The sequence below is a fragment of the Artemia sp. Qi Xiang Cuo genome, chromosome 4 (assembly GCF_049724085.1).
Source record: "Artemia sp. Qi Xiang Cuo chromosome 4, ASM4972408v1, whole genome shotgun sequence".
In the NCBI taxonomy this organism is placed as follows: Eukaryota; Metazoa; Arthropoda; class Branchiopoda; order Anostraca; family Artemiidae; genus Artemia; species Artemia sp. Qi Xiang Cuo.
Genome location: NC_142797.1, coordinates 40,738,493 through 40,803,199, shown reverse-complemented (window position 1 = coordinate 40,803,199; position 64,707 = coordinate 40,738,493). Strand labels below are relative to the sequence as shown.

The 64,707-nt window shown below is 35.9% G+C and overlaps 1 protein-coding gene and 1 long non-coding RNA gene across 3 annotated transcripts in view; both read right to left on the bottom strand.

Annotated features, from left to right (window-relative positions):
- Positions 1–4,448: 4,448 nt before the first annotated feature.
- LOC148953109 (uncharacterized) lies at positions 4,449–37,318 on the bottom strand. Its single transcript, XR_016141625.1, has 3 exons — positions 37,245–37,318; positions 20,493–20,593; positions 4,449–4,555 (listed from the first exon to the last, which is right to left on the bottom strand). It is a non-coding gene; the product is annotated as an uncharacterized LOC148953109 (long non-coding RNA).
- A 20,072-nt stretch (positions 37,319–57,390) lies between these two features.
- Positions 57,391–64,707, bottom strand: part of LOC148953108 (uncharacterized) — a 270,457-nt gene continuing 263,140 nt past the window's right edge. The window contains exon 8 of one of the 2 annotated variants that reach the window (XM_089087532.1): positions 57,391–58,139. In XM_089087532.1, the coding sequence (XP_088943658.1) occupies positions 57,918–58,139 (222 nt within the window). In that variant the 3' untranslated portion in view covers positions 57,391–57,917. The remainder of the gene's footprint in view (positions 58,140–64,707) is intronic. The other variant, XM_089087531.1, reaches the window with a different exon arrangement.

Below are 64,707 nucleotides of genomic sequence, written 5' to 3'. Positions count from 1 at the left end.
AAGTGTTCAACTTGAGGGAAATGAAAAATACGATCAAATTCCGTTCCCATGGTTCTAATTTATATCCTTTAATTAGGGGGGTCAGGAATTTGTACGAAAGAAGCTCTTTAATATAACTCGAATAGTGTTCAGCCTGTTGTAAATGCAATACGTGACGGGATTACTTTCACATCGTTAAAATTCATATCATTCAATTAGGGGGGTCAAGGCGTGGTAAGAAAAAGGAATTGTCAATGAAAGACTCATAAATATATCTCTTAATACGATTTTTAAGTGTTTTTTATATCTTTAAACAGAATAATACGACAAAAAAATATTCCCATCGTTTGAATTTATATGCTTCAATTATGGGGGTTAGGACTTGGTATGAAAAAGGAATTTTCAGTTAAAGACTCATAAATATAGCTCTTAATATGGTTTTTTCAGTGTTTTTTTCCATCGAATATAATCAAAATAAGACTAAAATACAGTACTTTGGTTACATTTCATAAATAATACCTATTAAAAAACTAAAAACAGTGTTTTTAATGTAGGCTTTCAGCTATTATAGGCACAAAACTGAAGAGATAAATGTCAAAGCCATGAAAATTAAAAATTAACTATGTATAGTCTAATTAAATAATAAACTTTATAATAATCTAAAATCCATAAACCGTGGGAGGTAGTTTTTAGTACTATTGTTTGTGACTGACTAAAAGATGATGAGTGACAGAAAACATTTTGAAACTAAATAAAAATTTAATTATGGTTAATTGTCATATGTTGTCAAAATGTTATTTTTTCCTGAAATGGAAACCTCTTAGTTTAACTTATTTATTGAACCTTTGATAGATATAATGGTTCGAAAATAGACCTGTCCTATAATAGAGAACATTGAAGTTTGAATAATTATTCGTTATTATTTTATCATATCTTTGTTTGAGTCTGTTAGCTCTTTACTTTTATTCGAAGGGTAATCTTGTGAGAAAAAGTTTTTTATAAATATAATAAGTTTATAGATAAAAATAAGTTTAAGTTTGAAAAATTAAACTTTATTATATCATAATATAAGTTATTTAGTAGCTCTTTAATTTTAGTTTAAAATTTTCATATTGTGGGAAAAAGTTTTTGTCACTTTAACTAGTATGTCATTGGACATAAGTTTACGTTTGAACAATTATTTAACTTTATTTCTGCTCATCTTTGATTTAATGTAGTAGTGTGCATGTGTAAGTTTTTGTGTGTGTGTGTGTGTGTGTGTGTGTGTATGTTTTTTTGTGTTTTTTTTTTTGCTTTTTTTTGTATTTTTTTGTGTGTTTTGGTGTTAGTTTTGTGTGTGTGTGTGTAATTTTTTTTGCGTTTTTGATTGAGTTTTTTTTGTGTTCTTTTTTTAGTTTTTGTGTGTGTGTGTGTGTAATTTTTTGTTTGTGTGTAAGTTTTGGCGTGTGTGTGTGAGTTTTAATGTGTTTGTGTGTAAGTTTTTTTTGTGTGTGTTTGTCAGTTTTTGTGCGTGTGTGTGTGAGTTTTTTTGTGTTCTTGTGTAAGTTTTTTTTTTGTGTGTGTGTGTGTGTAAGTTTTTGTGGTTGTGTAAGTTTTGGTGTGTGTGTGTAATTTTTTGTGTGTGTGTGTATGTGTGAGTTTTGTGTGTGTGTGTGTGTGTGTAAGTTTTTGTGTGCATGTAATTTTTTGTGTGCATGTGTAAGTTTTTGTGTGTGTGTGTTTGTGTGTGTTTTTGTTTGTGTGTTGTTGTTTTAGTTTTTGTGTTTTTGTGTTTATTTTATTGCGTGTGTGTGTGTAAGTTTTCACGTGTGTGTGTAAGTTTTCATGTGTGTGTGTGTGTAAGTTTTTGTGTGTGTGTAATCTTTTGTGCGCGGGTTTAAGTTTTTGTGTGTGTGTGTAATTTTTTTTGTGAATGTAAGTTTTTGTGTGCATGTAAGTTTTTGCGTGTGTAAGTTTTTTGTGTGTGTGTGTGTATAAGTTTGTGTGTGCATGTAAGTTTTCATGTGCATGTGTAAGTTTTTGTGTGTGTGTGTGTGTGTGTGTAAGTTTTTGTGTGTGTGTGTAAGTTTTGGCGTGTGTGTGTGTAATTTTTCGTGTGTGTGTGTGTGTTAGTTTGTTTTTGTGTGTGTGTCAGTTTTTTTGTGTGTGTTTTAGTTTTTGTTTGTGTGTAAGTTTTTTTTTTTGTGTGTGTGGTTTCGTGTGTGTGTGTGTTGTAGTGTGTGTGTGTGTAAGTTTTTTGTGTGTGTGTGTGTAAGTTTTGTTTTTGTGTGTGTTTTAGTTTTTTTGTGTATGTAAGTTTTTATGTTCTTTTTAGTTTTAGTGTGCTTGTGTAAGTTTTTTTGTGTGTGTGTGTGTGTGTTTTAGTTTTTGTGTGTGTGTGTGTGTAATTTTTTGTGTGTGGGTGTGTAAGTTTTCGTGTGTGTGTGTGTGTATTTTTTCGTTTTGGTTTGTGCAATTTTTTTTGAGTGTGTGTAAGTTTTTTTGTGTGTTTTCGTTTTTTTGTGCATGTATGGGGACCGGGAGAGGGCCTTTGGGGCACAGGGAGGGCCTTTGGGGGTCCGGGGGGCAGTTGGGGGCCTGGGGAACATTTGTGGCCCGGTGGCGGGCCTTTGGGACCCCGTTGGTCCTTTGGGAGCTCGCTGGGCCTTTGGGGGGCCCGGGGATGGCCTTTGGGGGTCAGGGTGGGCCTTTGGGGGCGCCGGTGGCCCTTTGGGAGCTTGGGGGGCCTTTGAGGACCGGGAGCTTCCTTCGGGGTTGGGGTAGGAGGATTGGAACCCTTTGGGGTTGGGTTAGAGGACCTCACAACAATGTTCATATGAAACTTGTGTATTATAACGACCACAGAGTTTCACCATTAAATTCTCTTCTAAAATCTCTTCAAAAATCATCTTTTAAAATGTCTCTAACTGTTTCGCCGAAATAGTTCCATAACCTGTCTAAAACAGTTTCGCCCAAATAATCCATAAACGTAATTCAGCGTGTTCCCTTTGTTTTTGGCATCTCTGCGCTAATGCATTTAAAATTAATAAGAACCCTGATTCCCGCGCTAAAACAATTCATCGCTAAGATGTTTCTGGGGGAATTGTTTCCATGGCCGTTGGCTATTAATATCCTTTGGAGTTCGACCAAAAGAGTTGTTTCCGAGGCCATGACATTAATGACTTGGATCTATTCCTGGAGAATCGTTTTTAGGCGAAAATTTTTAAAGTCTGACGGATGATGTCATTGGTTGATTGATCTGACAAAAAAGGGGAATTAATTTGTTGTTTATAAGGGGAATTATTGATTCACGATATGTAAATTGAGGTCAACAGTAAAGATGTTCCAAGGTCGATGGTGGTTTTTTTGTAATTGCAAGCTCTTCGTGCCATTAAATGTCGGGGGCGGTTTTGTTTTAATGGAAATTTCTGTAAATTACAGTGTAAATACAAAAGTTATCTGGACTTAACTTACCCCATGAGTCAAAGATCAATAACATTATTCCCGTTAGAATTCAATTTGCATGTGCAACCTTCGTCCCGGAGCTATTACACATAAAAACATCAAATAAATCGACCTTGGAAAAAGAGGTCATTGACCCCATTAACCACGTGTTCTCCCTAATGACTCTATGCCCATATTTGGTGTGGGTACGGGAGTTATAGGGTCACTTCTACTTATGGTTCTTTATTGGTCCCTGATTTAGAAGAGTATTTTTTTCATTTTTTCCTTCTGCATTGGGGTCTTCCTAGTCCAAGGACTTACGGATATTCGGGCCTATCGGGAAAGAGCTTTTGGCCCTTTTTAGGTCCTATTTTTAGAGGGGTGGGGGCTGTACCCCAGACAATTTTGTATATTTGGTTCTTCTTGGTCCAAAGACTTACAGCAGTAAATTTTAAACGGATCAGATATAACAAGTTATAGGCCCATTTTTTTGCCCCCCCCCCTATAAAAAATGTGTTATCCTTTTTACCTAGAGCTCTTAAAGCTCCGAGCCACTGGACACCTTATACGATATTTACAAAGCCAATACGTAGGGAATTAACAATTCGCATAATTTGCGGCCCTTGCTCCAGGGGCACTGGGAGTCATGTCATCTTGGAGGCATATTAATTGGCCCTCCTGACTATTCGGATGACAATAGTTATCTAAAAACTTTCATCGGATGTCTTGGGATTACGGAGGGAGGGATAGCAAAATTAGGGCACTGGAGGGGGCTGCTACCCTCAAATCCCTTAAGAGTCTTGAACGTTTAATTTTCCATCGAATGAGCTGCCTCCCAAGATTCTACGACAACCCCTTCCACACAAAGTGGCCAGGAAAAAAATATATAAGAAATAATTCAAGGAAGAAGGCAAACAGAACTTTCCTTAGGCAGCACTACACTGCCACTTCTAACAGAAAGACTATGAACGACAACAGTAATTGTCCCAGAAAGGAAAAGAATAACTTGGATATTCTAGGATACACAAAAACTGAAAAGATTAAATACCTGCAAGAAATTGAAGATGCCTTAGTTTGACTCTGCTTTCTGTTTTATGGTCAATTATGTCCATTATAAATTCCTTGATTAGCTCAAAGTCGTCAGTGTAGCGATCTGCAATTGAGCAATTTTTATCAACTACTCGTAGATACATATCATACCAAAGTGATGTTAGGATACTGGCAGTAAAAGAAATTCAATTGTTTTAAATTATCTGAAAAGAGAGAATCGAATTCAAGGCTCGCTCAGAAAATAATGACGAACTATGAAATCCTGACTTTCTGGGGCGAAAAAAAGGCGTTCAACACTACCATCATTGGATAACATCTACTTTCTAAAGCAAAAATATAAAAAAAATCAATCTGTTCTCCCTTTAGCGATTTTTCTTCAAACGTAGAAACGTTTGAAAATCACTTACACTGAAATGTTGTGGCTATGTTTGGTTCTTCTAAAGAAATTTCTCTCTAATGTTGTCCCTCATTATAGTCGATGAAAATATTTGGGAAATTGTCATTTTTGAAGTATGAATGGTCCGTTTTTACTCTTATGATGACAAAAGAATTGGGATTATTCATGTTAATATTAAATTTGCATGACATATTGAAAAGGGGTAAAACTTTTCCTGGGAGAGACTAAGGGGATGGAGGTTAACTTTTGTACTGATGGGGGGGGGGGAGAGGAGCAACTTAAAATTTTATGTCTCCCACCCAGTTGCATATTTTTCCCTATAAGCCCATACACAATTAGGATTTATTCATGTTTAGTAGTGCGGTAAATCTAAATACACTATATGGTGCGAGGTTATAAAAATAGCATATCTGCAATATACCTGGAATGGCTTGGAGTATCAAGTTGAAAGATCCATGAAGTATTAGGGGAACCAAATGAACGTCAAGTTTGGCCTGAGGGGAGGCAGTAGAGGGGTGATGATAAAAGATATTTTCTCTGATCCACTTAAGTGATTTGCAATATAGGTGTCAATGGAATCTAGGATCTATTTATGGAATCAATGGAATCTATGATCTATTTATGCATCATGTTCAGCAGTACATCAAAACAAGATATACTGCTGATACAGCCAATTGACAGACTGCATGTATACAGTATACTTCAGTTGAATACAAAATACCCCAAAATATTGTCTGAATAATGTCTCCTTAAAACCTTTAGCCTTAATAGTAGTATTAGTAGTAGGGTAGTAATACTACCCTTACTACTTCTGCTACTAATCTATTTATGGAAGTAGCAAGGTAGATCAAAAGATACTTTATGGTGTCAGGTAATCAATACAGCACGCCATATCTATAATAGCCTAGCAACAGATTTGGAGGTCATGTTGAAACTTTCAGGGAGCGCTGAGAGGGGGAGGGGTAAGTGAACTTGAACTTTGACCCAATAGGAGGGGGAGGAGGGGAAGGGTCTAAAAACTTTGGTCAAAAATATGTTTAAAGTTTAGTTTACTAGGAGTGCCTGTAAGACTAGAATCTATTCCCAATCAACCCCGATTTAGAGCAAAAGAGACCCTAGGTTATCAAAATAGTGTATCTGCATTATTCCAGGAACAGCTTTGGGGATCGACTTGAAGTTTTAGCGAGATCTTTGAAGGGTAAGCAGAACTGAAATTTTCACTAGTGGAGAGGCATCGCAAGAAAATATTCATCCAATTTACCAAAATTCATTTCTATAAAATCTCGAGAAAAACAAGTAGGGATCAAGCTGAAATTATCAGTGTTGGGAGAGGAGGGAAGGGAACTTATATTTTGTATTTAGAAAGAGTGGATATGGGTGCCAAAAATTCACGTTTCTGATCCGCCTAAAAAATTTCACACTATTAGCCAGAGTGAAACTTTAAATGTATTCATGGTGATGTAGTAAAGTAAGTCAAAAGACAGTGTATTCGGTACTTGTCTAGAATCCAGAAACCACGCAAGAAGTGAAGTTTCGTTAATATTAATGACATAAAACAAAATAGGATGAAAATATAATAGTTCAGAAACAAATTTGGGCTATATATTTGCACATTAGGGGGGGGGGGGGGGGTAAAGCATAACATATATTAAATACGTAACCTAGGCTGGGTATCTTTTTTTTGCCCCTTCAACCCCAAGAAACTAAATTTTAAATCTTCGTTACGGAGTGAGCAACACCCAGAGTGATAGGGAGTCACGCGCAGAGGAAACCTGTTTTCAATTAAACATCTCGGTCTTTCTCGATGCAGTCTTTCTCGCGTGGTTTCTGGATTCTGGAGAAGCACCGAATATTCTCCCAGACTATCAACCATGGCCTACCGTACGATAAATCAGGAAAGACTCAGTTTCATGGAGCATTTGGGGAGAGCAAGCGGACCTATAATATATTACGTTTAGGGAAAAGGGTGAAAGACAGAACATTTTTGGCTCCTAAATATTGGTTCGTCTGATAAAAACCGATGATTTAAAGCTTAAAACTTATATCCGTCAGATATTGCTACAATAGAACCCGTAATACTTTTCTTAAGCCCACTAACTTGAGCTTGAAGGTTTTTGGTCCTTTCAGACAAAGAATTAAGATTTGCAAAAGACAAAATCGGGCTTTAGGACTTCATAGTTTGTCTGTCAAATCGGATTAACAACAAAAATTCACAAGTTTTTCGGTTAGGTGAAGCCCTATGTAGGAAACAAAATTGACAAGCTTCACCTACATAGGTTTTTAATGTCCGAAAATGGGGCATTATAGTCTCAGATAGGTTTGTAACTTACAGGACACGTAGACAGGGTCAGTTAGACCTGAACAAAAACATTTCAAAGATTGGTTATAACTAACCATGACAACTGAAATTGGGGTAACGAATTTCGTTTTCTCGGGGTAGCTAGACCAACAGGACATGTATACAGAGACAAAGAAGTTTAGGGGCGGTAGCGCTACTACCGCATGTGGCTATTTCTGTTCTTTCTGTTTTCCTTGATGATTTCTTTAAATTCTGCTCGTTTCTTTAATTTCTTTAATTTTAGATTCATTTATTTAATTATAGTAGCATTTGTGATCGTTCTGTTGGATGTGATTTTTCATTTTTCAACGAACTTAAGTTCGTTTTGGGTTTCATTTATCCATTTATTTTAGTTTCTGCTTATTCTAAGTTTAAATTATTATCTGACTTAATTTCTGCACGCCTTAAGCTTTAATATGGCTCTTTACGTTTCTGTACAAAACTTCTATTTTGGAAAAGTTTTTCTTTTATTGATACATAAGAAGATGAGAGAAAACAAAATGCTGCCAAAAAAGGGAAAAAACAAAAGAAATTTAAAACTGATAAACTGTAATTTTTTTTATTTGGTATAAGGAGTCCTGTACATCTTGAATTTTCTCGGTTTTGACTTGGAATCCTACTCCATTTTATCAAAACCGAATTAACAAAAAAAAGAAGAAAAAATGCCCTTTAAAGGTATTTCAGACGGGAAAACGTAGTCCAGCTGTTGAAACCAAAACAATATGTATCTATTTAAGACAGCATTCAGATCTTTTCTTTGGGGTCCATCAATGTCGGGCAAGACAACACTTAAAAAAAAATAAACATCGTAGTAAAATGTTTTTGGAAAACCCGAGAAAAATCTACTATTGCTACAGTGGTTGGCAAGAGTCATATGATAAAATAAGCACCAGACACTGTAAAATTCATACGGGACTCTATGTATTCAACATTATTGAACCAAACTGTTGGTTGATTATTGATGATTTAGCTAAATCCGTTGAAGAATGGTCTCAAAAAATGCTACAATTGTTTACTGTCCGCTCACATCACGAACAGATTTCCGTAGCCCTAGTTCTACACAAACTCTTTCACCAGAACAAGTGCATGAGAACAATAGCTTTGAACTGTACCTACTATATCATTTACAGAGTTGTTCGTGATTCAAGTTGTCTAATAACTCCCAAAAAACTAATATATCGCCGTGCTCCAAAATTTCTAATTTCAGAATACAGTCAGGCAACTAATGAATTCTATTGATCTTATTCTATTGGATCTTAATCAGAATACACCCGAGGATTTGCTTGTAGTCACAGATATTTTTAACCATGAAATTATCGTATATCTTCCAGTGAACAGTAAAAAAGGTCATTAGTTGCGATCATAACACCGAAGAAACTACATGAAAATAGACATTTATTTTCCGTTCTAAGCAGTTCAAAACCACCACCTAGGAAAGCCATACTCAAACACGGTATTGATAAAGAATTCATTAATCTAATACCTGAACTTTGTTTCAGTTTAACTAAGGGCAATGTTCAATTGCAAGATGTAGTTAAGCAACAGGCAAAGCAACATCGTTCCATTGTACGTGCCCTGGCTTGCAAAAAGAAAGGAAAAAATTTAAAAAGAAAACTACTTCTCCAAGCGGGTGGTAGCTTTTTTTACACCTTTACTGCCAATAATTGCAGGACTTGTAAACAGTTGTCTCTAGATGGCTAAACCCTACAAATTGGCCCCAATTGAACTCACACTTTCACCAACGGTACACTTTGAGGACAATCTAGGTAAATTCATTAATGATGAGAATGTTGCCGATGATAAAAAACTACTTTTACTTAAGATGCACTTCGACGACTGGGCAAACATAAACCGTATTATGTGAGAACTTTCAATGTAAGTGTCATTGGTCACAAAAATGAAACATATGTTCAAGATTCTGGAACAATAACATAATCAAAGGAGGAATTGAATTCAATATTGTCAATTATTGCAGACCTACTGCCAAACTCATATAGTGAACAAAGTCAAAGAGAATTAACATATCTTATGGAAAGTGGTCAAGATCACATTCAAGTTGATAGTAATGGGAAACAATTTATAATTCAAGGGAAAAGTTATAATCTACTTGATTTAATATATGATATGGTTACAAATGGTAAAAGAATTTTATCTTTTGACAGTCATCAATAAAAATTTTCAAACACATTAAACTTCCCGAAAAGTCTTATTACCAATAAGCAAATTATAAAGAAATTAAACGGACATAGTTCCAGTCCACCAAAATTAAAAGAAGAAGAAGATTTTAAATCAATCTTGGAAAATACTAGCACACATAGTAGCAGTAGAAACATTGATTTGATGACATCAGTGGTGGCGGCTAGACAAAAGCAAAAACGTATTGATATCCACTCATCGTCACCATCATCACACACTAGTATGCAAAAGGGTAGCGGACATTACATTACGTTTTTGCGTTCAAAATGCTTGAAGTTTTGAAACGTGTTTATGAAAATATTGGTGAAGTGGGAAGTTCAAGTTCCACCACCACACTTTCTTAAGTCACTGAACTTCAAGAAGCATTAGCGACAGAGTACCTACAAAATGAATCAAGTTACACTCTACATCGAAATCATAGGGTTCGTGGTAATCATTATCGAAAAACTAAAATCTTTTTCCCATTGCATATAATGCAAGCAGATCTTTTAACCCTAAAAATGAGACTCAAAGGCACCACAATACACCCTACAAATATGTCCTACTTGCAATTATTCTTAGTCGATGTGCATATGCTATTCCATTGCGGGCAACGAGAGGTGTTGAAGTTGCTCAAGCTATATAAGCATGATTAATATAGGAAAATACAAACGGATCGAGGTAGTGAATTTGCTAATCCAAATGTAGAAAAGATTTTGTTGAAATGTAATACAATGCTCTATCACAGGCATAGTCCTACAAAGGCTGCAATGGCCGAACGATTGATAAGAAATATTCGACTTTTAATATCAAGATATTGTACATTAACCCTCTCTCAACGTTAACCCTCAGGAAGTTCACCAAACAGATAATATTACACTTGACACTTTTCTTAAACAATATTCCAGTGAAAAGGTTGTGAAGAAAAAATTCAATGCTATTGATACTGTTCAAGTTAATAGAAAAACTAATATTTTTGAAAACAGGAATTATTTATGGTCCACTGAATGTTTTAAAATGTCAAAAATCCGAGACACTAAACCCATAGCATATCGTCAACGAGACACAAAAGATACAGAAATTCTCGGTGGCTTTTATGACTATGAAGTTCAAAAAGTTAAAAATAATCGTGAAATCTATCAAATTGAAAAGATATTAATGAATTCGTACACACAAGGGCAAGAGACAGTTGCTTGTTCGTTGGCTAGGATATAGCTCTGATTTTGATTAATGGGTAGCAAGTGAAGACATAAACAATGCCCAGTGATTTCTATGTGACATTCATGTCTAATGTATCTGATCCATTCTACAATAATTTGAATAAAACGAGTTTTGGTCTCCCACCATCAAATTCGATGGCAAGTATGAAGTCGCTCTTCGATTGTATTCTTAAAAATGCATATGATATCATAGGCAGCGCAATAGCGCTGCCTAAGTAAAGAACGATGTTGGCACAATGTATTTTTTTTCTCCATACCCGGGCACTTCTTATCGAAGGAGTTGTCGTAGAAAATTCGAAAAGGGCTCATTCGATTGGAAATTGTGCCTTTTTAATAGTCGTAAGTGATTGAAGGGCAACTACCCCCCACCCTCCACGCCCATCATTCCCCCAAACACATCCAATCCAAATTTTTAGATATCCATTTTGTTCAGCGTAGTTGATTTCCAGATAAAAATATGTCTTTGAGGAGGACACTCCCCCGCAATCCTCGGGGCAAGAGTTTTAAGTTATGCCCTGAGGACATATAAGAATGATGTTGGCACAATGTATTATATATTATTTTTTCCTTTAGAGCAGGGCAATTCGTATCGAAGAAGTTGTCGTAAAAACTTCGAAAAGGGCTCATTCAATTAGAAATTGGAGTGGCTTGTGCCCTTTTTCATAGTCGAAAGTGATTGGACGGCAACTAACACCCCTTCCACACACACCATTTCAAAAAACATACAATCAAAATTTTGGGTTTTTATAGAAGGTGTTGTCATAGAAACTTCAAAAAAGGTTCATTCGATTGGAAACTGAAAGGGCTAGTGCCCTTTTAATCGTCAAAAGTAATTGGAGGGCAACTAACCCCCCTCTCACGCCCACCTTTTCCCCAAACACATCCAATCAAAATTATGAGATAGCCATTTTATTCAACGTAGTTTTAAGTTCTATAAATTAGGTCTATGAGGATTACAGCCCCCTCACAGCCCTCAGGGTAAGGGTTGTAAGTTATGCCCTGGGGGCATAGAAGGTTTTTATAGAACGCGTTGTCGTAGAAATTTCAAAAAGGGCTCATTCGATTAGAAATTCAAATGGCTAGTGTCCTTTTTAATAGTCGAAGGTGATTGGAAGGCAACTAACACCTCTTCCATGCCCACCATTTCCCCAAACACATCCAATCAAAATTTTGAGTTGTTCCACGCAGTTTTAAGTGCAGGAAGTTATACCTTTAAGCAAGACACTCCCCCAACAGTCTTCAGGGCAAGGGTTATAAGTTATGCCCTGGAGGCATATAAGTTTTTATTGAAATCTTTGTCGTAGAAACTTGGAAAAGGGCTCATTCAATTGGAAATTCAGAGGTCTAGTCCCCTTTTAATAGTCGAAAGTGATTTGAGGGCAACTAACCCCCTCTCTCGCCCACCTTTTCCCCAAACACATCCAATCAAAATTTTTAGATAGCCATTTTGTTCAGCGTTGTTGATTTCCTGATAGAAGTTATGATTTTGAGGAGGACAGTCCCCCACAGCCCTCAGGGCCAGGGTTGTAAGTTATGCCTTGGGAGCATGTAAGGTTTTTTTTAGAAAGCGATGTTGTAAAAACATCCAAAAGGGCTCATTCAATTGAAAATTGAAAGGGCCAGTGCCCTTTTAATAGTCGAAAGTTATTGAAGGGCAACTAACCCCGCTCTCACGCCCACCATTTCACCACACATATCCAATCAAAATTTTAAGATATCCATTTTGTTCAATGTAGTCGAAAGTTCTGGAAATTAGATCTTTTAAGATGATAACCCCCTCAGAGCCCTTAGTGCAAGGGTTGTAAGTTATGCCCTGGGGTCATATAAGTTTTATATAGAAAGTTGTTGTAAAAATTTCCAAAAAGGGCTTATTTGTTTGGAAATTGAAATTGCCCTTTTTAATAGTCGAAAGTGAGCGGAGAGTAATTAACCCACCTCTTACGCCCACTTTTCCCCCAGCCAAATCCAATCAAAATATTTAGATGGCTATTTTGTTCAACATAGTTGAAAGTCTTGGAAATGAGGTCTTTAAGGATGACAACCGCTCCCCCCAGCCATCAGGGCAAGGGTTGTAAGTTATAACCCTGGGGGCAAATAAGGTTTTTATTGAAAGCGTTGTCGTAGAAACTTCAAAAGGGCTCATTCAATTTGAAATTGAAAGGGCTAGTGCCTTTTTAATAGTTGAAAGTGATTGGAGAGCGACGAACACCCCCTCACGCCCACCATTTTCCCAAACACATCCAATCAAAATTTTGAGATATCCATTTTGTTCAACGTAGTTGAAAGTTCTTGAAATTATGTCTTTTAGGATGATAAAACCCTCAGAGTCCTTAGTGCAAGGGTTGTAAGTTAAGCCCTCGGGGCATATAAAGTTTATATAGAAAGTTGTTGTAGAAATTTCAATAAGGGCTCATTTGATTGAAAATCGAAATTGCCCTTTTTAATAGTCGAAAGTGAGTGGAGAGTAATTAACCCCCCTCTCACGCCCACAATTTCCCCAAAAACATTCAATCAAAGTTTAGAGATAGCCATTTTGTTCAACGCAGTTGAAAGTTCTGGAAATTATGTATTTAAGGATGAAAAACCCCCCAGAGCCCCAAGTGCAAAGGTTGTAAGTTATGCTCTGGGGGCATATAAGGTTTTTGTAGATAGAGTTGTTGTAAAACTTCAAAAGAGGCTCATTCAGTTGGAAATTGAGAGGGCTAGTGCGCTTTTTAATATTCTAAAGTGATTGGAGGGTAAATAACCCCCCCCCCCTCACTGCCATCATTCCTCGAAACACATTCAATAAAAATATTAAGATAGCCATTTTTTTCAACATATTAGAAAGTTCTGGAAATTAGGTATTTGAGAATGACACCCCCCGCAGCCCTCAGGGCAAGAGTTGAAGTTATGCCCTGGGGACACATAAGATTTTTATTGAAAGTGTTGTCGTAGAAACTTAAAAAGGGCTCATTTGATTGGAAATTAAAAGGGCTAGGGCCATTTTTAATAGTTAAAAGTGATTGGAGAGCGATTACCGCCCCTTTCACGCCCACCATTTCCCCAAACACATCCAATCAAAATTTTGAGATAGCCATTTTGTTTAACGTAGTTGAAAGTATTGGAAATTAGGTCTTAGAGGATGACAACCACCCTAACAGCCCTTAGGGTAAGGGTTGTAATTTATGCCCTGGGGGCATATAAGGTTTTTGTAGATAGAGTTGTTGTAAAACTTCAAAAGAGACTCATTCAGTTGGAAATTGAGAGGGCTAGTGCGCTTTTTAATAGTCTAAAGTGATTGGAGGGTAACTACCCCCCCCCCCCTCACTACCATCATTCCTCCAAACACATTCAATAAAAATTTTAAGATAGCCATTTTGTTCAATATATTAGAAAGTTCTGGAAATTAGGTATTTAAGAATGACACCCCCCGCAGCCCACAGGGCAAGGGTTGAAGTTATGCCCTGGGGACATATAAGATTTTTATTGAAAGTGTTGTCGTAGAAACTTAAAAAGGGCTCATTTTATTTAAAATTAAAAGGGCTAGTGCCATTTTTAATAGCTGAAAGTGATTGGAGAGCGACTACCGCCCCTCTCACGCCCACCATTTCCCCAAACACATCCAATCAAAATTTTGAGATAGCCATTGTGTTTAACGTAGTTGAAAGTTCTGGAAATTAGGTCTTAGAGGATGACAACCACCCTAACAGCCCTTAGGGTAACGGTTGTAATTTATACCCTGGGGGCATATAAGGTGTTTATACAAAGCGTTATCTTTCCAAAAACGGCTCATTCGATTGGGAATCGAAAGGCCTAGTGCCCTTTTAATAGTCGAAAGTGATAGAAGGGCAACTAATACCTTGCTAAAAAATAAATGCAAAATTATACCTTTGAGCAAGACACTCCCCCAACAGTCTTCAGGGCAAGGGTTATAAGTAATGCTCTGGAGGCATGTAAGTTTTTATTGAAATATTTGTCGTAGAAACTGAAAAAGGGCTCATTCGATTGGAAATTCAAAGGTCTTACATCCGTATAAACAGTTGAAATTGATTTGGAGGGAACCAGATCCGTTATCATGCCCATCTTTCCTTATGGGACATACAATCAAATTTCTTAGATAGACATTTTGTTCCGTATACCTGATTTCCAGATAGAAAATATGTTTTTGAGGAGGCATGGATCATGTCAGTTTCGCTGACTATTTACTTGGCTTCTCCTCTGACACTTGTATATTTCTTTACGCTTCATTGATTGAAACATCGTGAGTTGGTAATAGCAATGTTCCCGTCCCTCGAGCTCTTGAAAAAAGCAGTCATGATCATATTCATCATTACAATATGTAGCATCTTCATTTTATCCCTGTAAACACTTCCTATTTGGAACTCTGTCAGTTAACGTTAAGAACTGAATTAGGTGATCCTTTAGCAATAATAAAAGTTTTGGCCGTGATTACATGTCATTTTCATCCCATTCAATAGCAAGATGTCTCATAGAAAAATTAAATTCGTTTGTCCTGATACTGATTGCTATGTTGCTACTCTTGATACAAGACAAGTGGGTCATGGAATGGGCTATTACAAATGTCGTTCATCAAAGACGGGCTATGGTCTTGGCAGTTAGTTTGCTAAGCTATTTCGCTCTGCACTTTCCTTGGCCAAAAAATATATTGTACCGGCTGCGGCGGATTTTGCATCCTCTACACTACACGATTGGGGTTCTGGCAAGGTGCACGAGCCCTTGGCGAGCGATAAAAATCCCAACAAAATGGAAAAGGTTTAAAATGTCGAGAAACACTGCATCACTCAGTCTCTACTCAGGTCAGAAACGAAAGACATTACTCTTGTCAAAGAAAAAGAAGAAAAAACCAAGGAAGAAAATTTTTAAGATCAAAAAAAGGATTTGTTTTCCTAAACTGAAATAGCATACATACCACACACGGAGTCCCATCCGTCAATCACTTAATCTTTAAATCTATTCAATGCAGAAAATGTTGATGTGAGTGTAAAACATGGTTATTATGAAAAATTATATCCAAAACAACCACTGTCTGGTAACGTTCACTTTCAAATTTTTTTCCAATGAAGACTGCTTCATGGATATGTCTTCGACATTTATAGACTTACATGTGGTAGTCAAGAAATCTGACAATACAATGCCAACTCTTACTGATAAAATATCCTATGAAAATTGTATATTGCCTAATTTATTTCGACAAATCAGTGTCTACATAAATAGAACATTAATGAGCACTAAGCAACAACCTTTCAAATTATACAAGCTATATACAGTTCATGTTGATGACACAAAAGTCATATAAGGAATTGAGGGGTCCGCCCAATGGATATGAATATAAGACATTGACACTACAGATGTATTTAAAAAGGCGACAACTAGTGGATTACATTTAGCTGGGAAAATAAATCATGGGATATTTAATATAGCTCAATGGCTACCACCAAATATTAAAGTCGACAAAAAATTAACGCTTGTTCCATCCAATTTTACTTTACGTATGGAACTTCCTACCAATCCTGACGTAACACTCTCTCCCCGCGGCAATACTTCATGTACGAAAGCAACAGGTTATGAGTTCTGTTGTTTTGGCAGTGGAAAAACTGAGAGCTAGTGTAAGTAATATCAAACTACTTGTTCCTCATACAATCACCAATCAACGTCATATTGCCACGGGTTCACGCACATTCACTAACTCTTCATTTATCGATGGTAAAATTCCATCAAATTTGGCATTAGCATTTGTAAAAAATGCTAGTGCTATAAGATCATGGACTAGTTGCCCACAATTTGAAATGTTTGGACATTCATCTCTTGCGTGTAAGGTAAATGGAATCCCACACTATAATTTATCCTTTGATAAATCCTACAGGACACTATATGAGCTGCCAACACAATCCCTAGATCGAAATTCACAACTATTTGAAAATAGTATGACTGATACAAAGTTTGCTAAAACTCATGGTATCATTCTTCTGGACTTGTTTGGCACTCAAGATATGAGTATTCTAAGAACGGGGAGTGTACGTTTAGAGTGCACATTTGCCGAGTCATTAGCTAAGAGTATTGCATTAATCCCATTAAATCAATTTGAAACTTACTGGGAAATCACTCCCGAAGGCAGTGTTCTATTAGACCTCGCATCATGAACACAAATCAAATAACCAGCGTATTTAATATGGATCCATGCATGCCGAGATACAAATCCTATTATATACCCTCGGATTTCCTTGAAAAAATTCAAAGTGTCAACAATACCATTATCATTGTTAATAGCAATACATCGAGCATAAAGACAGGTCATTGGCTATGCATCTCTGAAACAGCGAAGAATATAGAATTTTTTGATCCTCTTGGCCTACCATATAAATTCTAAACCCCACACATCAAAAACTTTATTGAAAGCAGTGGAAAAAATATTATTCAAAACCAGAAGACAGTGAAGGATTTAACGACTAAAATTTGTGATTTCATTCACTACTATATTTCGTTTTCAGATGTCGTGACTATACTTACAACAAATTTCTCAACATTTATGTAGACAATCCTCGTCTGAATGACTTCATAGTAGAAAATATACTTTCATACTTGTATTATATTGATTTCAGTGACTACGAATAAAATGTTCTAAAAATGAATGTAAATTTGCTTATTAATAAAGAAAATGTATATAAAGCATAAAAATGGCTTTTCCTCCTCTTTAAATTTCTTTTTCTACGTATAGGTAGCTGTCAAGAACAAATAATGGTGGTAGATCATCTGAATTCACTGTGTATTGATCTTGATGTGCTGCAAAGTCAGGGTCACATTTTCTACAGTGTAATGTACATTTATTGTATCTCTTTGTGAAGTCAATGATAATTTTTTCATTCATATTGTAAAATTCATATGTTTCAATTTGTTTACTTAGAGCAATATCACATACCGTGTTTTCAAATGGTGAATCACATTCTGTAACAGCCAAATAAAAATCAGTAGGTTTATAATCGTAGTAGCCATTGTCTTCACAACGATGGTATAGAAACCAATTTCTTTTGTTATTCTAACAGTTGAATCGCAGACCTGATTATTTCTCCCAAAACAATTGAAAAACACGACGATACCAGTCTCTTAGAAATAAATTAAAATCTCCTTTAGGGTTCATTCCAATCATACCAGGATAGGTATTCTCCCTCTGATCACACTTATCATACTCAAAATTAGAGCATAGGAATCCTCTAGTGTAAGAGTCACAAATCTTTTCAAGACAGGAATTACAGTCTTTAATTTGTACGGCGTATCCTCCATGCAATTTACAAGGATTGCATAATTTACACTTTTCATCATACTCGTCAATAATTGTACAATTCTTACATGATGACCAGCTGCCCAGTGTATATATGCATTGTGGACGTGTATAGACCATTTTTCCAGTGTTGACTCTCTCACCGCCAAAATTAAACTGACTTACGATCGAAAAATTGAGTTTTCTTTTCTAGAGAGAGAGAAAGGTAGAGAGAGGAGTAATCGAGAGACATCGTAAAGCCTGTTTGATCAAGATCTCCTAAATTCTCGATTGGTTATTCTCAAAAAAATCATTTGTATATAGTCTTAAATTTCTAAGGTAGTTTGTTAAAGCAAATCCACAGTATCATTTTGTTTTGTTTCAATTAATAAATCAATAAATTGAATAAATGCGTTTAACCACGATGTACAAGTTTCACACAGAATTTTAAAGACGGAGAATCATTTCTCATTATATCGTCAAGTATTCTTTGAGAAAATATTTTCCTTTGAAGAAATAACTCCAGAAAATCAGCATTTAGAATCAAACATTTTTCCATAATCACAAGATTCCGTACAATTTTTTGTTTCTCAAATCCATCCATTTTTCAATCCTAACAGTCTCACAGCTGACTTCAGACTAACTAAGATTCTTTCTACTTCAAGAATATTTGGTAACCAAACTACAAAATATAAAAAAAGAAAACAAACATTTTTGATTTACAAACATTTTATTTTATATAATTACAACCACAATACATCCCTGAATTACTGATACAACTTATTCTCCTCAATATATTTCACTTTTGCATTTAAAGCAGTTTGACGTCTATTTATATGCACTATATCAAGTTTCACTGCAAAGCAAAACTGTTTCTCCAATTTTAATTTGCTCTATGACATTACATATCTTGCATACTTATCATCCTATTCAAGGAAAAGTCTAGATCCTCTTGCAATTTCTACTATTACAGTTGGTATTCTCATCTTTGTTTCATTGCTGCTGCAACCAGCTCCACTATAAACTTCTAATAGTATAAACAAAGCACTCATTTTTTTTGCTAATATGTATCTTATCAAATAAAAGAGTATAATCAAACTCTTCTCTCTCTGAATTCTATTCTGTTACTAATATGAATTGTATTGAAAATCCATCCTTATAATGGATCTGGTTGCTATGGATGGATGCTATTACCTCATAGCTATGGTTTGATTCAAGTACTAATGATGAATAAATTATGTGCAATAAGGTTATAATATATAAATTTAGTGCCCAAATACAGGAGCAATGACATGGTTTAGTCCTTCAGGGGTCTTAGCTCTGTATTATACAGCCTTAAAATGGCCTGAAGGGTCTTGATGGCAGTCTTGCCGGCGGAGTATTGTATAATATACTACTGATAGTCTACACTACTATCCTACTCACATTTTGAAATATACGTAAAACATTCCAAAATCTCTTCTTTTCATCATTCCTTTCATTTGTCATACTTTCCCTATGGCTGCCCACTTAAGGTTGATGCTACAAGCGTCGTCAATTCACTCTACATACGCAATGGCAAGTGGTGTTTTTCTAGCCCCCCCCCCCATTAGGCTACCAAATACAATAGTTTCTGTCCACCGGGAACGTGAGCATAGTCTTAAAACTCACACAAGACTACCAATTTGGCAAAGAAGATTGGTCTGAAAACCGCCATCATGGAACTTACAAAGGGAGGGGCCTTGGAGCCAGTACCTCACCCCTCCTTTTTAGAAAATTTTCTTATTTTCATTTTTCTTATAGTTTATGATTTTTCAGCCATACTTTGCCTATTTTGGCATCTTTTCGAAGTGCGGCAAATATGCTCTTTCCTCGAATATGGATTGGCAAACCGGGCAAACAACTCGCCAAATATTTGTTTCGAAAATACTGAGAAATTTCATAGTTCCAACCAAATTATCATACTTTTTTCAAACACTCTGACTTGCTTATCAACATTTACCATCTTCTTTTCTTCTTAAACTCTAATGTTTGCATAAATCTTGGGACCAAAAATTCAGAAAACGTGATATTAAAATAGGAATCATGGGGGAAACGTGCCCGAAAATTCCAAGGTTTAACAACTAGTGTGAAATAGGTTTTTGTACATACAGTTTCACCAAAATTTTGTTGCACGATTGCAAGGGAAATTTTCAGCTGCAAGAGAAAAATTTAGGAAAGCACATTATGAATTTGGGAATGCCTCTGAATTTGAGAGAATTTTGGCAAAGTCTTAGTAATAAAAACTGTCTGCTGCTCAGTTCTTTGCATATTATAATATATTGCAAATTGATTGAATGGCGTGAAATGTTATCGCTTTATCCCCAAAGATCCCAAATTGTTCTTATTTTTTACAAATTGTTCCTTGCATAATATTCGATTTTACTGGCAGACAGGAGCTTGAACTTCCTAGTTCAGAACTTTTGTTTTTACATTCGATATAATAATTACTGGCATATATTATTATCTTATATATAGTTTTACAGGCAGAGACGAGCTTAAACTTCACCAGCTCAGCAATTTTGTGCATAGGCTGTAAGGCCAATCTTTACATGTTACACCTATAAAATGAATAAGATAATTACGAAAAAAAAAGGTATACAATAAAATACAAACAAATGAAAAGAAACTTACAAAAATACTCCCTTGAATCAGCCATAACGCAAGTTCTTCTATCTTCTTTAAACTTTTGTATCCAGATCAGAAACTGGCGAACAAGCTATTCTTCAAAGTAACTAGAATGAGAAAAATGATGGACAGAAAAAATACCACAAAAGAAAGGTCTTTTTTAAAGATGGAGTTGACTCTCCAAAACTAATGCTAGACTTAACAAGTTTTTCGATATGTATTCAAGAAGAGAAACAAATTTCGCAGTATAATCATTACAGCGCCTATTTTCCTGGTACACAATTTGTTCAAGTTCATTAAAAGTCCTGAAGGTGTGCACTTGAAAATACCCTCCTTGTCCCTGATTTGGGTAGCAGATCCATTCCTGGTCTATTACCTACCTATAAGGCTTAAAACATTCAATACTGACATAGGGCTCAGTCAGGTTCCTGGAAACTGCTTTTCCAAGGCCCACAGTTGAAAAAAAAGAAACTCTTAGGCCACTGAAATCAAAAATTCCAAATCATTCAAACTTTTATGCTGATTCTAAATAAATAAAATTTATTAATACAATAATGTCCAAAAAAGAAAGTTATTTGCACAAGAAACTTTGCACATTTTCAACAAAGATGGCAATACACCCTCAAAAGAAGTGTTGTATTGATGAAAATATCACCATCTAATTCTATGTTAGAGAATCTGTAGCAAAGGATTTAATCCTCTTTCTACCAAAATATGATTGTTTTAAATTATTCCATAGGAGGGTGGTCACAGATGCTTGTTAATTTTTATTTTCAAAACGGCAGAGAGTAATGAATCAGTTTCCATAGAATATTAGTAGAGGGATTATTTGAAGGAAAATCTGAAGTTTTAATGCCTTTCTTAAGCAAAAAAAAGTGATTGTGCAACAGCAAAGTTTCTGTCACAAAACAACGACCTTGGTCTGAATATGACCAAAATACCATTGAGCTGAAATTCCTACATTCCACTTGATTTAAAACTTCAAAAGGCCATTTATATAGCCTAACAGTTCAACAGTTTAAGATTCCCTAAATATGCATCCAGTCCAAACAAAGTCAACACGTATTACATGCAGTAATTTTGTAAGCTATATTCGAGTGCCTTAATTCATTTGAGGCTTCAGTCATAATATATAGTATTGCACAGATATAAACCAACTATTAAGGAGATTTCAGAGAATCTTTCTTTTTTTTTGGGGGGGGGGGGACTGAAGCCTAGACCAGTGCATTTCTATGTTGAAGTGTAACAACTTTGCATTAGATCAATATGGGGAGAGGGGGAGATTTACTGCCTAACCTCCCATGATTTTTAGGAATAATACTGCCATAGTAGAGGCATTCTCTTATTGTGAACAAAATTGGAGTTAAGATATGCATCCCGTGTAACACACATACCAGCAAAGAAAGTTGAAGAGTTAAATATACAGAATTTTTTTTTTGCGAGGCTGGGGCTGAAATTTTGTTGGATGAAACACGTCTCAGGGATATTAGTGGACCTTTATTTTGGGAGTTGATAACATGGAGCATGAAAGTGTATTTTTTGGCTGTCCAACCTTATTTGAGAGGTTCTTTAGATCAGTATGGAAGAGGAGAGAACTGCCCCCCCCCCCCAGCTTTCCTACATTTGGAGTGACCTATTTGAACTAAGCATGTAATGTGGGTGCAAGGTTCTAAGGATGTTAAAGCTACCCTTTCGTTTTTGAAATATTCTCAGTCTACAATAAAAGATTATATTTATATAATTACTTTCACAGATATCGAAAGAGGTTAATATCCTCCAATAACAATAATTTTCCAAAACATCCCCTCCCATAGAAAAATTTGAAATTAAGAACCAAGGAACAAGGAAGAAATTACAGAGCAGAACGTTGTTGCGTTGGTAGCCACTCTCATATTTAGGAGAGTGCATTGTATTATGCAAATATACCTAAATCAACCCTTTCATTCTTAAATTACTGGTATAAAAAGGTAAATTTTGACATAAAAGATGGAGAGTTGAAGAAAAAACAGTCACATTCATATTTTTGACCATTCTGAATATGATAATAAAAAAGAACACCTACGTTGAATTAAAAAAAAAAAACGAAAGCAAAGAGCATTTTTGAAACTTAATCAAACAAGAAATGATCTCAGTAGGGCTATGCCTTCCTCAGCAACCTAAAATTAACTTTTGTCATTTTATCTGAAAACATAATGCTTCTAATATAACATCAACGAGATAGAAATCATAACTATTTCTTTATCACAATACTTTGACGAAGTGAAGGGTTTGTTTGATTTTACTTAGGCTAGTTGTATCCATTTTTTAATTCATGTTTTGAAAGGCAATTGATAAATAAAACCTTTACATGCATTAGCTTCCTGTGTTTGTTGTATTTTCAAATGCTTTAAGGAATGCACTAGTTAAACCTAAGCATAGAAACTGCAGCAAAGAATATGGGAAACTGGTAAGAGATCTTTGGCAATTTAACCTAAAAAAAAGAAGAAAAAAAGACAGCAGTGATATTTACTAGTGCAGCATCTGACAGCGTGAATAAAACATTCAAAGAAAGTTGGGTAACTTGCATAGTAACAATAATCAGAGACTTACAAAGGGAAAAGAGATGTACACCCTAATGACCCACAGAATATTGAGATGTCTATGTTTTTCCTACAATTACTTATATATTCTGTATAATCTGCCTATTATTTAAGTTTTCTCCTTCCTGGATTTTTTTCCTATTAAGACGAAATTATGTGAAATTTTGTCATGTAGTTATAAGTAGTAGTTGTAGAATTTTCTGAATATAAGATAACAATTCCAAAGAGTAATCAGGACGCATCAGAAAGAGTTAATTAAGCAAAAAAGATATTACCACAAAACTGATGAAAGATGTTACCCTATCTTCATTGATGAATTGGGGAAAGAGTTCTTGCTCAAGGAAAAGCGGCTGTAGTCAAGAATTTTATTTTTCAGTTGAATAGAACGCATTCACTACAATACAGCTTCAGTTGGAATTTGAAATTGATAGTCGACAGATTGATTCTACAGCTGAATTGCAAGTTTGCAGAATTTTGTATTTCTTTTACTGTTTTTAGATAAGATTTTCTTAATGTTTAATACACAATTGTTGAACGCCTGATAGATTAAATAAAATATAATCTTCTTTCTGGAAAAATTTTACTCCCCTCCCCCCCCCCCAAAAAAAAACTTGAGACAACATTTAGCATAGACTAAGCTATGTACAAAGTTGGGGAATTATAGATTGAAACGGAAGTTACCCCAAAAATATGATTCATAAAAAATTGTAAATTATTGCCTATAGGGGGGGGAGGGATAGGGGGCTATCATTTTTAAATGAAAATACCTTATTTTTTTTTTTTTATTGAAAGCAGGGATGCCAACAAGACATTTTTTTTTTTTCATTTAACGTGGAGACGGAAGAAAATGATATCGAATTCCCTGGGAAACCATTAAAATATTTTTATAGACCCAGGGCTCTCCATTGGGACTTGTTCATTGTCTTGTGTATTTTGCAATTTCTCATAGGCTACTGGCCTAATTTGGCTATTGTATGTGCTCCATTTTAATTAGATTCCTTTGATCTTATTGAATGCCACGGCGAATCTATGACTCAGTTTTCCAATAATTGGAGGTATTTCTGAATAATTCCGACATTTTTGTTGTTGTCATTGTACCCCTTTACTCATACCCTCGATTTTTTTTCCAAGGAACACTATTCTGTTTAACGTTATTTCGCGTGTTTGTTTGAACCTTATAGTGACCTAGTTAATTATTAAGTATATTATTTTTTTAATGTAAAGCTGAGATGGTATCCTATCAAGGTGGTATCCCGCGGGGGGGGGATAGGGAGGTTTTAAATCTAAATGCTAATATCTCGATTTTTTTATAGAAAGCAGGGATGCCAAAAAGTTAGTTATTCTTTTGATTTAAAGCAGAGACGGTATCTTATCATGGTGGTATCCAGAGGGGGGGGGGATAGGAACTAGGGAGCTATCATATTTAAATGATAATACCTCGTTTTTTTTGGAAGCAGGGGTGGAAGTAAGTCTATTTTTTTTTTTAAATTTAAAGCTGAGGCAGTATCCTATCAAGATGGTATCCAGAGGGGAGGGGGGCATAGTGAATTAGTATATTTAAGTGATAGTACCTTAAATTTTGTCTTATTGAAAGCAGGGATGCCAAAAAGTTATTTTTTTTAATTCAAAGTAGAAACGATATTCTATCAAGGTGGTATGCAAAGGGGGGGGGGGTTAGGGAGGTAATATATTTAAATGATAATATCTCAAATATATTTATTTTTTAAAGCAGGGATACCAAAAAGTTAATTATTTTTTTAATCTAAAGCAGAGACGGTATCCTATCAAGGTGGTATCCAGAGGGGGGGGGGGGGTTAAGGAAGTATTATATTTAAATGATAATATCTTTAATTTTATATTGAAAGCAGGGATGCCAAAAAATCATCTTTTTAATTTAAAGCAGAGAAGGATCTCATAGAATATTATATGGCTGCTTTAAAAAAAAAATACAAAAGGGAGTGTGAAGGGAGGTGAGAGACTTTAACAAGAATATGACAGTTTGGTTGCTACCAGTGGCTACTAGGTGGAGTATTCTATGAAAGTGTACTGTCAATGAGTAGAGAAAGTAAATTTGTAAATTTAAGCTGTGATTTGAGAAAGACTGATGAAAACATTATTGTTTGCAGTCAACCTTGATCACGCGAGCTGCGTGCCGTCGACATCTTACCGGCGGCACGTCGCCGCTGCTGTTTTTGACCCCGCCGCCGCCGGTCTTCCCTCATCGGCGCGGCGCCGGGGTCTAGTTGCAACCAAACTTTCTTTACCAATTCTAATAAAAAAGACAAAAAGCAAGTATTGTCAAGTAATAGTGACCATATCCTTATTATTCAAATGACGTGCTTCATAATAAGGTAGCTAATTAAATAGTAGCTTACTGCTGCATGCATATTGCTTTATAGAATTTGGTTATTCGGTCTTGGAGACTTGGATCCAATTAAATGATGTCAAGAACTTATAAATTCTAAATCCCAATCTTTACAATCTTTAAACACTAATTTTTACATAAAGTAACCAGGAGCTTATGTTACACATTTTCAAAGCGAAACCACGATTAAAAATAGTTTGATGTGCTGCTATTTGGAAACCACTTTCTTTAATATGGTGAAATTCTTGATGAATGGCTTTTTAGTCTCTGGAAAAGCATTAGGGTTGGGAGAATGCGATTTTCAAGAATAGATCCAGATCTGAAATTATGCAGAGGCAGTTGATTTCAAACTCCTATGTCTACCTCTTTTATGTTTATAAGGCTTAGAAGATTGCATGGAAGACAAATGTAATACGTCTTAACCTTGGAAACAAAAATTATCCCCCAATTTTGGTTTGAGTCTTCTTTTCTCTAAACTTAGGTTCTGGAAATATACTTCCAATGATTTGAGTAGGATTTAAAGCCCAATAAGTTGTTTTTTCAGAATTCAGACATATTTTCAGAAATTCTTAACACTTTATAAATCAGGATTTGGTAAAGACACAAGGTTTGAACGACAGGATCATACTCGTTTTGTATATCTACTTCTTAAATTCTAATTTTATAACACAGTTTGTCAGTGTCTTTAAGAGATGCAAGAGTAGATTTAGATACATCAAGGACCTCCCCAGATCATAGTTTATGCTGTAGATTTGTTCCTCAAATTTTTATTAATCAAACTCATATAGTTCCTAAGAAAGTAAAAAGTCCATTATCTATAATTGTATCCCATAGCTTAAAATATTTATAAAATGGCACAATTTTAATCTTCATTATTCCAATAAGTTGAACCACTGTTAAATTCTACAATAGGCTAATTGAGAGATAATATCCTACTCTGATTAAAAGATTCAGTATTCCAAAAGAGTACCACAAACTCTTTGAGAGCCAAATCTACTTTATAAGCACAAAAAAAACACCACACACAGTGTTTCCATCCCTTCAGACTACCAAGCCTTTCCTCTAGATGAAAAAAAGGCGTGTCAATTTGTTTTTAACAAACATATCCTGATCTTTTCCCATTGTCAACCACAGAATCCTCCAGATGTCACTCGAAAAAAGTCATCAAGAGCTTGTACCAATCCTGGCAGCAATGCTAATTCTTCTCCAGTAAAGTAATTGGTCAAAGAAGAAACAATGTCATATAGCTAATCCAGGCACCTTCAAGGCCAGAGACAACACAGAGTAGTACTCAAGTGGAGTATAACTTGAAAAACCCACAAATAATCAACATAACAATATTGACCCATTACTTTAAACCATACAAGGTCCAAATCCATAAATTGCTTCAAATTATAATTTAAGGATTGAAGGTAATAACAAGATCTTAGAAACTGATAAAAAACAGATATGTCAATGTACACTACAGTGTCACTTGCATAAAACGATCAATATAATAATCAATCGAAAATGGTAAAATATAGGATACATGAATAGCATACTCAAAAGTTTATGAATTAGACTTTAAAAATATGGGTAAAAAAGGAAAGAAGGCAAGGAGATTAACTTATTCAACATTTCAATTATATAAGGGAGAAAATATTTTATATATCTTTCTGTAGAAAATCCTATTGGGTCAAATGTGGTGAGGATTTATGGTGAGACAGAATAAGGGAGGCCAGCTCTAAAAGGGAGAAATGATTAGGGAAAAGCAATTTTGTTTGGAGATTAACCTATGAAGAGTACTACTGGTAAAACATAAAGCAAATTTTTGTTCTCCTTTCCTCAAGGATAACCAGATTGGATCTGCAAAGAAGAGAGATTCATTAAAAAAAATCCCTAGGTATCTTTTTAGGACTACCCCTTTTCTGTCCAACAATTCATTGGAGATGCCAGGATGCCAAACAAGGCTGGTATATTCAAGGATTGGACGCAGTATTGAGAGAAGAATTCTCAAAGAATGTGATTTGTACTTCCTAATGACTTCAACCTCTTCAGGATGGATGGTTCTGTCCAGCACCATGTTTAATTTTGATATTTTTTTAATCAATTGGCCATGCTACTGGGTGACTTGGTAAGCCCAAGGGACGTCAACGAGCTTATTATTAGCCCTTATGTTTATTAAACTCTTGTTTTGCACTTCAACATCTGTTTGTTAGTTTCAAAGTTCAAACCCTCTCCATTAAATCACCCTTCTGTGAGTAATGTTGGCATGACCCCTTATTATGACAAGATGAGAGATCATTCAGTTTTATTTCTTTAGGAGCACATTGGGAATAGGCTAAGGATTAGCGTGACATGCTTTTCTCTGCCCATGAAACAAACACAAGATTTCTACACTCTTTCAAAATCAAGGTCCCAAAGGCAGAAGCACAAAGCAATTATTTTCTGCATGTACAAGCCTATTCCTTTTATTAACCGTTTTGCAAAGTCCTCTTTCACTGTTTATCTTTTTTTTTCTATCCCCCCATTTTTCTCTCTCTAAATATGCACAAACTGTTAAAGTAAATATGTAAGAGTTGTTGTTTTACCCAAACCATTTTTTCACTTCTTATTGAAATTCTTCAGACATAAAAGATATTTAAGAGGATTTTTCCAGAGAAGACATTGATGAAAGTCCATTTGCTACTTTGTTTGCTGAGAATAAGGAGGAAACAGAGCGTATCATCAAAGAGCTGGTTTCTTGCAGACAGCTAAAAAACTGTGGTAACAAACTCTAAGCAAGGAGCAACTCAGCCCAATAGTAACCAAAACTCTAAAAAACGGAATTTTGATAACAAAAAATGCATAAAGAGAATTGGCTATCTATGCTGATTCTAAACACATAAATTTCACTAAGTTTAATGTTACCCATTGAAAGCTACAAGCCTGAAAAAATTTGCCTGATTTTCATAAAAGGGGGAAAACAACCCCAAAAAGTCGAGCAATCACTGACAGTCACACCATCAGAGTCATCGTATGAGAGAATCCTACTATTGAGTTTTCAAGATCCCATCTGCAAAAATACTGAAGCTTGTATTCTTTCCAGAAGAAAGATCATGGATGCATGTTTATTTGTTTTTTTTTTTTTATTTTTTTTCCAAGATTGATTGTGTTGAACTAAGGATTCTAGAAGGTAGGGAGAGGAATCATTCAAACAGAGATTGGAAGTTCTAGCACCCTTTTTAACTGACCAAAACAACCAAGACCACAATAAGAATCTAGAAAAAAAATATTACAAGCTCTTTTCATATGTTTTTTATCTGGTATTAAATAAAAAAAAACAGTTTTTCAACCACAATTAAAGAGCAACACAAAACAAACATACATTATTCCAAATAAGAGGGGGGCTACCCCTTCCTCATTTATTGATTTAAAAAAGCTTCTTATTCCAATTAAACAACCCTTGTCTTTCAGGAGTTGCTCTTGAAGGACTGGGCCAAAAAGTCAAACTTTAGCATAAAGAGCAACAGTTGAGGAAGAGAAAGCCCCCATCATATACAGAATACTTTCTGTTTGTTTTAAGTTTTAATGATCTTCCTCACTTTCAGTTTACAAAAATAGTTTTTTTATTTAATTCCTGCTTATTTTTCAAATGATGCTGGGAAATCTGCATTCCCTCTCCCTGAAAAATTTCCCCCCAAAAAAATCCCTCTCCACAAAAATTCCCTTCATAGACGATCACCCCTGCTCAAATCCCCCCCCCCCAAAAAAAATTATGGTTAGGTAGGTTTAATGATCAATCCAATCTTATCTGTTCCATTATCAGCAGTATATCAACTCTATGCGTATGACCTGAAGCTTCTTGGACCAGCCATGTCCTGTGAAGATCATGCACTTCTACATAATAATCTTGGACTGCTTGGTCAATGGGCTGAGGCTTGGCTTCTTGAATTCACTGTTGCCAAGTTCTATATCATTGACTTTGGCACAATGAATCCTTGTTGCTCGTTTTTCTTAGGCCTCCATTGTTCATTTTTTCTTAGGCCACTCACTCTCCTCTGTAAACAATGACCAAGATCTTGGCGTCACTATTGACAATGAACTAAAATTCAGCCCTCATGCTAAGAGGTCTGTTGCTGGTGCTAGTTCAGTTATGGGACTGACTAAGTGTAACCTTTTCACTCGTTCCCTGACAGTCATCAGCTTTCTATATAACAGACTTTTGCATCCCAAGCTTGAAGTTGGAATGTCTCTAGCCTCCCCTTATTTAAAAAAAAAAATACATAAAAGTTCTTGAAAATGTGCAGAGACATGCTACCAAAGTGATATCTGGCATGCGGGAGCTTTCCTATCCTGTAAGACTATCAAAGCTGAGTCTCCCTACACTTGTTTACAGGAGAAATAGAGGGGATGCCATTTTAGCCTACAAGTTATTGAGGGCTAATAGTCTCCCAGCATTATTCCCTTCAAGAAGATCAGAGTTCATCACCTGAAACTTGTCAAGCAGTCTACCATATCCAGAGTCCACACTAAATTCTTGTCCTCCCAAATTGTCAACAGTTGGAACAAACTTACTCAGCTACTGAAGGATCAAGGCATTCACATGCTACCAACTGTTTGCCTATGCAGGCTTAAAAGGCTTACCCAAGAAGCCAACAAACCCCCAAAGCACCATGATTGAGGGTTACATGACTTGCAGGTAGAAACTGAGTTCAACTGTGTATTAATAAAACAAAATGGACACAAGACAGTCTGTGTTCTGTCACCCTGAGCTGCCATGGTTGAAACATTCAAGAAATGGCAGAAATCTTCAAAGACACAAAACAATGTTTCAACAGCCTTTTAAGACAAAGAATACTACAGGTTCACAGATGGAGTAGAATTACATTATATGTTTCTGGAGCTATAAAGGATTGACTTCAAGTAAAAAAAAAAATCATGCATACAAAACATCTTCTGCCTTGTAGGTATTAGTATCAGAATGGGTGACTACTACACCAGTGAGGGTGCAAGCAGGCCAAGATATAAAAGGACATTAATTTGCTCTAATCTAAAGGTGACTTGACTTATAGACAAGTCATTAGTACTCAAACCACAAAACATAGGAGGCCCACCTCTAAGGAATCAGCACTTCCTCCAGCCATTAAGAGTAAAAGACTGCATTAGCCACCTTCTGATTTTATCACACCTCATTACTACAGCCCTATACCACCTTATCTAGAAAGCAAAGAAGACTCAATGCCAAATGTGTATCAATACCCATAACATGTTAAAACATTTAAAAATGGCAAAGGGCCTTTTTTGCTTTTCAAAGAAAGTTTTTAAAAGAGTGGCCAAGTAAAGGATTGAGCAATACTGTTATTATTTTTTTTCAAAACTAATTTTTTTTTCTTTTATAACTGCCTGTCATTTGAATCCTAAAATGTGCTCTCAAGGACTATGAGGCTTATCAATCTTTTTTCACAATTGAGGAAGGAATCAGTTAAGGAGGAAGCTGTAGCATTTGGGTTAAACTGTTAAGAGTTATATTATTGTCTGAAAGGCAGTTACATTGATTTAGTAATGCTGCAATAAAACCAAGTCTAGCTTCAATCCAAAGTGGATACACTTGCAGCTGATAGGGTTGTGGGCAATAAGGTTTTACTGAATGGAGGTGGTTGGTTAAGGGCACCAGCAGTTTGATTGAGGGCACTAGAGGCGGTGGGCAATTACCAGTATAGGCCTGTTTATTGCCCCTTTAAAATTTCCTAAGTCTAGTGTTTGGTTGAGGTTACTTAAATGGCTGAAATCAGATAGAAAAACAAAGGAATTCATATGCTATTCATTATTCTTTCCCATATAATAATTACTACCACTGTAAGTGCATCCCAGTCCCCCTCCCTAAAGGAGAGGTTGAAAATTTAAAACAAAAATTAGGATGAAAACACCCCCAGCAAACTTAAGGCTCAATGCTATCTATAGGATGGACATCAGATGGATAAAAAAATTATACTAGTTGATTCCTCATTAAATGCTCTTTTTATATATAATAATATAAAAAGATAAAAATTTTATATATAGCCTAATAGTTTTAAAATATAATAATTTGTCTCATTGTAATTGAGTAGCCTATACAGAAATGTTAGTTGTATTTTTTTTTCAAATTGGCCTTACAATTTGGCAGTATGAACCAACCACAGAAGAGAAATAAGCATAAAAAACAGTGACAAACCCACAAAATCAGCAATCTTTTGCACATAGTCTAAGGCTATATTTAGTATCATTAGGGGGAACAGGCTGAGATGCAATTGCAACAGTATTGCTTATCATATTGCACCCTGTGAATAGCCACTTTTATATAAACTAAAATTATAATAGCAGAAGAGTAGTATGACTTCATTCCCCATTCAAGACTGTTTCCAAATATTATGGTTGATATTGTGACAGTTGAAAATCCCCCCCTGCTACTGTGACAATCCAACCCCATCCCCCCCCCCAAAGGGGCCTGATATAGCCCTATGGTATATACATAACTTTGCTGACTTTGTGGGTTTGCAGTAGTTTTTTGTACTTACTCCTCATTACAATTGGTTCAAAATGCAAAATAATACCATCTTGAAAAAATTTAATACCAAGCATTGTGTTTATTTGTATTTTACACATCCCCCACTCCTCTAGACAATTACCTTCTGAAAATTCCCCTAACATGTCAAATTTAGAAACTAAAGGAAGAGAATGACAAATAAAAAGAATGAATAAAAGAGGGTTTTGGAATAGTCTACCTGTGTTCCAAAATATAGGTCAGATATGGTAAGATATTCATTTGAAAAAATTGCTATCACAAGCCCCAAAGGGCCAAATTGAACTTTTGGCTTAGAAAATAAAAACAGGACAAACAAAAAAGCAACAAAAATTAAAGACTTCCCTGGAAATGCCAGAGTGGTAAACTAGGCATCCATATTCAAGATGAGTTCAGACAAAGGAAGCATTAATCCTTAAAGAATGGGAAGGAGGGATGCAAAATTTATTTAGAAGCTTAAGGAGGGAGATAGAAGCAGTAGCTTTATGGATGATATTTTTAACATTAATAACCCACTTTAAATTAGAGCAAATTGTGATGTCAAGTAATTTTCAGGCAAACATGGAAATTTCAGGACGGATCAGTGACAAACTCAGATATGGATGGGAGTGGGGGGGCTGACCAGGGGTCCCTGGGCCAACCAACAGAAAACTTTAAAAATTCCTTACAAAAAAACAGTATTTTAAGGCATTACTTTAAGTTTATTTTAGCTCTTAGAATGCAAGTTTTGAGACTAAGGAATGAATGATAAAACCAAGCAGATTAAATAAGATTTAAAAACAGAATGTAATTTTTTTTTGGGGGGGGGGCTAAAGCCCCTTTAGCCCCCTCCCCCCTGTGGGTGCACGCCTGGGAGGGATAGAACTAATAAAATGGGGGAGGGTTTAAGAGAACAAACTAGGATTATTGTGTATTTAGAAGCATTTACTCTTATCTTCAAGTTTGAGACATCTGGTGCAATGTTATTGAGGATGCTTTTAGGATCACTCATTAAATTTCTGTAGCAAGGTTGCCAACAAATTTGAATCTGTCAGGAAATTCCTAGATGTAGAAGTGACAGTTTTTATAGGGAAGATCCTTTTATTTGACAGTGAAAAACACCCACACAAAATAGATCTCTGGATATTTGGTTTACATACAAAGTGACCATCTTCAGCAGAAAAACTAAAATAGGCTAATACAAATAGAACACTGACATTTATACAAAACAAAAAAATTAGTTACATATTATTTAATGCTCTTATTTTCCCCAAAGAAGTTAGAGATACAAACACCTTTGACTTCCTAGTTCCTGGGCCATTGGAATTGAGAGAAACAAAGTTTACTTTATTTGACTGTAGTGAATTACCATAAATTGAATCTCAGCCAAATTCACCTGTATCTCTGTTCAAAGTCAGAGAAATACCTAAATTCCTATACCAAATATAATATATGGTGTAGAATATCCTGTAGACCTAGTATTTATATTTTTATTTCTTTTTTTATTTTGGGAGGTTAAGTTTTCATATTAGGGTAAGATAAAGGCAAGAGAAACCATGAAATCAGTCTAAATTACAAATTATTGGAAATATAAAATTAGTTGCAGCAGCAGAAGGGTTTCCCTGTGATGGACAGGGACATAAATATGGGCTGGGACCAAGCAATGGCCTATAAGTAATTACTACATGCAGATTTTGCCTGGCACAAACATCTACAATAAATGATACCAGTTTACTCCTAGTAATTGAGAACATGCCCACAAGCTACACAACAAAAGTTTTTCTTATGAAGCACCTTACCTTAAATTGCAGCTTGGAGCAATCTAAGAATCTTTCCTTGTGAAGCTCCATAGTAGATGATCAGTAGCTTTCTAGTCAAGTTCATGGTTACCAGGTTTTTGGCAGAACACATAGCTCAAACAGGTGTAATCACTAGCCCAAAAATAGCATATGCTATTAAAACTCTATCAAGAAAATTCAATTTCTAGCCCAAAAGTAGCAAAATTTGAAAAATTATAGCCCAAAAACCCACCTTGCAGGTTTTTAGTCCCTTGTCCCAAAAAGGTGAAAATTTTATAGCCCAATTGGTGGAAGATAGCCCAACCTGGCAACATAGGTCAAGTTTCTACTCCCATGAGGACCACTCAGAATCTATCCTTCATTTAAAAATTTCAAAAGATTCAGTATTAACTGTATCTTCACCAATTTTATTCTTATTATTGACAACTCTTGAGGAAAAGAATTGAGCATGGACTTTGGTTAGGATAGACTACTTTACAAGTTTGAGCTGATAACCTCTGGTTCTCAAATTAGGCAACAATAGGTTATAATGCTGAAAGTGTGTTGGCCTTCATTAGCTTGTAGGTTGGCAGGTAAATATTTACCAAATCATATTATTGAGTTACAACTAAAGTGAATATACACCTCAATGCCTTTTTTATGAACTTTACAAATATAATAATCATTTTTGTCGGAAATGAATTTTAGCCCCCACCCCTATATATACCAATTCAGGGTATATATTTGCACATTAGGGGGGGGGGGGGGCAAGTTTAAACTTACCTCTCATTTACATCAGAAATAAAAGGTATAAGTTTAGAATTGTGGCCCCCTGATAAGGAGACATGTTAAGAAAACAATTCTTACTTTAAAATATGTATAATGATCCTAGTTAACATATTATCCAAGGGGAGAACCTTCATCATCAAGCCTTTCCTCTAAAAATCCTTCTTTTTCAAGCTTAAAAGAAAAAAATTACAATAAACCACCATGCTGACAAAATGCATTAAATCTTTTGAAATTGCTGGTATAAATTGCCAGATAAGTTGTTTTATAGATAGCACTATCCCAGCTGTTGTTAATTCTGTTTTTTTTTTTTTAATGAGCAGTGGTGGAAATACAAAATATTAATACAACCAAACCTAGGTTATATTAATATTTTGTATTTTGCTACTGCTCATTAAAAAAAACTGAACTAACAATAGCCAGAATGAATACTATCTGTAAAAACAATTTATTATAGCAGCAATTTCAAATTTCATTTTAGCATGGAGGTTTATTGTAAACTTTTTCTTTTAAGTTGGAAAAAGAAGGATTTTTAGAGAAAAGACTTTATGATAAAGGTTCTCCCCTTAGACAATATGTTAACTAGGATCATTATACATATCTTAAAGTAAGAATTGTTTTCTTAACATGTCTCCTTATGAGGAGCCACAATTCTAAATTTATACCAAATAAAATTACCCCACCCCCCTAATGTGCAAATAAATACCCTGAATTAGTATATATAGAGTGGGGGCTAAAATTCATTTCCAACAAAAATGATTATTAGGCTATATTCATAAAGAGCATAAAAAAGGACATTGAGTGGTACATTCACTTTAGTCATAACACAATAAGGTAAAATTCTACTTTAGTTACTTTTGACTATCTTGGAAAGGGGTTAGGTTAAAAAAAAAAAATAAAACTTTCAGGGATGGGTCTACAGGCTAAAGTACCGTATGTCCTGGGAAGATATTTTGAAGTACTCACCTCCACTCCTTCTCCCTCTAGAGGGTCTTGACCTTTGATGACCTTTAAAAATATGTGAGTTATAGAAGTGAAACCTTGCAAAATAGATCTTCTGCTTAAATGAAGTACAACAAAATTGTTTTCAGCTTCACAACTTTGCTCAATCCCAATTTATAAGGTTTTAAAGATGTGCAAATACATTTCCTAAATTTTGAAAATAAACTATTTATATGTCTTAAAATTCTGCTCAAATAACTGAAATTGCATTTTCAGAGCTAAAGCCAGAGAAAAATAAACTGATAACTGAAAATTAAGGTAAAATGTTGTTTTGTCAAAATTTCAATGGGTATAGACCTGTCATGTAGGCAAATTTCATGACCCTTTAGAGGGAGAAGAAGTGGAGGTAGGTACTTCAAAATACCTTCCCGGGACATACTTTAGCCTGTAGACCCATCCCTGAAAGTCTCATTGTCCTAACCTAACCCCTTCCCAAGATAGCCAAAAGTAGCTAAAGTAGAATTTTACCCACAATAATATGATTTGGTAAATATTTACCAGTTGGCATGGCATCACCCCTTCCTCTCCTGTAGCCTAGGCTATGGTCAATATATACCAAATCATATTATTGAGTTAGGACTAAAGTGAATACACCATTCAGTGCCTTTTTTTTATGCTGATTACGAATATAATAAGCATTTCTATTGGAAATGAATTTCAGCCCTCCCTATATAGGCTATACCTAACCCAACCTAACCCTAAATTGGCCTATATAGGGTGGGGGGGCTGAAATTCATTTCCGATAGAAATGCTTATTATATTCGTAATCAGCATAAAAAAGGCATCAAATGGTGTATTCAATTTATTCCTAACTCAATAATATAATTTGGTAGATATTGACCTAGGCTACAGCCTATCATTGTTATGTGTTTCAGTTTAGCTAGTCTTGGAGGGTAATTTTTTTTAATTTAACTTCACTAATATAGAGTCAAACTTCAAGAAAGAGTCACAAAAAAATTTAAAATTGACAGGACTCATTATTCCAAATAAGCAAGCAAACTATTTTCTCTAGCCTTTATCTAACCCTGCTACAATTCATCCCCTAGCCCCCCAAAACCTGGAAGAAAATTATTCTAGAAGAAATACTAATGTGGAAATCAATCCTGTAGGATATTCTACACCATATCCTATATTCTAGCCTACCTGGATTATGGCATATAGGCCTAGCCTAGGCCTAGGTGGAATAGCCTATTGCAGAATTATTTCTTTCTTTATTTTTGTGTTATTTTCCCTTTGGCTGCTGAATTTTACTTGTGAGAAAACTTTCTAGTGGTTAATTGTCTCCAGGCAGCCTGGAATATTCTGGGGAAATTTCCCAAGAAGAGGGGATCAGCTGGACACCAGAATTTTTCTTGAAGCCAAATACAGTAGGCCTAACATCTGTGTAGCTCTGCTTTAGACATTTTCATTAGAAAAAAAGGACTGATTTGGAAAGAAGCCTGTAATGGTGCTAGGCTATTGGCTACTTTGCAATTAGGCATGTGTCTATATGTTTGAGTTTCCTTCAAAAAAGGAGACTTGAAACATAATTAGGCTAACTTATCTAAACTACCTACTTTCAGTTCTATAAGTGGGCTGGAAGAAATGGATCTCAATCAAAACAATTTTACTCAACTTTAATTAGCCTAGGCCTAGCTCTTCACTTTAACTGTAAAATACCAAATGGAAACATGGCTTCAGGCCAAATCTTTTAAAAATGTCAAGAAAAGCTAGCCAATTTTGGATATCTCAAAAAAGGAAGTACCATACCTATGTATTAATTGCAATTCAACTCTAGAAAATTTAGGCTTCTTCAGAAATAGATTTTGAATTTTGAATTTCACTATTTTCTTTTCTTCCTTTGCAGTTGCCAAGCATATAGATATGATGATCTTTACCCAAAAACTGAAACAAACATCGTTTTCTTTTTTGGGCGGGGGGGGGGGGATCAAATATTGCAAATCAAGAACTACGGAGTGTCAGAGAAAAATTTCTAACCTCAGTCCTATAAAACGACATTTTAAATATCTCAAAAAGGCCTCATCTCTCCTAGAATAAATAGTCAGATATACCAGAAATAGTTAGTTTCAGAAATGACTACGAAATTTCACCTGAATTTTGAATTTTTCACCACCAAATTGGAAATTGGGTTATTTTTGCACTAAAATAACTAGTGTATTTGGATTTTGCTAAAAAAAAAGAAGACTAATATTTTACTTTATATTTTGCCAGGAAAAAAATTACCGTCATATTTTCCTTTATAAGTAAGTTTCAAAATTACCGCCCAATCTTGATTTGGGCTCTTTTCACAAATTTTTGCAGATCACCCTACTTTTTTTCTAAACTAAGTCATTTTTCAATTCAAAACTCAAGATTCATTATCTGAAAATGGTACAAATAAAGTATGAACAGGCAAGGAATCAAAACTACGCAAGATTTGAGTAGGAGGAAATCGGGGTCACGTCAGACTTCAGCAGCAGTCCGAAAGGTAATATTAATATACAATTTTTCCAATATAATAGAAAGCTATTCAACCAATGCAAATATGATGAAACGATTTTTTAAACATAGACGAAAACAGATTTCAATTTGGTCGATTTATTTGCCGTTTTTTTTGGTCAACTCCAAATGAAAACAGGGCTAATAATATATAATGGGAAGCAAGAAGACCTTATTTTGCTTCTATTTGTGAGGGGTTTAAGAGTTTATTTCAATACACCTTATTTGGCTTTGTGGGTGGATCTTAAATTTTCCAGATGTCAGCAGCTTTTGATAACAACGAAAGCTTTCTCAGTCATGCAGCGTCACAGGCCGAACTAGCCTTCGGGCTTGCACCCAGTTCCGAAAATTTCAAGTAAATTACAATCTCTCCTATTATTTCTTTTCTTTTACATGCAATATGTATATTTTCTATACTTTTTAAGGTACCTCTCTCCAAAATATTGCACCCCCCTAAAAAACTATGTTTACATGTATGCAGCTAGTGCTAGCCCAAGTAGTTTGGGATATAAGAAGTAGAAACATTTACCACACTTAATTTATTTTATGATGTTCGGCCTGTAATTTTATTTATTCTCAGTTATTCTATTGAGTTAAAAATCCTCTTAATCTCTCTGTATGGAATGTCGAGGACTCGTAATCATTTTTGGTGTAGAAGCAATTTTGGCCTGTTGAAACAGATCAGAAATGACAGTCAGTGTTACAAAATTGTGGTAATCCAAATTCTGCTCAGGTTCGCTTAGTCAGTGGCGCGCCAATTCATGAAATTACTGAGGGACGGGGGTAAATATATTCTTACAAAATCAAAACAGTGTATTGTGTCAAAAAGGCTGAAAAGGTGTTTGTACAAAAATTATCTAAGTGGTAGATCATATAGAAATAAGAGGAATGATAGCATTAAAATATGACCAAAGAAGGTGAAAAGTGGAGACCATTGATCAAGTAGCTGAGGATCTGGAAGATGCAGCTAGACGGCATAATAGTAAAATATTGTACCTGAATATTAATAAGTTGGGAGGGAGTAGTCAATCTGGACTTGTCCCAGTTAAAGATACAAACGGGGCGACCATTAGTGTTAAGGAAAGAGTTAAAGAGAGATGGTTCCTTATTTTTCTAACCTCATATTTCATTTTATATATTTCTTTCTCATATTTCCGAATAGTTTTAAATCTCACTGTTGCATATCTTCTAACCGCATATTTATTTGTTCCTCACTTTCGTTTTCGACTTGTTTTGATTTTCACGGGCAAATATTTTCTAACCGCATATTTCTATGTTCTCCCCTTTCGTTTTTATTCCTTGTAATCCTCGTTGTCATGAGTCTTCTAACCACGTATTTCTTTGTTCTTCATTTTTGGATTTTAATTACTTCAAACATTTTTTTGCTTTAGTTGCTCGGCTTTAGTTGCTTAAAACTTTGCTTTAGTTGCTCAGATCGGTAGAGAATCACAACCAGTCAAAACGAAAGTGAAGAGTAAAGAAATATTTGGTTAGAAGACATACGACAGCTAAAATCACAGCAAGACAAAATCGAAAGTGAAGAATAAAAAGGGATGCGGTTAGAAGATTTGCGACAGCTAAAATAACATCAAGTTAATTACATGTCATTGGGACCCTTCTATGGTGTATATATTTACTGTTAAGCCCTCCATTGTCTCGAAGAAAGAGTAGCAACCAAAGCTATTCATATTAAATGTTGGAAGCATGTTAAGACATACCAGGTGTTGAGGGAAATGAAAATAAACCAGAAATTTTGCTATAATTGGGAAATGCCAGAAAACTTTATATGGAATGAGAAAACGAGTACGTGGTAATCAAGGATTTGTCCATTGCGTGATATTGGTGGAATTCATAATGTTAATGATACAACTTTTCCAAAGTGCTTCTATTTGTGAGAAGCCTACTTCTGTATCATGTGAAGGAAGTAACAAGTTTTCAATATTTCCTTATTAGAAATTAGATTAAAAACTTTTCCACAAAAAAGGCTTTTCAAAGAAAAGTAAAGAGCTCCATTATATCAAAAATGAACAGAAATAAAGTCAAATAATCTTCTAAGCATAAAACTACCATAAATCACCATCAATAAATAAACGAAACTCAAAACGAACATAAATTAAATAAATAGCCAAGTCAAACTCAAAACAAGCAAAAATTAACGCGAGTAGGGCTGATAACCCCCATGCCTTCTCAAGACCAGACCCCAATTTGCGCTTTACTGAAAAAAACAAACAAACAAACATACAACCGTGAATTGTCCGTTTAATTGACATATACTGATTTTTATTCCATAAAGTTTTGATAATTTTTTATTTATGAAAGTAAGAAAAGTGAAATCATTTAAAACCTATTTTGTTTTTCAGTAAAGCCTACTCACGACGTCGGTTGCAATTGATCCGCGTTAATGAATCAATGAAAAGAAAGTTACTTCTGAAACCGTGACTTTAATTCTTGTAAGAATTAGACCCGAAACTCGTTTGTGTTTATTCGTTATAATAAAATTGATCCATGTATTGCCGTTTGAACAAGTATTGTGAATTTTAATAATTAAAATGTAACACGACTGGAGCCATATCTTGCAGTGGTAAGATAATGGCCACATTGGAAAGTAAATGTTTGTGTTTATGCTCGTTTGCTAAGAAATCTTTTTATTTATTCTGGTTTCTTTCGTATATTTGCTTGTGTTGTATTTTGCGAAGTGTTTAATTGTTTTATTATTTGTTTTCTTTTACTGTTCCGTATTCTTGCTTTTGTATGACGGGTCTTCAAATAAATAAATATTAAATAGATAAAGCGAAAATCATGCTCTGGTCTTGAGAAGCCATGTGGGTTATCAGCACTATTCAAGCTAATTTTTGCTTGTTTTGAGTTTGACTCGGCTATTTATTTAATTTCTATTCGTTTTGAGCTCCATTTATTTATTGATGGTGATTGGTGAATTTGTTGTAGTCTTACGCTTGGAAGATTATTTGAATTTATTTCAGCTTAATTTTTGGCTAAAGGGAGCTCTTTACTTTTCCTTGGGAAACTTATTTTGTGGAAAAGGTCTTTTAAATTAATTTCTGTTCGGTTTTTATTACATAGTCTTTTTCATGGAAATAAAACACTTTATATCACTTCAGTTTTTTTCTATAATAATCCATAGTTTGGGTTGCTATTTGTGTGTTGGAGAGACTTTTTCAACAATGTTTAATCCTGACACAAGCAGAATTTTTGAATCTAATTTTATAACTCCTGAAGTTGACCTGAAAAATAAAACTTAACCAAAAACTATATCTATGCTCTTTGACAACCTGGATACACTTATACTCTTTTTGCTTATTTAAATCATTTGAGCAGAAGTAATAGTAGTGGCCGCAAAAGTTTCAACTTAATACCCCCAGTCGATCTCGATATATTGCTGAGGTGTCTTACTGGCAACTATAAGCACAATGCCTTTTGATTTAATTTAAAGCAACATTTAGTTTTAAAGCATAATGAGCAAATTACATAATTGTGGGGGGTAGATATTCCCAATATCCCTAAGGACATAATGGCTGGACCGTTCTACAGGGCTGAAAAAAAATGGCTGTCTCAAAATTTTGATTGGATACGTTTTGAAATTGAATAAGCTTGAGAGAAGGGCTGCTTGCCCTCAAATCTCTTTTTACTCTTAAAAAGGGCACCAGGACTTTTAATTTTCAATCGAATTAGCTCCTTTAAAAGTTTCATTAATATTTGTAGCTATTATAGAGTGTCGCTGCCCATGATATTGCTTATATACTCTTTTGAAAACCTGCATGCATACAGTTGTTTTTTTCATTAAAACCCCTCCTATACCTTCCCTAAAGGTCCATGTTAATACCCTTAGCGTCATTAGTTACAGTAACTGTATTGTAGTATTAGACCCATGCACATAGTGCCTTCTGGCTAGTTCAAAACCACCCACAACTTAGCGTTAAATATCTAACTTAATAATATAAGTTGGTATTCAGACATTGCTCTGCACCTTTTTGAAAGTCCACATGCTCATAGTTTGTTTTGATTTAGTTCAACATTCCGCCTAAATATTCCTTAAAAGCTTCACCTTAATACCCTTAGCTTGCACAGTAGCAAGAGTTGTAGCAGCATTAGTAGCAGTATCCGCATAGCACCTTTGGTTTCTTCAGCATTCCCTTTCAATACACGCTGAAAGTTTCACCTTAATACCATCAACCGTTCCTGAAGCATTTCTGATGAGTCCACTTGACAACCTGTGTGGGCATAGTGTGTTTCAAACTAGTTCCATATAATTTCTATATGTCCCAAATGTTTCGCCTTAATACCCTTAGATTTAATAGCAGTAGTAGTAGTAGTAGCAGTATTCTCTAAAAGTTCCAAATTAACACCCAAACCAGTTCTTGAGATACGTTATTTTGACAATTATTATCATTATTTTATTTATGCCCACTGCAGAACAAAAGAAAGGTAGCGGAGTAAATAATGAAAAAAAGAGAGAGAACGCTTCACATATCTACATTACACACACAAAATTTAAGCAAAATCATACATAAGCCGTGCCACCGGAGAAAAATACAGGTGCGTCAGGGTTTTGGAACGAGCACGGCTTTCAATTTCTTCGCGTTTTTTGGTAGGATCAATAATTCCAAACCTTCAGCATAATGAGGTGTTGGACATCCAGGGCACGATTCCTAACAGATATTTTGCAAGCTTGAAGCATTTAGTGCGACGTTGGTGCTTTTCGGACTGTCTAAGCAGATCAAATAAAGGGGAAATGTAAAGAAAATGCAGTGTTACCATTGCCCTAAAAAGTTTCGCCAGAATCCTTTTGCTCACGGTGTTTTTCAGAGCTACCCCTTTTGCGTACTCGGTGCGCATGCATCAATATGCCGAGGACGAAACCAGGCCACGCAGCATTCTAAAGTCGGATCCGTACTGATTTCTGAGATACTTAATTGTCTCTGATCGAGTAACAGCAGGGCCATCACAAACCGAAAGAAGAGTTCTCGCGCTATCTACACTGTTAAATACAACAAATTCTTTCTTAGAGATATTAACACGGAGACCAATATATTTGTAAAAGTTAACCATCAGGTCAAGATTTTCTTTTAAAAGCGACAGCAAAGAACTTAGTAGAAGGAGGTCATCCGCATACGATATGAAACTCAAATCTACACCACCAAGAAATTAGCTACCATGGATTTGCTTAGTAGCACTATAAATTGCCGCATTAAATAAAACAGGGCTAATTGTTGATCCTTGCCTGACTCCTTTCTTGAGGTGTATTTCGTCCGTAAGAATAGGTAGAGATCTTCCTTCACGTTCCGTTATATTGGTACAAGCACGAATAACACTATTATCGTACCAAAAATGCAAGACCTTAACTATGCTGGGATCAACCCCATTCTCTAGAATAGTCAGAAGAAACTGTGAGTGCAATAGTAAATAAAATGCTGCAGCTATATCAACACTGCACATGTAGAAAGTTGTCTTTGAATCCGTTACTCGCCTGAAAATATTTTTCATTAATCTATGCGCCCTTATACAACCATGACAAGCCTTAAAACCAAACTGCTTAAAACCCGTAACACAAGACCGGAAAGGATGCGGCAGCGACAATAGCCGGAACAGCGTCCCGGATCTAGGTCGACCATGTGAATTCTATTCCCGATAGCACTGTTTGGCACGATATTTTGCTGCCTTTATTTGTGGGTTTGACCATCCCGGCTTTGGCGTGCCAAGAAGAACTCTCGAAACTGGTACAGCATAATTTTGTGCTACTTTCATACTATGAATTAATTCATCAGTAAAATTATTAAGCCCAGCTCGGTCTTCACAACAACCGTGTTCAAGTAGCTGAAACGGGATCTTAATTGCCGAAAGCACAGGATCTAGAACCGTTTTATATAGCACAGGATCAGCTTTACCCCAATCCTAGCGATTTTACCATTGCGACTGTCTAGCCTGTTTGGGGGAAGCCCTACTTATTCGAAGGCAGAATTGTTCCAAAAACCTTACCAAGAACCGAAAAAACTGTTAAGGGGCGAAACGAGGAACATATACTGTTATCACCCCCTTTTTCTGTATAATAGATGTTTATTCCACAACAAAAACTCTGCGAGACCATACCGGTGTTCAGACACATCAAAAAAAGCAATGCAATAAACTCAAAAAGAAGCTTCGAACCAAACTTAAGGTGATCACTTTTAATTTTATCAAGTCCCATTGCTTTCCTTTTTTTCAACTTCATAACAACAGCTATTATTTGATCAGCACCCACATTGATTAAGCTACGGTGATTAGCGAAAACCTTTAGTGAGGCTTGAAGTCTTTTTTCGTATTCGATATTCAAGGTTAGATCTATGGATTCATACACACTCCGGTAGTAATTTTCCCACTCCTCACTGAATATTTTCACATCCCCATCAGTACTTTGTTTCTGTGACTTTAAAAATCGCCATAGCTTTTCGGGTGAGTCTGACAGAATTTTTAACAACAATTCACATTTCGCACTTGCAGCTCATTAACTATTTGGTTATATTGCGTTTAAGAATCACAAAATAGCCGGAACAGTGTCCCGGATCTAGGTCGACCATGTGAATTCCATTCCCAATAGCACTGTTTGGCACGATATTTTGCTGCCTTTATTTGTGGGTTTAACCATCCCGGCTTTGGCGTGCCAAGACGAACTCTCGAAACTGGTACAGCGTAATTTTGTGCTACTTTCATACTATTATTTGAAAAAAACTACGTTTTCTAAAGAGTTAAAGAGGCTGAGTTACAAGGTCGAACCTTAAAACGTACAGGGATTAGGAGGCACAGTTGGGGGGCTGACGCCCCCCAACCCCCGATTTCGCAGCCTTTAAATAAAAGAAAAAAGTTTTTTAAACTGAAAGTAAGGAGCGACATTAAATCTTAAAACGAACAGAAATTATTCCGTATATGAAAGGGGCTGTGCCCTCCTCAACGCCTCGCTCTTTACGCTAAGTTTGACTTTCTCACAACTCTTTTTTTAAACAATAAAAACTTTAGCGTAAAGAGCGAGGCGTTGAGGAGGGCACAGCCCCTTTCATATACGGAATAATTTCTGTTCGTTTTAAGATTTAATGTCGCTCCTTACTTTCAGTTTAAAAACTTTTTTTTTATTTAAAGGCTGCGAAAGCGGGGGGTTTGGGGGGTGACAGCCCCCCAACTATGCCTCCTAATCCCTGTACGTTTTAAGGTTCGACCTTGTAACTCAGCCTCTTTAACTCCTTAGAAAACGTAGTTTTTTTCAAATAATTTCTGCATGTTTTTGTACAGTTTATTACTTATTATTGCTTGACTAACTGTTAGCTGATCGTGTCAGGAGTTAAAGTTGGGGGGCTGCCGCCCCCCAAACCCCCCGCTCTTAAACATTCTTGTGTTAAGGCTTTTAATTCCTGAATACTCAAATCACGTCGTACAGGGTGCCTCCTAATCCCTGTTTGTTTTAAGGTTCGAACTTGTGACTCAGCCTCTTTAACAGCCCCCCAACTGTGCCTCCTAATCCCTGTACGTTTTAAGGGTCAACCTTGTAACTCAGCCTCTTTAACTCTTTAGAAAAGGTAATTTTTTCAAATAATTAAAAAAAGAAACTGAGTTTCTTTTTTAAAGTTTAAATTCAGTATATAAAAAAATTGCTCTGACGGTGAATCGAACCTGGGTTTTCCACCTGACAGTCTGGAGTATCAGCCGCTGGACTAAAGAGACACAATTGTAATTGTTTTTTAGTAAATGGAATCTATTTTCGACGCAAGCAAATTCCCACAAAACTTGATATTTGGTTTTTGGAAAACAGGGAAGGAGTGATCAGATTAAATTGAAATTTCAAGGATAAGCTCCCAGGCCCCAGGAAAGCTTATCCTCTAAATTTCAGCCCGATCAGACAACGTTAAAGGGGGGTTGTGGTGGTAAAAATTAATATGGGCTATTATAGGAAAACGAGGTTTTTCGTAAATGTAAATTCGGGGGATAATTTTTTCGGTCTGAAAATATCAAAAGGCCCTAACAGGTCAAATTCTGCTTCGAATGAGTCCTCATTCACCCGGATCAGTTGCCAACTGTGGCCTGTAGGCGTGGATAAGAAAAAAAAGAAATTATGATGAATTTTAAGTTGCTATATTTGGTTTTTTGAAAACAGGGAAGGAGTGATCGGATTGAGCTGAAATTTCGAGGATAAGCTCCCGGGCCCTAGGAAAGCTTAACCTCTAAATTTCAGCCCAATCGGACAACGTTAAAGGGGGCTGTGGTGGGAGGGTCGAAACTTCCGGCCCAGTTTACCCCATGAAGATAAAGTCGGAGGAAGATGAAATTTTGCAAGTTTCTTAGTTTGAGCTTGGGCTACAAAATGCGATTACCGCCATTTCTCTGCGACCTCTAGGACCTTAAATCGCTTAACATTGTGGTGGGTCGCCTCTTTATAGAGGCACAAGTGTGCCTCCTTGATGAATTAATTCATCAGTAAAATTATTAAGCCCAGCTCGGTCTTCACAACAACCGTGTTCAAGTAGCTGAAACAGGATCTTAATTGCCGAAAGCACAGGATCTAGAACCGTTTTATATAGCACAGGATCAGCTTTACCCCAATCATAACGATTTTACCATTGCGACTTTCTAGCCTGTTTGGGGGGAAGCCCTACTTATTCGAAGGCTATGGCCAAGATGGTTACTATAAACGCATTCACTATCAAGTTTAGTCAGTCTATCACAGGCCATAATGTTGCAGAAAAAATGGTCTATATCAGAAGTTACACCAGAGGTATTATGGATGAAGGTAAAACAATTGTCTTTTGGTACAAGTCCCATGCCTGTAGGCAAATAGGTAAGTAGTGTAGTGAACCACATATCGTCTTCTGGTGAGCAATTGAAGTCACCGCAGATTACCACTCTTTCATTGCACAGCCGAGCTAGTGGTCGGCCAAGGCGAGAGCAAGCGTCGTTGAACTTCATTTCTGAAGCCTGGTTTCTATAGTTCATGGGTAAGTAAACAGTCACAATGTTGGTTATAGGAGCTGCTTCAGCTATAACTGCTAAGAAGTAATCACATGATTCAGTAATGGAGGCATTTAGCTCCGTAATTAGTCTCGTAATTAGGAGACTAATTACGAGTCCAAGCCCACCCGAAGGTTGACCAGCTGAGCTGTTTTGAATAGCAGGATGGAAAAAATATTTTTTGTCTGGACTACGCTCAAACATACTTACACTCTCTTCTGTGAGCAAATGTTCCTGAAAGCATGACACGTTATTCTTATGGATTCTGTCGTACAGGAACTGTAACTTGTGGGAAGCATGTCCGTATATATTTCTTGAGTAAATGAAAATAAAACTTATTGAGCTTTAACTTTTGCTGCATCTTGGATAAATCTACATTTTATGCTAAATGAAGAGTGCTTCCCTCCGTAGTGCACGCATTTCACATTTCGAGAGGTGCATAATGTATCCTTTGATGCGCTATGCCCTTCGCTGCATACGGCACATTTCACCGCTTCGTTAAAATCTTTTGCAAGGTGGTTTAGTGACTGGCATCGGAAACAATATTTCGGTGGGCTGACAAAAGGACTGAGCACCACTGACAAATAACCGACTATGAGTCCGTTTTTTAACACTGCGTCCAGGGCCCTTTGATCAATGAAACTGATTTTGAAGGCTGGGTCTTTTCCGATTTGGTTTATATTGGAAATTGCGCGGTTGGCTGCTTTGAGATTGGAATCGTTCACGGACAACGACAAAAATTTCTCGCAACTGCTAGGTAGTCCTTTTTGCGCACCGAGACTGCTGCTTCGGGCATACCAGCTTTAATAGTATTCACCAATGACTGAGAATCGGACGCATTGCGAGGCAATATAACTAAAGAGTCTTTTTGTGCCACTACTCTGGCTATTTGCCCGGCACCGGCTAAATCATCGAGAAATTTCTTTTTACCGACCGCTGATTCCATACATTCTTTAGGGGTCTTTTTAATCACAATAGATACAGGGTTTGCCTCAAGAAGAGTAGGCCATTCTTTATTTTCAAACAAATGCCCAGCCCTATCAATGTATTAGTTTAACTTTTCGTAGCATTTGGTCACTTTACACGCCAAAGACGTGTAAGAATCGAACGAGATAGGAGGCACCTCTTTCGGGTCCAGGATTGTGAATCTAACATTGAAATTGCCTCGCAACTCCACAGTTTTCAAAGCCTCACATATATCGTCCATCATAGTCCCAGGAGCTATTGCGGTGCGTCTTTCCTTCATGCCTTCATCTTCCGAATTCTCAAGCAAAAACTTGTGCGCTTGCGTAATCGAATCCTTGCTGTAGAATTTCACTGCCGTAGAAATAATTGTAGAAATAAATGCCGCACTGAAAATGTTCATCGCTGACTGAAATGCCAATAAGCGAGGAAGCGTTGATTCCTGCTATCTATTCCCCGCAGTTTGAGGGATACACCTCTCCCGGCAGGTACAACGACGCTTGCTACATAAAACCTCCCCTCTTCTGCTCGCTTATTAGTAAAATTTTCAAGAACAGTTAATCGGTCAAAATAATTTGATAATTATTACCGTAGGATTAGCATTCACTTATTAAATGCTGAGCAATAATTTTAATCAGGTCATAAACTATAATCCTTGGCCAGATATTGGGAAATCTAACTAGCTTCACAGGGATTAAAATTCACTGAAAAAGCTTACTGGTTTGATAATAATATCCAATTCTAAACAAATGTTATCACCTTGAACTCTGAATCAGTACTGACGTTCTGAATCACCTTGAACTCTGAATCAATACCACGCAATGTGCATGCACATAGCGTCTTTTGATTTAGTTCAAGTTTCCTCCCAGTATTGTAAATGGATTAGTGTGGTTGTAGTAGTGGTGGTAGTTGTAGTAGTTTGGTAGCGTACAAATATTGCCTTTTTGATCATCTCCTTTATCATTTCCTAAATTTTCCAAATTAATATACTCAGTCATTCCTGTCGTCCCCTGGAAGCGGAATTGGCGTATTAGGCACGTATAACCGAATTGAGTTATTAGTGCCATCTAGTGTGAAATTTTGTGCTCTTTCTGAATCTGTAACCTGTTTTAGGACTCCGTATCGTATGCCCATGCAATGCTAGGAGTCAAAACCATTTTGACGTAACTTGCATTTTTTTTCATTTTGGTAGAAACGTAATTGACGTATCAGTTATACGCGTTTAACATAGGACTTTTTGACGCATCTGTGCATTCGCCTGTACTTTTTAGAAGAAAAGATTTAGAAAACATAGACAAACAAAACAAGAAACAGGAGACAAAATAGAAAATTGTTTGCTACTGCTGCAAATGTGAAGAAACTTCTGGAAGACACTGGAAGGTACGTATGATATCGGAAGCTTCAAGTTTGGTCTAAATAGTCTGTAGAACTCCCAATTGAACCGAAACGAAGAAAATGAAAGGAATGGAAAATGAATGAAAGGAAACTGAATGAAAGGAAACTGAAACGAAAGGCATAATTAGGACACTTAAGTGTATCCATTTCTTGACATGATTTTGCATCTATTTGTTGATATATTATGTCTGAATTTCCTCAAAACTTTTACTCAGTTTTCACTCACACCTTACAGGTGGATTTTACCATAAGTCACATGTCTGGTGTTTAACACGCTTGAACCAGTTTTGACGTATCTGACAAACTGTTAAAACCAAATTGACGTAACAATATTTTGGCAATTTATTGTGCCGGAACCGTTTGAAATTTTGCTCGGAAATTCTCACCATCCCTTTATAATGCCATGCTTTTCAGCATGTAATTTTTCGCATTTTTTACTCCAACCAACCATTTCTGTTCTGCAAGATTGCAAACATTCAAACGCGTTTTCTCGAAATTTGTGTCCTTCACTTACACCAATTCCACTTCCAGGTAACGCAGTGTTACACCCTTTTGACAATCCACATATATATAATGTGTTTTGATTTAGTCTAACACTCCCCTCAAAATTCTCTGAAACGCTTATCTGACTGTCCTTCTTCTTCTTGGAAAGTAAAGTTCAAACATGCGTACCTTTCTCAACAACATATACTATGTGTAAACAATAAACAAATTGCTTAACGTACAGCCTTTGTCCTGATGACTATGGAGAGGTTGACATTACCAAAGACATAATTACTGGATCTGTCAACAATGCTGAACGAAATAGCTCTCTTAAAATTTACATCGGAAGTGTTTTTTGGAATGCTTGGGGAGAGGAGGGGGGCTGACTGCCCTCCATTTACTTTTGACTCTAAAACTTCCGACTGCCAATAAAATGAGCTCCATCCGATCAAAAGTTTATGCGATCACCAGTTCCATAAAAACCTTATATGCTCAATAGCATATCTTACGAATCTTACCCATGGGCTCTGGGGGATTTGTCCATCCTAAAGACATTTTTATATGATTTTTCGGATATTGGTGGCAAAATGGCTATCTCACAATTTCAATTCACTGCGTTTCGAGAAAAGAGGATGTCAGGGGGGGGGCTAGTTCCACTTCATCATATTTGGCTCTGAAAAGGGCGCTAGAATTATACATTTCAAATCAAATGAGCCTCTTCTAAAGTTCACACGATCACCTTCCCATAAAAACCTTATACGCCCCTGGGGCCATAGCTTACAACCCTTACCCCCAGACTCTGAGGGATTCTGTCAGCACAAAAGGCCTTGTTATATGATTTTTGGACTATTTTTGAACAAATGACTATTTCGAAATTTCTATCGGATGTATTTAGGAAAAAATACGACGCTGGCGGGGGAATGGTGGTGGCCACCTCTTGATCCCCGTGACTCTTAAAAAGGGCATTAAAAAAATCTGATTTCCAATGGAATGAGCCCCCTTCGGAGTTTATACGACCACTCTTTCCATAAAAACCTTACCTGCGCTGGGCGCATAACTTGCAACCCATGCGCTGAGGACTGTGGGGGGGGGGGTGCCATCCTCAAAAGGCACAATTTTTAAACCTTTCAACTAAGCTGAACAAATTGGCTATCTCAAAATTATGATTATATGTGTTTTGGGAGTTTATAGGTGTGCGGGGGGGGGGGGGAATGTTGCCCTCTAATCACTTTTGACTATTGAAAAGAGCACTAGCCCTTTCAATTTCCAATTGAATGAGCCTTTTCAAAGTTTCTATGACAACAAATGGTCATCTTAAAATTTCTATCAGATGCATTTCGGGAAAATACGAGATGTGGGGGGTATCCGCCCTCTGATCACTTTGTATCTTAAAAAGGACACTAGAACTTCTGATCACCATTCCAATGAGCCCCTCCGAAATTTGCACGACTACTCTTTCTATAAAAACCTTATATGCCCCCAGGGCATAACTTACAACCATTGACCCTGAGGACTCTGGGGGAGTTGTCATCCTCAAAGACGTAATTTCCAGATCTTTTAACTACGCTGAATAAAATGGCAGCCTCAAAATTTTGATTGGATGTGTTTGGGGAAATGGTAGGCATGGGAGGGGGTTGATTGCCCTCCTATCACTTTTGACTATTAAAAAGGGCACTAGCCCTTTCAATTTCCAATCGAATGAGCCCTCTTTGAAGTTTCTACGACAACTCTTTCGATGCAAAGTGCCCTTGTCTAAAAAAAATACATTGTGCTCACATCACTCTTTACTTAGGCAGTGCTATTTCGCTGCCTATGATCAGATCCGTTATGTGACATTCAAACAAGCATACCTAGCTCGTGGCATTACATTCGACGTTAAACAGTGGATGCATGACACATAAGAATCAGCACTGTCCAAAATGCATTCTGTAGTGCGAATACTGTTCGTTCAGATTCTTATTTTGGAAATCCAGCAGATCCAAAAGGTCTTTGGGAAAGATTCAAAAATCTTCTGGCAGAGGATTTTGTTCTGCGAGCACGACGAAACAACATTTCTGAAGATCTACAGTTAAGTTTGTTTATCGTATTACTGCATTCAAGTTAAATACGATGGCAATAGAAGGTCAAAGTTTTAGTTTTTGGGTGGAATGATGCTGGTATGGACGACATTGAGACATACGAAGAAGATCAAAATATGGTATTTAGATCCCAGTAAGTCAGCTGCTACTGGAGAAAGTATGTTTTGGCTTGTGCAAGGAAAACCGGTTGAAATTGTCATCAATATTTTACTAGCTGTCAATGATCCTAATGATGTTGAAAAATAAATTCCTTATTGGACTACGCAATAGCGGGAAAACATTTGTGTATAAAATCTTGCATCATATTCTGTATGACGAAAATCGCAAAGCAAAATGTACAGTGTTCACTGGAATCGCATCAACTTTATTGCCTTTTGGATAAACAATGCACAAGACATTTGGCTTGAAAATTCCACTTTCCTCAGATTCAGTTTCCACCATAGAACCTGATTGAATCAAAGCTGATTGAAGAAATTGCTCAAGTGAAGTTTTCTTACTTGACGAAGAACCAGTGCTACCTAAGCAAGGTTTGTAATATATGGATCAGCTGTTGCAATGAATTGTAAATCCAAACTTGCCATTTGGGTGGAAGATTGTTGTTACTATAGGTTATTTTCATCAGTATTTACCTGTTTAACTCTGAACAATTTGCACTGAAACACTCGATTTGTCAATGAAAAAAAATCATCTCTAGAAGTATTTCAAACATTTTTACTTGAAAAAAAATTGAGCGTTGATTCTGAACAGGAAGCATTCACAAATCACATCCTGGACATAGAAAATCGAAATCTTCCCAAAATAACTTCATGAAATCAGTTTACCAGAAGTTGTGATTTTCCGTGGTAATCATAGGCAGCACACTAGCGCAGGCTAAGTAAAGAACGATGTGGAACGAAGTAAAGTCCTCCATACCCGGGAACTTCGTACGGAAGGAGTTGTCGTAGAAACTTCGCAAAGGGCTCATTCGATTGGACATTGGAGTGGCTAGTGCCCTTTTAATATTCAAAAGTGATAGGAGGGCAACTAGTCCCCCCCCACCCATAATTCCCCCAAACGGACCCATTCAAAAAATTAAGATAGCCATTTTGTTCAGCGTAGTTGATTTCAAGATAGAAAATATGTTTTTGAGGAGGACACTCCCCCATAACCCTCAGGGCAAGGGGTTTAAGTTATGCCCTGGGGGTATATACGGTTTTTTTAGAAGTCTTTGTCGTAAAAACTTCAAAACAAGCTCATTCGAATGGAAATTCAAGGGGCTAGAGCCGTTATTAATAGTCGAATGTGACTAGAGGGCAATTATCCCCCCCCCCTACCATGCCCACCCTTCCCCAAACACATCTAATCAAAATTTGATATAACCATTTTGTTCAGGGTAGTTGATTTCCAGATAGAAAATATGTGTTTGAGGAGGACACGCCCCCACAACCCTCATGGCAAGGGTTTTAAGTTATGCCCTGGGGGCATATAAGGATTTTATAGAAGGGGTTGTCGTAGAAACTTCAAAAAATGCTCATTCGATTGGAAATTCAAAAAGCTACTGGCCTTTTTAAAAGTCGAAAGTCATTGGAGGGCAAATAGCCCCCCTCCCCCACGCCCATCATTTTCCCAAACACATCCAATCAAAATTTTGAGATGGCTATTTTGTTCAGCGTAGTTGATTTTCAGATAGAAATTTTTTTTGAGGAGGTCACTCCCTCACAACCTTCAGGGCAAGGGTTTTAAGCTATGCCCTGGGGGCATATACGGTTTTTTTAGAAGGCTTTGTCGTAGAAACTTCAAAAAAGGCTCATTCTATTTGAAACTGAAAGGGCTAGTACCCTTTTTAATAGTCGAAAGTGACTAGAGGGCAACTAGCCCTCCTCCCATTCCCATCATTCCCCAAACACCTCCAATCAAAATTTTGAGATAGCCATTTTGTTCAGCGTAGTTGATTTCCAGATAGAAAATATGTGTTTGAGGAGGACACTCCCCCATAACCCTCATGGCAAGGGTTTTAAGTTATGCCCTGGGGGCATATAAGGATTTTATAGAAGGGGTAGTCGTAGAAACTTCAAAAAATGCTCATTCGATTGGAAATTCAAAAAGCTACTGGCCTTTTTAAAAGTCGAAAGTCATTGGAGGGCAAATAGCCCCCCTCCCCCACGCCCATCATTTTCCCAAACACATCCAATCAAAATTTTGAGATGGCTATTTTGTTCAGCGTAGTTGATTTTCAGATAGAAATATGTTTCTGAGGAGGACACTCCCCCACAGCCCTCAGGGCAAGGGTTTTAAGTTATGCCCTGGGGGCATATAAGGTTTTTATAGAAGGCGTTGTCGTAGAAACTTCAAAAAAGACTCATTCGATTGGAAATTCAAAGGGCTAGTGCCCTTTTTAATAGTCGAAAGTGATTAGAGGCAAATAACCCCCCTCTCACGCCCACCTTTCCCCAAACACATCCAATCAAAATTTTTAGATAGCCATCTTATTCAACGTAGTTGAAAGTATTGGAAATTAGATCTTTAAGGATGACAACCCCTCCCCCCACAGCCACAGAAAGTGATTGGAGGGCGACTAGCCCCCTCCACCACGCCCATCATTCTCCCAAACACATCCAATCAAAATTTTGAGATAGCCATTTTGTTCAGCGTAGTTGATTTTCAGAAGAAAAATATGTTTTTGAGGAGGAAACTCCCCCAAAGCCCTCAGGGCAAGGGTTTTAAGTTATGCCCTGGGGGCATATAAGGTTCTTATAGAAGGCGTTGTCGTAAAAACTTCAAAAAAGGCTCATTCAATTGGAAATTCAAAGGGCTAGTACTCTTTTTAATAGTAGAAAGTGATTGGAGGGCAACTAGCCCCCCACCCACGCCCGTCATTTCTCCAAACACATCCAATCAAAATTTTGAGATAGCCATTTTTTTTAGTGTAGTTGATTTCCAGATAGAAAATATGTTTTTTAGGATGAAACTCTCCGAGAACCCTTAGGGCAAGGGTTTTAAGTTATGCCCTGGGGGCATGTAAGGTTTTTATAGAAGGCGTTGTCGTAGAAACTTCAAAACAGCCTCATTCGATTGGAAATTCAAAGGGCCAGTGCCCTTTTCGATAGTCGAAAGTGATGGGAGGGCAACTAGCCCCCCCCCACGCCCATCATTCTCCCAAACACACCCAATAAAAATTTTGACATAGCCACTTTGTTCAGCGTAGCTGATTACCAGATAGAAAATTTATTTTTGAGGATGACACTACTCCATAACCCTCAGGGCAAGAGTTTTAAGTTATGCTCTGGGGGCATGTAAGGTTTTATAGAAGGTGTTGTCGTAAAAACTTCATAAAAGGCTCATTCAATTGGAAATTCAAAGGGCTAGTGACTTTTTTAATAGTTAAAAGTAATTGGAGGACAACTAGCCCCCCCCCCCCCCCCCCAACGCCCATCATTTCTTCAAACACATCCAATCAAAATTTTGAGATGACCATTTTGTTGAGCGTAGTGGATTTCTAGATAGAAAATATGTTTTTGAGGAGGAAACTCCCCCAGAGCCCTCAGGGCAATGGTTTTAAGTTATGCCCTGGGGGCATATAAGGTTTTTATAGAAGGCGTAGAAACTTCAAAACAGGCTCATTCTATTGGAAATTCAAAGGGCTATTGCCCTTTTTAATTGTCGAAAGTGATTGGATGGCATCTAGCGCCCCCACGCCCATCATTCCATCAAACACATCCAATAAACATTTTGAGATAGCCATTTTGTTCATTGTAGTTGATTTCCAGACAGAAAATATGTTTTTGAGGAGGACACTCCCCCAAAACCCTCAGGGCAAGGGTTTTAAGTTATGCCCTGGGAGCATATCAGGTTTTTATAGAAGGCTTTGTCGTAGAAACTTCAAAACAGGCTCATTCGATTGGAAATTCGAAGGGCTAGTACCCATTTTAATAGTAGAAAGTGATTGGAGGGCAACTAGCCCCCCCCCACGCCCATCATTCTCCCAATCACATCTAATCAAAATTTTGGGATATCCATTTTGGTCAGCGTAGCTGATTTCCAAATAGAAAATATGTTTTTGAGGAGGACACTCCTCCACAACCCTCAGGGCAAGAGTTTTAAGTTATGCCCTGGGGGCATATAAGGTTTTTATAGAAGTCTTTGTCGTAGAAACTTCAAAAAAGGCTATTTTTATTGGAAATTCTTAGGTCTAGTTCCCTATTTAATAGTCGAAAGTGATTGGAGGGCAACTAGCCCCCCTCCCACGCCCATCATTTCTCCAAACACATCCAATCAAAATTTTGAGATAGCCATTGTGTTTAGCGTAGTTGATTTCCAGATAGAAAATATGTTTTTGAGGAGGAAACTCCCCCGGAGCCCTCAGGGCAATGGTTTTAAGTTATGCCCTGGGGGCATATAAGGTTCTTATAGAAGGCGTTGTCGTAGAAACTTCAAAAAGGGCTCATTCGATTGGAAAATCAAAGGGCTAGTGCCCTTTTTAATAGTCGAAACTGAAAGGAGGGCAACTAGCCCCCCCCCCCCACGCCCATCACTCCCCCAAACACATCCATTCAAAATTTTTAGATAGCCATTTTATTCAACGTAGTTGAAAGTTTTGGAAATTAGGTCTTTAAGCATGATTATTTAAAAAAAACTGTTTCCCCAAAATAAGTTTTTCAAAGAAAAGTAAAGAACTCCATTGAACAAAAAATGACCAAAAATAAAATTAAATAATCTACCAAGCGTGAAACTACCACAAATCAGCATCGATAAATAAATGAAACCCAAAACGAACAGAAATTAGAATAAATAACCTAGTCAAACTCAAAACGAGCAGAAATTAACATAAGTTGGGCGCAAAACCCCTATGCCTTCTCAAGACCAGAACAAAATTTGTACTTTACTGAAAAAATACAAATGAATGTGCATTGCCAGTTTAATATACATATACTGATATTATATCAGTACATTTATATATATATATATATATATATATATATATATATATATATATATATATATATATATATATATATATATATATATATATATATATATATATATATATATAAATATATATATATATATATATATATATATATATATATATATATATATATATATATATATATATATATATATATATATATATATATATATATATATATATATATATATATATATATATATATTTATTTTTGCTTGAAATGAGCTACATAGTTTCTTTGGGCATATTGACATTCATTTCTGGGACCAAAAACCAAATAGATAGGTCAGAACTTTAAGGGAAAATTTGCATTTTTCCCGGGGTGGTTGTATCGAACCTATGGTGACCGTAAGACATCAAGATGCATTTCATATTATCTGCGATTAGAAGACAAGCGACAGCAAAAATTATGTATATAAAAGCCTGTCGTGGGCCGAGTGCGGGGCCTACCAGTATCGTATGTATATTTTGTATAGCTTTCTTATGAATATTCTGTCTATTGGCTTGTTTCTAGAAATCAAATTGGATGAACATTTATTATCAAACATAAGTAAAGACCAATACATATTATAGAAATTAGTTAAATGAAATGCAATATCGACGATATCAATAATTTAATCATAATTCTGAATAGTTCAAATACAAGTTACAAATGTTAGCTCTTCAATAAAATAATTGGAAAAAGGAGTAAAACAAAATTAGAATTCCTAGTCTAAATTAGTATCAATAATGCAAAAGTCAATAGAGCCATTTATGCTAAAGCCTGACTTTCATCAATTTAAGTGATGCTACGGCTCTCAACAGGCTTTAAATATCCAAAGGAAAAAGGGCATTTTTTCACATAATTTTACATATTCTTATATTTCCACCTTTATTTAAGGAATTCAAGAATCCTGTGAAGGTTTGTTATCATGGAAAAACCCAGTACATATATATTTCACCAAAATGCGATAGGTTGTACAACTAGCCACTTTTCACTGAAATGTAATAGTTTTGAACAAGCATTTTCAACTTAAAATTGAATTCCTTTTCTTCTTATTCTGATTCAACAAGCACTATTCTCTTGGTTTAAATATTGTCCTTGTCATTGTGTTATGGAAAAACTTCACTAACAAAAGAACATAATTCTGTGCTTGTAGTTTGAGCTATTTTACCATTTCCATACATCCGCCCGCTAAGGGATGTCTCTGAGTATGATCTCTCCATTGCTTCAACCCAACGTCGAGTCTCGGGGTCGTTTCTTGGAGGTGGAAACGGTGGAATATCTGGTAGATCACCCTGCTGCAACTCACAGCAACAATCAACACTGCTTGGCTGAAAAAGGGACTAGATTGGTTGGGTGATAGCCTACTGAATGATACTTTAAGAAATGGCTTCTTTGTTAAAAAGGGATTTTAACAATGGAAGATCAATGTTTGTTAACATATGGACACCAAGGTGGCTCATAGATTTCTAAGATAGTCTCGCTGTGTATTTTATACAAGTTCTAGAATGTGATATAGGACCAAAAAAATTTAGGATAGGTAGCCAAAATTATTTCTGGACTGTTAAAATTACACAAAATACAATTTTTGCAACAAAGAAAGATATGTCAATTTTATGGCAAGAAAAAGCTACAAAGATAATGTCGCACCTTTACCATGGGCAAAATTTCTGCGGGTTTGTCCCCCCCTCCCACCCGCTGAAAAATTGTTTCGGAACTTTTGTGCACGTCTTTTTATATTTAGTAACTACTACTACTCACCACAGCACCAAGCCACCTGAGGCCAACACAGCTACGCACGCTCCTCCTCCACCCCAATCTATTCAAAGCCTCCCTTTTTACACCCGCCCACGAAGTTCCCAAATGGTCTTATTAAGTCTGATAGTTTTTTCCGTAGTTTGCTTATTCAGAACAGAAAAGATATGCACTGTAAAATTTCAGTAAAATACCAAGTGTTGTGGTAAAGTGGGACTTGAGCTTTCTACTTTTCCGCCAGTAAAGAAAAAAAAACACTAAAACACAGGTTACACAATAAAACAAATAAAGATCTGTCAATTTTATGACAAGAAAAAGCTACAAAGATAATGTCACACCTTTACCCTGGGCAAAAGTTCTGCAGGTTTGTCCCCCCCCCTCCCCCGCTGAAAAATTATTTTGGAACTTTTGCGCACGTCTTTTTATATTTAGTAAGCTTTTTAAAATATTTCCAAAAAAAAACTGACAAAAGAAATGGTCTTATTAAGTCTGATAGTTTTTTCCGTAGTTTGCTTATTCAGAACAGAAAACATATGCACTGTAGAATTTCAGTAAAATACCAAGTGTTGTGGTAAAGTGGGACTTCAGCTTTGAATCTTTCCACCAATAAAGAAAAAACAAACACTCAGACACAGGTTTACACTTTTGTTTTATAATTGCAATTTGATCGTATTGATTATTAAAGAGGCTGTATTTCAGCCAAGAAGTTTAACATTTCTGTTATTTTTTCAATTCGTCACGTGGACCTTGCGATGCAAAAGCCCCTCTCAATCTTAACGCGTTCAGCAAATCAGTACAAAAAGCATTTAAAGTAACAAGGATATCAAATGAAAACATTATTTTTCCTCGCATCATCTTAGGGCTATTCATCCCTGAAAACACAGATTTTGTAGAATTTATATTTTGGTCGTTATTCAACTATTAAGATAATTTTTTAGTGAAATAAGCGAAAAATTGTCCTGTTTACACAGAAAACCAGACAAAACACTTGTACTGCCCATTTTCCGCGTATCATAGTCATGGTCATGTATTTGAATAAGTAATCGGGCTGTGCCGTCCTTGGTTATTGAACAAGTATAAACTAGTGAGAATGTGTCAAAATTATGTAAGAAAAATTATGTTTTTCAAATCAAAAGAATAAGAGGATTGTATCGATACTGTCAATAGTCAACTAATGGAATAAATATAACAAATTGGAAAGCCTAATTGGTCTTTCTAAAATAGTTTCTTGCGGTGAACCAATTAAATAATAACTTAAAGTGTTGAATTTTGAAGAATTTTAATAATAAACATTTAAATGCATAGCTTACATTTTTAGCTGTTCAGTGACATTTACATTTCCTTTCAGTTCACATTTAGATACAAATGTTAAGATTATAATCCACTATAGTTTGAATCATTCAGTCGCTGTTTTTTTTTTTTTTTGCTTATAATGTCCAGTTTACTGCCAATTAATGGGAGTGTCTGTCTTTTACTACAATAAACAGGACAGCTAATATATGTTATATATTATATTTAATTTTTTTGCTCATTTTTATATATTTTGGCTCATTTCTGCTGAATTTTAATACACCTTTAAACTTGGCACCCGCAAGTTTGAAAACAATTTATCTGCGTTGAAGATCTTTTTCATCAAAATTGAATTCCAGTTTTTCCCAATCTTTTATGACCAATTCTTTTATGTTGTTGCACAAGTTCCTAAATATAAAGAATTATATCCCGCTTTTAGCGTCCTGGGTACTTTGCAATTGTGGCACAGAACGCGTTGACTTTATTGACTTATTTCAAATTCGGTAAATATCACTAAAATAGTGTTAATGAAGATAGTCAAAGAAGATAAAGAACATCAAAATTGTATTTATAAAAAATCTTGCCTTGTGTTCCCATTCCTAAAGAACTAGGACATGGAATGAACCAAATCAAAAAGTTGAAATTATCTCGTGTGCTGTGTTGCAGAAAAATTTCAATTGGAAAATTTAGAAATGCTTCATAAAATGCACGTGGCGTTCTTTTTGGATCATTAGTTAGTTGAATAAAAAAGGTTAGAACAGTGATAGCACATATGATATGTTATCTGGAACACTTAAAAAACCTTTTTCCACAAAAGAAGTTTTTCAAAGAAAAGAAAAGACCTGTATCAAATATGAGGAAGCAGAAATAAAGTCAAATAGTAGTTCAATTGTAAATTGAACATAAGGGATTATCAATAAACGAGTGAAACCCCAAGCAAACAGAAATCAAAATAAATAATCAAGTTAAACTTAAAACGAAAATAAAATTACCACAAATATGAGTAGGGATGCCGCCCCCATGCCTTCTAAAGACCAAAGCGTCATTGGGGATTTACTGAAAACAATTTTTATTTTGAGCTGATTATTTATTTGTCATAACATCAACAAAAAAAGAAAAATAATGACCTTAATTACCAAGATTAATAAAAAGAACAAATCAAATGTGGATTGACAGTTTAATACATATATGTTTGTATTCATTCCTCTATGTCTTAGCAATTTGCATTTATTAGCGTTATAAAAGAGAAAATATTAAAAATATATTTCATCGCAAGTAGTTGCTGTCACACTCACAAGTTGTTGCAGTTGCAAGTGGTTGTATGTAGCTGCAGTCACTATTTGAATTCGTTGTAGTCATAGATATTCAGAGTCAAATGTAGTCACAGCCGCAATTAGTCGTTGTCATAAGAAGTCACAGTCGCAAGGTGTCGGATTCAGAAGTAGTTGCAAACACAGTCGCAAATAGTTGCTGTCGAATTCACAAGTAGTTTAGATCGCAGTTGCAAGTAGTTACAGTCGCAGTCTTCATCACACATCCACAAGTAGTAGTTGTCACAAGTAGCTGCAGTCGCAAGTGGTTACAGTTACAGTCGCGATTTTGGTTAGTAATAGTGTATGTCTAACAAAATAGTATATGTCTACTGGTATTAGTGTAGCAGCAGTAATAGTGACAGTCTTGGAAGAGTACTGGAGTAGTAGTGGATGGAATAGTAGCATTTTAACTGTGCACCTGAATTATAATTGTCCTTAATTCAACTTAAACATGACAACTTTTGTTATCTGAACTGATATTTCCTATTTAAGTGGATAAGTACTATACGAAATATTGAGCTTCAGTAGAATTAAATAAAAAAAATCAAGAGAAAGTAAAAAGCAAAATTAAACTTAAAACGGACAAAATTATTTCTGTATTTGAGGGGCTGTCCCCCTTCAGCCCCACTCTTTATGCTAAAGTTTTATAGTGCTATGCTGAAAGCATTTATGAGTGCAATGAATCTGGTTCATAGGTAAAATCTTGGGTTTATTTACTTACTGCCTTTTAAAACAATTGAACTGAAAATTTCATTCTTTAAATGTCAATATAACTTCCGTACTTGAGAAGTCGTGACAAAACCTTTATATTCCATTCCAAATGCTCTTGTCTTTGGGTAATCTTTGTGAAAGCTTTGAAGATACAAAATCAAAACTTCACACAGATAATTAGCAATTATGCACCACTTTACATAATTCTATCAAGCCTCAAATTAGTCAACATAGTCAAAGAAAGCTTTGAGATAAAGGTACTATATTATAACCGTTTATCTTGTATGGACTACGTACATCTTTAGGAACAAATGCTCCACTGCACGGCATTTTTGCATCTGAAAATGTAATAGTCAATATATAGTTTCGGGATAACTTTAAATCAATTGACAATCTTAGAATTTTAAAATTGTGGTTTTACACCATAAAAATGGCAGAAAAACCCCACTTTGCGGAGGCACAATCTTTAGTGCTGCTTGAAAAGGGCACTAGAACTTAAAATTTAATTTCGAGTGGGTCTTGTTCCGATATTTTAGGGCTATTCGTTGGACACGATCATGCAGGAGAAAATAACAATTAAAGCTATGAATGCATATACGTGATCATTCTCAAAAAAAAAATAAAAAAATTACCGTTTTGTAGATTGGGGCTTAAAATCTCTGCATAATCTCTCGCCCTTTCGATTGTGTTTCGTTCCTTTTTTGAAAATCAGGCAAATATTTACCTAAATTGTCACACCTTTTGATGGGCAGCTTTTAGCTGAATGAATTTTACATATTTAGAATAACCATAAAATGCATGCAGGTTGTCAAAAGGCTGTATCAGCAATGATTCAGCAGTGGCTAAGGATATTAGGCTGAAATTTTCAGGGATACTTCTAGAACAATATTGCTGTTGCTATTATTGCTACTACTACTGCTAAGCTAATACTGCTACTACTAATAGTGCTGCTACTACTACTGCTACTACTACTAATACCACTACTACTACTACTACTACTACTAATACTATTACTACTGCTGGTACAACTACTGCAACTATTACTACTTCTAATGCTACTACTACTACTACTACTACTACTACTACTACTACTACTACTACTACTACTACTACGGTTAAACTAAATCAAAAAAGTGTGAGTGCACCCAGATTGTCAAAATTACACAAATACATTATCTCAGGAACGTTGTTAAGTTGAAGCTTTAGATAGACAGACCTAAGTTAAAGGTACTATGTGTATCAAGATCGTCAAAAAGGTGTTTGTTCAAAATCCCAGGAACCACTATGGGTATTACATTGGAACTTTCAAAGAAATTTGAAGGGGATGTTAAAACTGATCAAAAGACATAATGTGGATCAAAAGTTGCACATATTTAGATTTCGGACTTCAGAATTTGTAATATTGGGAGAGTTATGATGATCAGCTCCAATTGTGATAAAAAAAAAATATTAAAGGGTAAATCTGAGATAAAAAAGGAACGAAGTCAAAGCTTAAAACGATTTAAATTGAATTCAAAATCAACTATTTTGCAGAAGGCATCAGGACATGGCTAATTGTAGAAAAAAGCCAAGACAGATAGTCCGAGTAATTGAGAGGCAAAAATGTAATAAGAGAGTCATACTTACTCCCAGCATTTACCAGTGCTATTAAAATCTTTTTGCCTCTCAATTATTCGGACCATCTGTCTTGGCTTTTTTCTACAATTAGCCATATTTTTGATGCCTTCTGCAAAATACTTGATTTTAAATTCAAATTGGACGTGTCCGTATAAATTTCCTCGAATATTCAATGGGGACTTACATTTTGCAGTCAATTATATATTCAATGGGAGAACAGAAACAGCACCCTCTCCCATCCAAAATTATTTTTTGTCTTAAAGAGTGTTTATATGCGTTGATAGTAAATTTAGCTACTCTACACTTTTTCAACATAATACAAAATGTTCATTATCAGTGTTACTTTTGTTATCATTTCTATTGTCAATGCCAAAATTATTATCGCTCTTATTTTTAGCATCGTTAGTATTTTGTTGTCAATCCTTATAGTTTTTTCACTAAGAAATTCACTAGGTGGGCCTGTCAGCCTGGTTTCCAAAAAGAGTGCAACTATGTACTATTATTATTTCTATTTGGTAGATATTTGTTAAGTTGCTTAAGCTCCGTGGTGTAAATTATTCTGTAGCAATGTGAAGGATCTATTATTGTTACGAGTAATTTCTATTCTGAAACTAGTAGGCTAGATGAACCACATAAGCTTTGTGAACCGAAAAATATTTGATATTTTAATCATTTCTATTATTTAAGTTAGAATTACTGCTGATTAGTAATTAAACATTGTCCAGCATTACTTATTCCCTAAATCATTTTTCAATTAAAAATGCTCCCGGGCAAAAACATATGAAACAAATAAAAAGACTCAATCAAAAATTTAATAGTTTTCTGACACAGGAAAGGTATGAGTGTCTTATTGATACTGACAAAGAATGACTAAATTGTGCTTCTCGGTTTTACAGGCGTTAAATATAGTAGATCCACTAGAAAAATGTCTTCTTAAACGTTAGAAATAAAAATAATGTGTTACAATTATGCTGCATTTTTTTTGGAAAATACAAGGATTGTGGCAATTGTCCTCTCAGGAAAACAAATTTTCATATTGATTATCACCATCGTAACAAAATTGCCATAAGAGTGTAAGGGAAAAGGGAGCTTGGAGGTCCCCTGGATACGCATCTGATTTGAAAATATTTTGGTGATAAAAGTAGTTTGGATATGTATAGAACGTACTAGACAACGTTGGCACATTGTATTTGATTATATTACTTCTCCTTCT